Genomic DNA, 72089 nt, shown 5'->3' on the forward strand with positions numbered 1-72089 from the left:
GTTGATATCAGCACTGTTGGCCTGACACACAGTACTTCATGCAGCCGGTGAGGATGAACGCCGGGGAAGAGGAAGTGGGGGGGAAGGCTGTTGTGGTGGCGTCTTGACCGGGGGGAGAGATGGAGCTGGGGGGCACAGCTTTAAGTGTGGAAGGGTGCTACATAGGAAGGAGCGGGCAATGGGTCAGGGGGTGAGTTTGATCCCAGCATCAACAAGTTCTTCCATTTTTCTTCAATTTTTTTCCATTTTTCCATTAGGGCAGGGGGCAGATGGGAGATGAAGTGAGTAGTGAAGATTCCCCATTAGTAGTTTCACCCCTAATCTGTTTGGATGTAGGCCATCAGGTTTGAAAAGGTTTTTGCGTCCCCAGAACAGATTGAAATTATCAATAAAGTTCAGTCCTTTTGAACTGCACGATGTGGAAAGCCATGAGTTCAGTGCTAGGAGTCTGCTGAACTTGTTGTTTCCTCTAGCCACTGTTGGTAGGGGACCACTGATAAATGATTGAATCTTTAGCTCGCCCGCTTGATCCGATGGGGGGCCACGGTTTAGTCCTTTGACTGAGTGAGCTTTTTTTGGTCTTTCTCCCTCTGTGCGCACCATAATCTGTCCTTGTTCTCTCTTGTGCAACTGGTCAGCAGTGCCTTCTTTTTCAATTTCTAATTTATGCAGATATTGTAATGGTTCAAACCTGTTCTCCAGTCGTAAGGTTGATGGTGACTGCAGTCTCTGATTTTTTGCATCTTTAGTTGGCCGTCTGCTGGTGCAGGTGCCCGGTGTTGAATGAGCTGGCTTCCTTAGCTGTGTTCCATGCTGGACTACGGTTCTGCTTTTATTCTTGGGCTTTGCGCCAAACTTGTGCCAGCAGTTAATATTCTCTATATTCTCAGAGGGCTTTCCTTGTACTGCCTCAGTTTTACCAAGCTTTGGAAAAGTTATAGTATCATTTATACACAATTCTTCATTTGGAGCCTGCTTAGCTGTGCTAGGTTGTATCAGCTCACCGATAGGAGACATTTGTAGTGTGTCATGAAGTTCTCCAGCTTTTTCCAATGCGAGAAATCCTGGTTTCAAGTACAGCAATCTTCTGTAACAGTCGAAAGCAGTCCGTGCATCTTGAAGACTCTGATCCGAGGGGAGCCATGTGTTACCCACACACCACACTGCAGTTAACTATCCGGAAAAAAGTTTGAAAATAAGTGATCACGACCTCTGATCACCTCAATCCTTTGTCCTCATCCTATTCCTGTAGAATTAGTCGTTAACAGGAACCCCCACTCATAGTTTTGAGCAGTGCAGCAGGAAAAACAGGAAAATATTGCCAAAAATAGATAAGCAGGCAAGGAGCAAAGCAGAGAGCATCTGATCGGGCAGAAAGCAGGAAGCAGAACTCCTAAAGTCCTCTGTAAAATAGCCATTGGCATGACGCATCAATTTAATAGATAGGAAACTTGCTGGAAAACAAATAGAGTACAGTTTACACTGGCAACACAAAATTAGATCACTGAACTGATGAAGAACCTAACCTTTAAAAGAAATAACGTTTTCAACCCTATTAGTGATAGGGGAAATTGTATTAGCCTAACCACTGAGCTTTTGACATTAACGGTTACACCATTTGATGTGCCTATTGTTTACAAATTAAGCCGAATAGTTTGTCCTAATGTATGTATTTGTTGACATTTGGTGATGTTAAATCAGCTAGGTTTGTCCTCTTTTTTCTCTCGTTATTGTTGAAATAGATTTTGGCTTGCACATTATTGGCCACTGAAGGTGAAAACATCACTGTCTGCGACAGTGTTTTGGTTAGAGGTCCCTTTATGCTCTACTGGTTAAGATGTACCTTAAGTCTTCATGGTGCAACTAAACAAAGTGTCAAACTAAGTAGTTTCAATGCTACATTTAGTGGATATTTTACACCCTAACTTAAAGCTGCACTAAGCGATTTTCCGACCACTAGAGGGTGACAGAAACCGCAACACATTTGTAAATAAACCACAGCAAAGCTGCTGGACTACGGAGGCTCCAAAGGACAAACATAGCGATGGTCCGTGCATAAAGCCAGGCTATTAGCTAAGCTAAACGTACCTACAGAGATGTGTGGTCGGTTACCAGTCACGCTTTGCCAGATTCTTCTCCCGCTGAAGGTTACATGTCCCACAATGACAAGTGAAGAGGTAGGTAGCAAGTTTACTAGTTGAACAAGTTCACTCGCTCGCTTCATCGATTCCGCCATTAAGAGAATTTTTTTCAGGGATGGGAGGGGGAGAGTGCCGCTTTCAAACAGTGAGGGAGGAGACAAGCTAGTTTTAAAAAAAATGAAAAGCTACTGGTCCGTCCGAGTTTTGACAACAAGCTTTAGAAAAGAGGTGAAAACAACAACACAGCTGGCCCGCATGTGTGGCTATTTGTTATGTCTCACGGAAATCTCCACATAGCACACGTTAGTTTCAGGATTGGTTATAGGTTTAAGGTTTAAGATCAAGTGTATACTCAGCTGGTGCAACTGGCTGCCGGCCTTTACAATGTAACTTTAGAGTAGAACAGAATAGCATAGAACCAACCTGCTCTAAACTAAACCAAAGCAAACTAGACTAAACTAAACCAACCTAGCTGCTAACTTCAGCTATATCTAAACTAAACAACAAAGCTGGACCTAACATAAACTGTATCTACACAAAACCAAACTAAACCCAAACTAAAGAAAACAAAGCCAATACTAACCTCATATCCCCTCCCCTCTATCAGCTCCTTTTCCCTGAGAAAGGCCACATCCCGTCCCATGGCCTCCCATCGAAGCTCCCCTTCTACTGTGCCGCTCGCCTCCTCCTCTAAGTAGGCTGAGCCGTTACAGGGCAAGATGGCCGACTCCCCATACTCCACCAGGAGGTCCAGGACTTGTGGTGTAGGAGAGGCTGGAAGGAAGGAGGTGGAGAGGAAAAGAGGGAAGGCAGAATGGAGAGAGATGGGAGGGAGGTGGAGAGGGGGTGGTGGAGTTAGAAAAGGAGGAGGAGGAGGGGAAGTGGGAGGACGAAGGAAGAAGATAGATGGGAGAGAAGCAGGATCAATGTGATGGGGAGGAGGGAGGAATACAGGAAGGGATAGAGGGAGGTAAAAAGGAGAGAAGAGGAAAAAGAGAACTTTATTCATTACACAAGTCAACAGAAACATTCAACGGTATGTGTTTATGTATCTGTATGTATATCTGTATGGTGTGGTTATCTATGTTTCTGTGCATGTACTGGCTGTGAAAACAAATTTCCTGCGGGACAATAAAGACTATATCTATCTATCTATCTATCTATCTATCTATCTATCTATCTATCTCAACACTTCTCCACGTTCCTCTGGGTCAGTGTTACAGAAGAAGATGGCTGTCCCTCTCAAGGAGGAGATGATAGAGGAGGAGAGAGAGGAAGGACAAAGACAGGAGGAGATAGTTGATTGGAAAGAGGGAGAAGGAGGTAAGTGAATTAAGGAGAAAAGGGAAAAGAGGTGTGGGAGAGAAAGGGAGGAGAAGTCTTCTTACAATTTGCTTTATTCATACGGTGGCCATATTTTACCATACTAAATTTACGTCATAGTCTACTCGGGGTTGGGAAACCCTAGCTGGAAAACAGCCAAGTAGAGGGAGACATAGGCAAACTCAAGCGGTCTTTGGACAAAAGTTATTAAAATCTACACCAAAATGATCCTTGGATATGGTGGAGAGATGAGCAGAGCTGTAGGTCAGTCATACTGTTAGCTAATTTTAGCAAATCAGCTAGGCTACTTCATGTTGTTAATGTTTTATTTATCTCCAAACCAACTAGGCTGAAGTAATTGTCAGTACTGACAGACTTAATCTTTAATATTAGCAATATGCTAACATTATGCTTCATATCCTTAGTGGTGCTTTTGTGACAATTGTTTATGTTAGCTAGCTAATGCTAGCTTTAGGTGACTTTAAAACTAATTGTCAGCAACTTGCACAATTAAATCTAGTGGGTGTGTAGATAAATTGAAATAAATAATAATTTTGGTGTATATTTAAATGTTTTTGTCTAAAGACCGTCTGAGTTTGCATGTGTTTCCATCTGCTTTACTGTCTTCCAGGTAGGCTTTCCCACCGAGTATGACGTAAATCAGGTCAGCCGCCAGGTGTGTAAAGCCTACTGTAAGGAAGATGGGTTGTGAGGGATGGAAGAAGAGGGGAAAAAAACATTGTAGAGGAGGAGCAAATGAACACTTGATTTAAGTTAGAGTTACTTAGGCAAATCCAATTTCATGGACATTCATGCAATTGAATTGGTATAGATATATTCTGAGTGTAGAAAAAGCAGGTGAAGTTTTGAAAAAAACGGTGATAGCGCAAGAGAGGTAAGGAAAGGCGAACAATGAAAAAAAAAAAAATAATGGGGAAAACCGGAGAGACTAACAGACAAAATAAGGCAAACTTAAAAATGACGAAATATTGTTTTGATTTTTTTGAGTGTGTTTGTGTAGTATGGTATATGATGTATGTAATCTAGTAAAATGATGTATATGACATAGTATATGATGTACATGAAGTATGTAACCTACATGACATAGTATAGGATGTATATGATGTGTATATGTAGTATGTATATATATGATGTATGTACTGTAGGCCTATATGATGCTAAGTAAAGCTTTGAGACTTGTGATAAAGGGCTATATAAATAAAGAAGACTAGACTAGACAAGACTCACCACTGCAGACCCCTCCATACTGAAGACACAGCAACATCACCAAAATACCAAGAGGCAACATTTTATTCCTCCCTCTTTCCTTCCCCGACAAATGCTGAAACAGAGAAAATACCTCATTCAGATTCAGTCAATGTAATTATTAAAAGTTTTAATTCAAAGATATGATGTCCATGAGACGCGAAATGCAACTGGAAATAACCTAAGTAAAACCAACATGTTGAAATGAATGGCATATCATCGTAGTTAGGCTACTGGTTGCATGTCATTCTAACATAGTTTTGACACTTGGTGACGCCAATCTACATTCAAACCACTGGTAATTTAATACTGCCACATGTATTGACAAACGTGCATAACTTGTAAAACCTGACTCGATACGTTTTCTAAACCATTAGAAGCCACGCTTAAATTCGGTGTACATATAAACTACCAAACAGCAGTTATTTCGATAAAATTATAACTTTTAGAACGGGTTCACCTGTTATTCCCTAGTCTTCTTCCATCTAAGTTAACATACACGGTGGCGGGCGGTGGAGTGCTGTAAACCGATTCTAAAAGTTTAATATTTATTGAAATACATGCTGCTTAGTGTCCGAATTGAAGAGCTGCTCATAATAATTCAGAAAAGGTTTTTTTTATGAGTTCTCTAACTTTGCCGATTAACAGAGCAGCATTAAACTGTCAGGCATTTGAATGGAGGTTGGTCTTGAGGTTCTCGTCATACAAGACAGAACGGCAGGTATCGGGGCTAAAACAAACTGTGGTCTTACCGGATAACGGGGCTATCACGTCGAGATTAAACGAATCCACGAAGGAGGGAGGTGGTCAACACTGATGTTGCCAAAGCCCGGTCTGTTTTAACTAAAACAGCAGATGCCTTCTGTCACCTCTCCCGTTACAAGTTGGTGTTAAATCAGAGCTACGAGAGATGCTGCCTTCATGTGTTGTCGGAAATGCTACAATTACCAGTTCCGTGCACATGAACGACCCAACAAAGTACTGATTACAATTTGAAAACTGGGAATTTTCTATGATAATGCGTCCTGAGATGTGACATTTGGAGGACAGAGAACATGGAAGCCGTATCAACAACTGGTTTTATTATAATATCTTATTGTTTGGCATTTTTTGTAAATATTGTAAGTAGCTCTGTGCCGCTTAGTTTTTAAAATAAAACAACAACCATCAATAACCGACCTCTGTTACAGGCTCCGTTCTGTTAGTACAGGATTTCTCACCAAGAACACCTGAATGCGCCGACAAGTCTGACTCCTGAACTCAGACATGGGGGTTACGAGGAGACCTTAAAGGCAGCATAGGACTCCCGGGTTGTGCTACTTGTGCTTAGTTGGGCGACCTGCACGCGGGAACCAAACACCTAGAGGCACGCGGCAGGCATCTCATGCATACCGGGGAGTTTAGCGGAACACGCGTTCGTCGAAGGTGATTCAGAATGTGGCATTGACATTATATAATGTGGCATTATACAGGGTATATCGACAAAAAAACAAAAAAACAGTTGCCTCTTCAAAAAAAAAAAAAAATCTAATGCCTAATGAAGATTGTGGATGGGGACTTGGAGTGTGTATTTCAGTCTGTATGTTTGTGTGTAGAGATAACCAATGATGTGGTGTTAAATAAAAACTGTGACCTCCAGTTAGTGAGCATTACAAGACCACCACCACCAATACAAAATCAATTATATTTTAGATTTGTCTTTTCCCCCACGATATATATCCCATCCTCATATAGGCCAAATTCCCACCAGTTTGATACTACTAGTAGCCTATGATGTACACCAGTGTGGGCAGCCAAGTGTCTGCAGATTTGATGATGTTTACTGTGGATTCATGTCATGAAGATTTATGTCTGCCTAAAACGATGGTACACTGAGTTTAGGTGGGTTTACTGCATCCCTGGACATATCTCATATTTTGACCAGTACATGGAAGAGAGAGCGAGAGAGAGAGAGAGAGAGAGAGAGAGAGAGAGAGAGAGATTAGCATGATGCTACGTAGTTCAGATTAGTTTTCTGAAATGCTAGAAGGCAGGAGGCTCGTGCTCCCAGTATGTGGGGTTTCACCACACGTGAGTCCCCAAGGACACTCGCTGATGATGCATTCAGGTTCCATGGGAAAGACAGTAGAAAATACTGTTCACCTCAGCTTTAAACTTTTAAATACTACTTCAAAATACTGTTCACCTCAGCTTTCAGATGGTAAATACTACTAGAAAATACTGTTCAGCTCAGCTTGCAGACGGTAAATACTTTAAAAAACTACTTTAAAAACTCTGGGTTTGGCAATGTGCCCCGATTTCTGTGACTTCCTAAATTCTGCCATAACTAACGAGGAAATCCTGTAGTCAAGTATTGGGAATGACACATTCATTTCAAATTAAACAAAATGAGGATTTTCATTTTGTGATCACAACTCTTAAAATACCATGGCGGGACACAACTGCTTGCTGGATTTTCTGTTTGTGGCTGACATTGTAATGTTTGGTTCGCTCTAAAACATGAACTCAAATGTATCATCACTAAGCACATGCATGTTAAGTGTGAAAAAGCTGATCAGGAGCAACCAAAGTCTGCAGAAAACTACAATCATGGCGCCCTGACTGCTTCAAACGAGTTCAAACACGTGAACACTTCCACAGCTTTGAACTATCAAGTTGTTTTTCCCCGTGGGTCATGAATGCAGCACGAAACGGTTTAGTTTTTGTCATTTACAAAGTAGGGTTTTTCATCTACATTCTTTCCTGCTTTAAGTGAAATTTATCTAAAACTTTTATTAAAAACACATGAACAATTACGAAAAACTTGACTTAGGAACGCCGCCTGCTCCTGTGTTTGTGTCCGAGTGTAGGCTCACACTCCATTCAAATAGGCTTTAAACATAACGTAGATTCTTATGAGAGGCTGCAACCTAATTTCTATACGAAACCTGCCACACATCTTACTGTGTTTCAATCAAAGCCGTTTGCCAGGGTTCCATGAGTCTCCATAACGAAGTCAGAGTGCTTCCATATTTTACAATGTTCTTCCTTGCTGGTTTGTTTATGCTGTTTTTCAGTCTGGTTTCCCCTGCAGTTGGGCTGAAAAACATCTTATGTAATGAATGTGTGAAACAAGTTGGAAAATTCCTGTAAAATTGATATTGATATATCTGATATCTGATATTCACTGACTTCTCTAGAGAATTTATCAAATTCCCTGGCTTTTCTTCAGTCAAAATTCCAGATGAATTTCCAGGACCAGTGGGAAGCCTGTCTTCCAAAACTAGTGACAGCCCTGCTAGGGGTAAGAACCTCCACAACGTCCAGTCCACCATTCATTTAATTTGATAAAGCGTTGCAAATAACAAAATCATATGCAAAAAGCAAAACAAAACACTCGTTTCTGCCAAAATAAAATGTTAAACATTTTTTTGAACATTTTAAAATAAAATAAAAAAGTTTCCAAATAAACTACCTAAAAGTATTCTATTATCATAGATAAAAAATAAATGCTGCAAAACAAAATCAAGCGTGATATTGCCTCAGCATAAAGGGAGATTAGAAATACAGTGCAATACAATCAAAGACATTTTTAAAAGGCATTTTACAAGGAACACACACACACTTCAAGCTCTGGTTTAACTTCTAAAAGCAGGTCTTCATGTTTCTGTTAGGATCATCTTTCCCAAGGTGGAACTGGCCAAGGGCACTCTTTAGAGGGGTAACACACACACACACACACACACACAGTAGTGCAGTTCTTCTATGTGTAACTGAGAACAGAAGTTGCCATCACCCCCCCCCCCCACCAGCCCACACACACACACTTTCCCAGTTCCCAGTTTCTTGAGGGTAGTACTTCCAGGAACACACACCAACACACACACACACACTCTCAGTTCTTCCAGGTGTAGTTGTAGTTGGTCATGGTGATCTGTCTCAGAGCGGACTTCCCCAGGCTGGAGGGCTGCTGGAGCTGCTGGATGGTGGCAGGATGAAGACCACAGCCAGACAGGTTGACCGACCCACCCACACACTGCAGAGACACAGAGAGAGACAGCTGGAGTAAGTGTGTGTGTGTGTGTGTGTGTGTGTGTGTGTGTGTGTGTGTGTGTGTATGTGTGTGTGTGTGTGTGTGTGTGTGTGCGCGCGCAGGGCTGGCCCTAGATGTCTGGAGGCCCTAAGCAGGATTTAAGCACAGATAAGTATGCAGTACAGCAACTGGGTTAGTACACATTGCATTAGCTGTAAGTGGGAAGCACTGTAGGTATACATTGTTTAATCAACCATGACCCAGAGAACAATTGTTGTTCATTGAATGACCACTAGGTGGTGTAATACTATACTACTGAACACTGGGGGAAAAAAAGACAAAAACATCTGAGGGGTGCCATCATACCTCCATTTAGTTTTCAAAAAGATACAAATAAATGTTACTGCTATGAAAACACCTCCTCATAACATCATAAATTAAAGGGTTAACACTGTTGACATTGTTAAATAACCAAACAGAATGCGGTAAAGGCAGCCATAGTAAACTCTCTTACCATTTTGCTGCTGTGATGACCCAGTTTAAAGTTTCATCTTATATTATGAACGGGGCGTGTCTGCATGTGTCTTACCTGTTGCTTGGCGGCGTGTGTGTTCATGACGGCGGTGGGTGCGTGTGTGTAGAGGGCGGCCGAGAAGCCTCCTCTCTGCGCGGGCCGTAGGAGGGTTGTGATGGTGTGGAGGGAGGAGGGGAGGATAGGTCCTGTAGAAAGAAAGAAAGAAAGAAAGAGAGAGAGTAAGAAAGATACCAGCTTGTGCTTTAAGGTTGGAAACAGGGTGTCTGCAAGTTTCATTAAGTTAAACTTAAAGCTGACCTAGGCAATTTAGCAGAATTTCATAAATGTGAAAATGAAAATTTTGAACCTATCATAATATTGGCCTGCATGGCCTCGACATCCGCCTCTCTGGCTTCTGACTAGTTAACAACTGGTAAGGAAGTCAACACCAGATCTGCATGCAGGTTTCCAACAGATGCCGATCAGCTCATTTAAAGGTTTGTTAGTGCATGAAAAACAACACTGTACCTGTGATCTCCAGACTGCTGACGTCCTGGTAGGAAGAACCAATCTGGCTCTTCACATTCACACTGCGGGCCTGGAAAACACACAGATTCAGATGCATGCAGATATACCGAGTGCTACAAAACAACCGTGTGTGTGTGTGTGTCCCCGTACCTTCAGCGTTTGCATGGTGGCTCCTCTGAAGGAGGTCGGCGCCAGCAGTGTTGGGGGCAGCCCGGCCTGGGATCCCGCCCCGGCCACCAGACTCTTACAGTTCATGAGAAAGTTGATGAGGGTGAAGGTGTGCGCTCCCTCCACACACACCACCGACTCTGGCTTGTGGTCCAGAGACACGGAGTCACGTTCTTTACGGCTGGAGGACGGCAGTCAAGGACTGGTCGTACTATTGCTGCATTCACATCAATGGGAAAGTCAGTAAACGTGAGCTTCAGTTATCCCATATGATTGTGCATGAATAGGGCAACTGACACGCAGAGCCAGAGAAGCAGAAGGATACAGTTGTATGGAGATGGTGTCTGGCTTCTTGATTTTGTCCTGGACTCCCATCTCCTTTAGCCAGGAGAAGCCCCCATCTTCGTCATCGTTGTAAGTATCATCCTCCTCCTCATTGTCAGCTTGACAGTCGTCATCCTCTTTCAGCTCAGAAAATCTATAAAAATCAATAAAAATCACCATCATCACTATAAACTAGGGTTAGGTAGATATGTGTGGCTAATATTGGCCTTTTATTAAAACTCAGATCTGGTCCAATCAGTGTTTGCCACCTCTGATATGATGGATATGATGCAGTTTGATTGATTACATATTTATGGTAGAATTGATCAATACTACACTGGTTGTCTGTGGGATGACCATAAGCTGATTCGGAGACATTTTGATCACAATCCACACAAATATTCATGAACATTGTTATCGTCATTATTATTGTTATCCTGGGTTTCAGTGACCCATGGTCTGAATGCCGTTTCAGAGGCTTCTTCACCCTGACAAGCATAACATTCTGGGAGAAACACTCAATATTTGCAAGTTTTGGGCATTTTTGGCATGAAAATTAACAAATTTAAAGATATCGAATATTGGCAATTGGCAACTTCAGTGTGAAATTACTGGTTTCAGCCTTCAAGAACCAATTTTGGTCCAATCTTGATACACATACCCTCAGTGCCCCCAGGTGTAGTTGTGGTTGACAATGGAGACATTGAGAGACAGAATGAAAGGAAAAGAAACTTACTCCTCCTCCTCCTCCTCTCCTTGTTGGACTGTGGGGCTCTGCTGCTCCCTGCTCTTCCTCCTCCCCTCAACTAGGGGCATACTGAACTCTATACCTGAACAGATGAACGGGACCAATGAAGAACAACAAGCCAATAAGTAACAAGTTAAATGTGAAAAAGGTCAAAGTTTCAAGTTTGTTATGCAACTATGCAAATGTTGAACAGTTTTTCGCATTGTCTGCTCATCCTTTCTTTTTGGAATTTGTGGCTCCATATTGGTTAAATGTACAAATTATGCAGTCACCCTTTAGGCCAATCAGTAAATAAATGAAAACGCCTTGGGGGGGGGATGCTGTTTTTATAGAAACTCATAATGGATGAAAATCCAATATGGAGTACACTGATGGTCCTATAGGCACATATGTTGAGCAAGTATAGCTGGATATGTGCAAAACATTTCATGTCATTACAACTTGTGGTGTGGGAGATATGACTAGTTATTAACATTTTTAATTTTGACCTGTAATTGTAGTGCCCCTCCTTGAGCCAGTGTAAAAAAAATGTTTTAAGTTTTTAAAATGTGATATGCATCATTCCCAAGTTTTGTCAAATCTGATTAGCGGTCTATCGGTGTAGTGGTTATCTGAGATATACGACAGATGGTCGGGACCATATTTCCCCCACAATTTCATCGTTGACAAAAGCCAACAATAAACATGTGGTCTTTCTCAATATGCTTTCTTGCCCGTTCTTCTGTCCTCCATGATGTGTTTGAAACTATGAAAACGATGCATCCACAGGCAAAAGTTGAGAAGTTTTTTGAAAACATGGCAGGTAAACAATAAAGGTATACACACTATACAAATCAACTTTGCGTATATCAAATATAACATTCAGAGGCCTGTAAAACACAGTTCCATGACACCGATTCCATGACTTTTCCACAATGTATTCTGTCTGGGTAAGACTCACCTTCGGCCTTTATTGCCTCTCTGAGCCCCCTGGTTGTGGGAGAAAGCAGAGCGGTGATGCTGCTGGACCCACCGAGACCTGCTGCCCTGAACACCGCTGTAAACTGGTGGGACAGAAACAGGATTAGCATGTAATGGAGAGTACACCAGGAAATTAATTGTAAAGGGACATGAAGTAATAAAAACTGATAAAAATGCATATTGCATATTGTATTAACCCTGTTCTGTATTAATCTAAGAGTGGACATGCTTGTGGATCAAACTTACTGTGAACTGTAATTGCAAACAATGTAATACACCATAATGAAATAAAACCCACACTACTGCTGGTCCCATTCACATCTTTTGGTGAAACTACATATTTCACAGCATGTCTCTTACTTCCCAAATCTACTTTAACCAGATTTCACCAGATGTAAAGAATCTGTCAATACCCTAATTTAATTATAAGACAAACCTGCATAACTTGGGGAATATATTCAAATCTCTGATTACTGTATTTAAGATATTTTAATATTATTTAAGGCCTTAAATTCAGATAACTTTTTCAGGACCAGCAGATAACCTGAGGTATGAAAATATCAGATCTGGCTTACATAAGATTTATAATCACACACACACACACACACACACACACACACACACACACACACACACACACACCATCCTACCTGATAGGAGCAGAGGTAGAAATATGGACACAATCTGGCCTTCAAGAGACTGTAGAGAGATGACAGACTGACTGACCTGTAGAGAGAGGAAAAGAGAAAAAAAAAAACGGCCATCAGCAGCCGCTGATTCAAAAAATACCAGCACTGACTTCAAAAATCGGTCGAACCCCTAGTCTCACCATTCGCTCATGAGACTGTGCTGCAGTGCTGTATCTTGTGCCCAGGGGGTGCTCTTCCCAGTGAAGTTCCTCTCGGCGTTGATCCTGGGGAACAGAGGGATCCAGGGCAGGGAGGGGTGCTGCCAGTACACCAGACTCTGCTGGAAGGCACAACGAAGCTCTGAACAAGACCTGGGGTCCTGGAGACAGAGAGAGGGGGGGGGGGGGAGAGAGAGAGAGAGAGAGAGAGAGAGATGGGCACTGACGGGTCTCACAGTACAATCTGATACTTAAATTATACACAGTATATATGAGTGAATTTTGCAGTAAATTGAATCAAATTATATAGTCTGTCTTTTTAGTGTTGTGACACGATTATGCGCATAATGGTTAATTGATATGGATTAGGGGACAAATTGAGCCAAAAACTGAATTTAATATTTCCGCTCCTCTTTATTAGGCAAAGAGGAGGCAAAAAAAAAACTTAAAATGCACTCTTTGCGAATTGGAACTTAAATCTGCAATATGCATTTTGTCACATTAAGATACCAATAAATAAACAGGATAAATTCTACATTATCAGTCTGTGAGTTCATGCCTAAATCTCACGTTGGCCTGAAATTGGCTTTTCAATTATGCTGGGACGTTTTGAGGCATTTACCATTTTCTGTGGTTGTGGCTATCAAGGTGAGGTTAGTGGCCACAGAGCAGGGAAGTCACAGCAACAATAACAATGAAAGAGAGGAGAGTGGGACTAACAATACACTCCCTGCTTTCAAGAGGAAAGTTGCATATTGTAGCTTCAAATATGCACACTAGGAACCATGCTCAGTAATGTCAGATGTAACATCTAAGAGTTACACAGCTGTAGTACCTGCAGACTGTGTGGCAGGGTGCTGTACTGGGCTCTGCAGTGCTGGCTGAGCCCCAGCGCCTCCTCCTGGGCTTTGGGCTGCTCCACCCAGGACAACGAGAGCGGGGAGGTGAAGAGGAGGCGCGTCTTCATGCTCCAGTCCGCTGGATACTCGGTGCAGACAGGAGGCGCTATGGAGGCAGGAGCACCGGCCCGGGGACTCTGGGTAGGAAGAACGGTGGGGAGAGGAGAGATGACAGAGTGATACAGAGGGTTTAACAAGTCTTTATAGTCGGATGGTGTGTAACTGGCATTTTCATGCCAAACAAATTCCCAGTATTCAGTGTTTCCCCCAGAATTGTATTCCTGGCAGGGTGGAAAAGCCTCTGAAATAGCATTTAGACCATCATGGGACACTAAAACTCTCCATGGAAACACAGGATAATAATAGTACTACTACTACTACAACTAATGATGAAAGCACATTAGAATCAGTTCATGCTAAGGGTTTCCCATAGACAACCAGTGTAGTAGAGAAAGTAGAGATGCAGAAAGGAGTCCAACCTTCAGCAGTGGACTTTTCTCCTCTTCCTCCTCTTCTTCAAACAGAGAGTCATCTTCAGAGAAAGTCAGCCGCTTCTAAAGCAGAGGACAGAGAAAGTGAAGAGGTTAGAAGTGTTAATGTGCATCTTCGAAGGAAAATCCACCCTAAAACAAAATCCACCTTATTCCTATGAGCTAGGACAGATCAAACTGTATTTGTAAACACGCACCAGTTTCTCTCCCACAGCTAGAAACAAGACAGCAATGAGTCACATGGGACAGTTTACAGGGATATGGGGCCTAAATACTATGAAATCATTTTGATTTTCAAACTAACATTCGATGTATGAAACGTAAAAACATCATAAAGTCCTCAACATTACATCAGCCTAAAAAACAAGACAAACGAATATACATGAATACAAAAACACCGTACACTGTCGATGTAACGTTAAAAGATAAGCTATGAGGTTAACATTACTCCCGACACGTTGCATTCAAAATGTTCCGTTCCAAACTTTATTCAAAAATCTGGCAATTTAATGTTTCTTTGCTTATCAGCAAAGACTCATACCTGGTAAATCATGACTTAAGACCTTTTACGAATCTATATGTTCCACTTTACAATTCGGCACACATCCAATACACGAAGTAGCGCTTGTTTAAATGAAATTTCAACTTTTAGCACTGGTTCACCTATTATGCCCACAAACTTCTTCCACCAAAATACACTACAGGAGGCGATAGCTAACAATGTGAACCAATTCTAAAAGTTGTCACATTATTAAACGTGTGCTGCTTGGTGCATTACTTGTATGGCGAATTTACCAGAAAATATCAACGATTTGTCAAGTGTCTTAAATTATGTTCTACAATGAGTGGACCTTTGTCGATAAGCAAAGCAGCGTTAAACGGCTAACGTTACATTTTGAATGAGTTTAGCATGCCGTTCTCTCGATGCAGCTTAATTTGAACAATTGTCAATGTATAACCAACCTTGCTGAAAACCTCTTGCGTTTCTTGTTTCTCTGCTTCAATCAACCTTTCACTGAAAAGTAAAACTCCTTGACAGTCTGTCTTTGTTGACATGTCCTCCTCTCCCTCCGTTTTTGTCCTTTTTTTAAGCTTGACAGTGTCCGAAAAATCGGCATTATCGTCGTCATTATAAATGACTAGTCTCTTTTTCGGGCTGTTGTATGTATTCTCGATATTTGCGAACGGGTTTCTGCGTTTTATCCCACCTCCGGAGCGATTCTGGGTGTTGAAAAGCGGCCCCGGGGAGAAGGGCCGAACGCAGGCCGGGGATGAGCCGCTTTGTCCGGGGCTAGCAGTGGATCCTTCACCGCCTGAGCTAGAATGGACCCCGGCTTCGCTTCGAGCTCTTTTCCTCCTCATTCGCATAATTTCAGCCGGTCGCTTGAAGCTGGGCGAATAGTCAGCCTGTTGTGACATTTTGAAGCGCGATAATCGAAAAAATGGTCGAAATTTTGCGATAAAATATTGATAATAGTAGACTTGCTGTTGTTTTGTTTCGAGCCTTCCGCACTTTACAAATTTGGCGCGTAACGTCGTGACGTAAGAGTCCTGCTCGTGCTGCATTCAACCTCATGGGAAAATTCTAAATACAAACAGCCCAATAGAAAATATGAACCATCTCAGATTTCAGTTGGTGAATACTAATAGAAAATCTCGTTCACCTCAGCTTTCAGTTGGTAAATGCTACATGGGAATTCAGGGTTTGACAGTGGGTCCCGATCTCTTTGACTTCCTGATCCAATAAGGAAGTACTCATTTCTAATTAATTGAACAAACGAAATGATAAGCCACTTGATTACACCTCTTAAAATGCCATGGCGGGACACAACTAATTGCTGAATTTGTGCTTTGTAGTTGACATTGTAATGTTTGGTTTGCTGTAAAACATGAATTAATTCAAATGTATCATCACGAAGTGCATGTGCAAGTGTGAAAGCGCTTATCAGGAACAACCAGTCTACAGAAACCTGCAGTCCTGGCGTTTTGACAGTTTTAAATAAGTATGAACTTGTGAACACTTCTACTAGCTAGCTAACTATCTTCAAATACAACGCCCAGGTTTTCCCATGGGACCTGAATGCATCATTCAGCAAATTAATTGCTGAAATTAATTCAGGAAATTAATTGAATGAATTGAATATTTACACATACAGAGATTGAAGAAGTGTTTTCCAAAACTCCAAGTATTTTTAGTGGAAAAGGAATATTTTATTGCTCCAGTAAGAGTGATTGGAAATAAGAAAAGTGGTGCAATATTAAAACACTATGATTTCATTGCAAAGCTGACTACCATTCATATGAGCTTTTTCCCTATTCAGATTTGTTTTTCTTTTCTGTGTCTAATTTTTCTGTACTTTTTAGGTCATTTTATTTTTACTTAATTTTTCTTTTTCTTTTTGCTTCTGCTTTTAGATATGTGACTTTTTTATTTTTATATTGACAATGCTTGTAATTTCATACATCTGTTGTGTTTGGTAAAGAAGGAGCTGCATACAGTGTGTTGTTTTGTCAAAATAAGGATTTAGCTTAATTAATTGTATGTCGTTTAGCTGACATTATTTCATGCACACAAGCACAAATAATCTTTGTCAAAACAAATCTGATTCCCGTCCCTATAACTTTAGCATGATGGACTTGTCTGCGCTCTTCTTCTCTGGTGTTCATACCGGTTAAGAACACATGAAGAAATAGCTGAATATGAGCATCAGTCCAGACTTCATTCTTGGTTTTTGTAGTTTATCTCCAAAAACAGTTCTCTGTCTTGGATCCTTCCTATCTGAGCCGTTGGTTGCTGCCACCCTCCCCTGCCATCTCCACCTCTCTCCCCTCTGTCACAGTGATTAATAGGACATTATGTAAATTTTTGGTCCCTGTTAATTTCTCCCTCGTTTATCATTACCGTTAGTCATCAATCACGTCTGGAGCTCAGTCAAGCGCCAAATGATGGGTGCTGTTAGGAAATCAATTCTCGTCCCTGTGTGTCTAAGAGAGAAAACTAGTGCCTTAAGCGTCAAAACAGCAATCCAAGGTTGGTAATTGATGGCTGGTGACCTTATGCAGGCCTTCTCAGATGTTTTCATGTCACCGACCCCCAAATGTACACACATTAGGCCCCACGGACCCCCATTTGATAAGAGTTCGTCCCAGGGACCCATATAGAAAGAATTTTGTTGGTTTTATTTAACCTTTATTTAACCAGGTTTGCCACACTGAGATTAATAATCTCTTTTTCTGGCAAAGAAAGACCAACAACATACACGGTGCTGATTTAATATTGAATTGTAGAATTGTCTACACTGTACATGGAAGAGATAATAGTGATGAGAGAGTGATGAAACCTAGGATTATAGTCATTCTTATACATTCTCTAATTGGGATAATATCTAGTGAATTAAATTATAGTGAAATGAAACAATTATGCATTTTACTGGAACCCCCTCAAGGACCCATGGAACCCTATCAAGGACAGTTGGAACCTCTTCAAGGACCCCTTGAATCCCCTCAAGGACCCCTAGAACCTCTTCAAGGACCCCTGGAACTACCCCAATGACCCCTTCGAACCCCTCAAGTAGCCTTCTAACCCCTTCAAGGACTGCTGTTCATACAGATAAAGTACCCCACTCTTGGCATTGGAGTGGGCAGATTGTATTTTCACCACTAGGTGTCATTATTCACCAAGGATAACATGGCTATCCCATTCAAGACAAGACTTTCTCTCATTCACTGGGCAGTATCAGTCCCTCATATCCAACCTCTAATAGCCTCACTGTCCCTTGACACAGTGGCACACATACACACACATGCACACACACACACACACACACACACACACACACACACACACACACACACACACACATTCAATGTTAGGGTAAACTCTGGAATACTTCAGGCCTTTAAACGAAGAATTAATTCACAAAAACATTTTTGAACAATTAAATAAATACAATGTGCAAAGAAGATAAATGTCATATCAAGTTTTCATCTGATTTGATGGATCCCTTTACCCAATCAGAATCAAGGAGGTGTTCCTAGATTGGTTTTGGGAAAAATGGAGGCGAACACCGAGACCTTGCAGGAGGCCATAATTAATACAGTGTATACCATCTTGTTGTTGTACAATTCAGCATCAAAAGATTACAAAAGCAAATGTAAAAATAGAGAAAGCCTGGCATAACCAGTGCCTGAATTGGACCAAAAAAGGTGCCAGTACCCTAATTCAGCAGTTGCATGACATGAGCATCGCATGTGTCTTGGACATATTTATATTTATACGCATATCTTGGTAATATATCCCACTTCAAATGTATTTATGCATTTCATTACATACAAATATAATATTGCATATATGCTACAATAAAACCAACTGAAAATGAAACAAGACTGCAGTCAGTTTAGCTGCAAAACAACTAGTCCTAACCTACTTTGCCATTTTAAAAAAAATCAACACAAAAATGTGCTGGGTTAGTGCTATAATAATATCAGAGAAAAATTACATCAGAGAAAGATTATACTTATAATCCTATAATAATAATACTTATGATCATACTTACAAGCATACAGAAGACTGATGCAAATAGACAGAGGCCAATATTGTCTTTATATAACTGACAGACAGAGCTGTCTGTGCTTTTTGGAGGTAGTGGCAACAAAGCAATATTGACCTTTTGCTGTTGACAGTCATGATATAAGAAAACTAGCATTATGTAACTTGTTACGTACATTTATTCCTCCTTGGCGCAATAACATAGCTTTCATTTGTGCTTGCACATCCTCTATTTTCTTTTCTCTCTCTATTGGCACCTGACCAGTAGTGTTGATTGGACATATTGGCGTTTGATTACCATGAATTTCTTCATGATTGACACTTTAACGGCCCTGTGCTCCACTGACTGCTCTGCTCCATCAGATCAAGTGAAGAGGCATCACTCTGCTCACAATATAAATGTGTTTATTTTTTTCTACACAATTAATATCATTCCATTGTCGTTTTGCCCACAAAGTCCTGCATCAGAATGTAAGCCATTATATTCTTTACAATCTGCCTTTGCGGGGCAAAACGTCAGTAGAATGGTTTTAATATTGCAGAACACGTAATTACAAGAGGCTATTTAATTTAGGGCCAGAGTGACACCTCTTCACTTGATCTATGCAGCTTTGTTTTCGGCTGTAGTTTGACTCACTGTGTGTGAGCGGAGCGCTGCCTTCAGTCTGTAGGATGCTGTCTGCTTAAATGAAGCCCTATCAAGTCTATGGCGCACTTTTTTCATATGGAGATACTCTCTTCATTCAACTAAGGCGTACCAGGAGGTGGCGGTACAGAATAAGAAGTAAGGGTACTCATGTGGACAAAAATCAAAAGTGCCGGTACGCAATAATGAGTAAGGGTACTCATGTGGACAAAAATCAGAAGTGCCGGTACTCAGTACCGGTGAGTACCGGGCCATTTCAGGCACTGGGCATAATGTTGGGATGATTTGTTCCGAAGCAATCCAAGGGACAGAAATTTGTCCGTCAACATTTCTGTCCCTTTTTCTGTCCCTGGTACATCGTTGGCTCTGGTGCTCCATGCTAATGCTTCAGCGTACACTATGTTGAGTGATAGTAGGTTCCATGCTAACACTTAAGCGTACACTACGTTGAGTGATAGTAGGCTCCATGCTAACACTTAAGCATACACTATGTTGAGTGATAGTAGGCTCCATGCTAGCACTTTAGCGTACACTACGTTGAGTGATAGTAGGCTCCATGCTAACACTTAAGCATACACTATGTTGAGTGATAGTAGGCTCCATGCTAGCACTTTAGCATACACTATGTGAGTAATTAGGATACTATCTACTACTAACACTCAACATAGTATCTTTGCTGTCCTTGTATCTCCAAAATTTCCACTTTTCAGGAACTTAGTAAAAGAGCCTTGTTTTTAGCTTGACAGTCATGTATTTCTGAGTTTATCCTTTTGCTTTTGAAATGTTTTTTTTTTATCAGCCCAAAGGTTTCTTATCCTATAGAAGACCATGAGATCCTTCAATTGAAGTTAAGACATGAAAATCACCAAAATTGGAATTAGAAGGCTTTCACCTGACAGCGAAGGCATTCTGAAGTGCTAGCATGGAAAACCGGAGCCGATGATCTACCGGGGACACATGGATCATTTTGGTGTCTATGTTTTCATCCCATAAGAGCTGAGTGGAACAATCTGCCAAAAACGTCGGACGATACAGTCACAAAAAGGAAGCTTTCTCCATGGTTCTTTGGTTGAGGTAGTGGTTCTACATGGGACTGTAACATCTCAAAGAACCCTCTGATTTGTTCAAATAAAAAACTGGCAAATCAGAGTAAAGAACCCAATGTGACTCTTCAAAGTTCCTTTAATACTGCTGTTTTGGAGCATTTCATATGTTCTTAAAGGGTTCTTTATAGCAAAATAAAGGGTTCTGCTATGGTACAATTAGAAGAGATACTACATAGAACCCTGTTTGTTAAGAGTGTAGGAGATAACGGTTTAATTTGAAGCAGAGTATTGCTGAAAAATAGCATGTGTTCAGTTTAGGTGTCTTGGATAACTTAAAGGAGTTTTTGTGGCCCAGAGAGATATCTGGGCTTACCAGGTCTCCGACAAGCTTTTCTCTTTTTGTCTTCTTGAGAGCAGCTTTTTATACTGTGTAGTTACCATCTGGCTGTGGCAACTCCATCTTTATTTAGCAGCCTCTGTGTGTGTGTGCGTGTGTGTGTGTGTGTGTGTGTGTATGTGTGTGTGTGTAGACTGGCAGAGAAGGCAGGCTAGGGCTTGTCTGTTTGCCTGTAGAAATTCCTTCAGGTTCAGGAATAGCAAAGGATGGAGTGTGTATGTGTGTGTTTGCATGTGTGTGTGCGTGCATGCGTGTGTTTGTGTGTGGAAGGGGTTGGCAGGGTGGGGTGGGTTGGCATAGATTCAGGTGCCAGCATGAGAGAGAGAGAGAGAGAGAGAGAGAGAGAGAGAGAGAGAGAGAGAGAGAGAGAATTTTATATAGAGAGAGATAATTGAGAAAAAAAATGACACCGCCAATAAACAAAAGGACAACAGCTGTATTTCCTTCACAAGAATATTTATATAAATCAAAACCAAATGTGAGAAATTCAATGCGGCACTATCAACAATGTCAAAACAACTGTGTGTTTATGTATGTGTGTGTATGTGAGAGAGAGAGAGAGAGAGAGAGAGGAAGGGGCAATGAAAACATGATCAAATGCGGATGTCTTTTACAACTATGGTTATATACAGTACAAATAGAGGGTGGATCATGAGCAAATGTGACACACACACACACACACACACACACACACACACACACACACACACACACACACACACACACTCTTACTTACAGGGGACAGCCGACATGTAATGCTACCAAAAATGGCATTGTATGAATAAATTAAGGAATATTACAAAACAACATGCTGTAAAGGTTTGACAACGTAGTGAGGAGGCAAGAGAGCATTGAAGATCTGGCCGAATCCACAGTCAAAAACTCTGTGAAAATCAGTATTCAAAATGCTGATATTTTTGAAGTGAGGCTGCCAATGGATGATATTTTTTGCTGATTTTCAATATGTTTTGATTTGAGCAATGCCCAAAAAAAAGTCTATGAAAAAGCATTTAGATCATCATGGGACAGTAAAACTCTCCACATGCATATTTGTGTCGAATCTGATCAAAATGTTAGAATAAGAATCAATTTATGTTAAGGTCTTCCCGTAAAACCAGTGTAGTATTGATCAATTCTACAATAAATATGTAATCAATCAAACTGCATCATATTAGACAGATCTGATTTTTAATTAAAGGACAGTATTGGCCCGTATATTGGTGTTACTTTCTGCTACAAAATCAAAAAGTAAAAATCTTTTATAATATCTTGGATGGGTTAGGATTAGGCATATGGTCTCCAATTATCTTCTGGTGCTGTAGTTTTGCCATAAGAACCCCCAGTAAGTCAAATGAATATGAACTCGGCCATACAAAACACATTTGTATTGTATGTTTAAAAAAAAATCTTCATTTGCCTCAAGAAATAATGGGCTAATTTTTATAAAAGTGTGATATCGAAGAAGAGTTGCGAAGGTGTGGAGAGGGGTGAAGAATGGATGGATGGATTGGACGGATGGATGAATGGACGGATAGATGGATGGACGGATGGATGGATGGATGGATGGATGGATGGATGGAGGACAGGAAGATGCAGAGGTAAACACAAACAAGCCATCACAATATTTGGCATGAGCAAATCATATATTCACAACACCAACAGCAATGAGGAAGACGTCCTGTTATTTTACAAAGGAAGCTGAATCCAGTCCAGTGCGGCTGCATGCACTTTGTCAGTGTAAAATCAAAATGGCGCCCTGCTTGTCTTCCTGTTTCTGTCCAGTTGCAATCCCTTCATTTAGCAGAAGCTCTTCATTAGACACCTGTGTCCCTTCCTATGGCCGGAAAGTGTCTGTTATCTTAGCTTTAGATAAGCAAACGAGTCAGTGCGCTCAGCTCTGTCCATTGGCCAATGCGTCTGTCCCATCGTTCTGCTTCGCATTGGGTGCGCTCGTTTTAAGGGCTCTCGGTCAAGCGCCAGCGTACTGGCTGGGCGGAGTTTGTCCGAAAACTCCGGATGACAACCAAAACAGAAATCGGAGCAGTAAGATCTTGACGATTAATGGTCAAGCATTCATTTTCCAAGTAAGTTTCCTTTTCTCTGAGTTGCTACCATATGTTTTTCTTCCTAGAGCTCATAAGAAAGCCTTGCAGATATTCACAATGTTTATTTACATGTAAATTCGACAAGAATTCTTAGAATGGGTAAAGTTCTAAGCTATCTAAACCAGATTAACTATGAAACTACATTCAGCAGCATGTTGGCAGACAGGCTCATTATCTGCTCAGTTAGGATCCCTTATTACCAAACCTTCCATTTTGAAGTATTAAGATCGCTGTATGTTAACATATTATCTTTGATGTTATATTGATCTGACTGCTCTTCCTCTCACTCCATCTGTCATTTAGGGGTGGGTTTGTTTTTATAAATTTGATTATGGCAGTACACTCCGCCCTTGCCGGTGTCCACCCATCACGTGACCAGGATGGTACCGGGCAACCTTAAAATGAGCGCGCCCATTAATGCTCCTCTACCACCTGTTTCAATAAGGCCTCCAGACGGCTTCGGCGGCGGCCATGTTGGTCGGGGAGCTGCTGTGGCTCGACTCCACCTCCACGCCCACGCCTTCGTTCTGATTGGGCAGAGAGGGGTGTAGGAGGGAGGAGCCGGTTGAGGCGTTGGTGCATGGCGGCAGGATCCTCGGCGGGGAGCGGGAGTCGCTGCCGCCTCCCCCCGCCATCATGGAGAACTGGTAGGACCCGGCGGCGGTAGAGTAGTACAGGTGGTAGGGGGAGGAGGTGGACTGGAAGGGCCCGCTCTGAGCCTGGTGGGGGGCGTTGGCTGGGTAGGGAGGGGGCAGGTAGGTGTGGTACCGCCCGGCCGGGGTGGTCGCCATGGCTGTCGCCATGGTGATGCCGAGGGCGCCGTTGGAGACGGGGTTGTGGGAGGGTGTGTAGGTGAAGGCGGCCGCCGTGGGGGGGTAGTGGACCCGCGGGTCGGAGAAGCGGGAGTCGGGCAGGGAGGGCAAGGAGGTGAAAGGTCGCTCCAGTGTCATTCTGGGGTCGCCAAAGGCTGTGAGGTCAGGGCCTGAGAGAGAGGGCAAGGGTCAAGGGTTACACATTTCCTTATGTATTTATTTATTTACATATTTATTAGGGATTGGACGATATGCTTATCGCACGATTCGATACGTGATATGGGGTTCACGATTCGATACAACCACGATACGATGTGATAAAAGCTTCCATGACTGTGTAGAATTATGTTTATTTCTGAGACACAAATCTTTCTAGCGATGGCATTGGCTCGCTAGAATGTAAACAACAATTTAAAAATATCATTACAAAGTGCAAATAATATAATTTGGATGGAGAGCTTGTGAAACTGTGATGGTCAAGCGTCTCATTTGTGATTACTACAACGGAATAAAATGGTAATATCACCATTCATTTTTCTGCCCCACGATACATATTGTCACATTTTTGTATTGCGACATATTGAATTTCAATATATATTGTGCCATCCCTCCCCATTCTAATTCATTAATTTATTCACTCTTGAATCGGACACGTCAAAATGAAATTGTAAAATTTTTGCATGCGTCTGTCTGCGTCTTTTGTTTGATACAGTCTGATGCAGCTAAAATAAAGCCTACCTAGATATATACACATACAACTGAAAAAACATCAAGTCCATAATTATTTGAATAAACTGAACAGTGGATTACTATTTGCGTGTGTGTGTGAGTGTTACCTGTGAGTCGTGAGGACAGGTCGCTGAGTGAAGATCGACTAGGTGAAAGGGGATTGGTTGTGTGGACTGTGGGCGTGGTTATCTGGCCAAGGTAGGGATACGATTGGTCATAGGACCAAGATGGAGACGACTGCATCTGCCTGGAGTCTGAGAGAGAGAGAGAGAGAGAGAGAGATTATGATTATGCTTAGCTGATAAATAAATTATCATTATAATCCTCCACTTCAAATTTAAAGTTTCCACATGACAGGTCTGGGTGAAGTGGCTTTATGTCTGTAAAACTATCAACACCTAGTTGACCGACGGTTTTCTTTTCATTCAATAAACTCTGTGGAAATACTTTGAATTGCACAATTTGTGAAGAATGCGCTATTTAAAGAAAGGTTGGTGATTGATAGATGTATTGATTGATCGTGTGTAAGGAGAGATAAAGGAATGAAAGAGGAAGAATAAATAACAGCGAAAGACAGAAGCTGTTAATAGTGAAAGGAATAGAAGAAAGAGAAAGAGATGGAGGAGAGGAAGCAATTAACTTAGTGTGGGGGTGGACGGATGAAGGGGAGGGCTGTGTGTGTGCGTGTGTGTGTGCATGGGCGTGTGTGAGCTCTTTCATTCAATCCAGTCCGTTTCCCCAGTCTAATAAATGCCACTGATCACCCACAGACCTGTAGACAAGAGCGTGTGTGTGTGTGTGTGTGTGTGTGTGTGTGTGTGTGTGCACGTGTATATGTGCAGACAGATGAGGAAGCAAATTGTACACAGCAGCCAAGACGTCAATGAAGGCTTTTCAAGTCTAGCCAACAGCTCTCCCAAGCATTGACGTATGTGTGTGTGTGTGTGTGTGTGTGTGTGTGTGTGGTTCCTAGCGGCGGTGAAGCCCAGGCCCCGTGCCAAGCCCCCTCCTTTCCTGGCTTCTTTCCCCAGGCAGAGAGCACTAATGTGGGGGCAGGAGTCATACATGACTGGCTGTCTGGCAACAGAGCTGCAATAGAACTAGAATGGGTAGAAAGACTCCTCTATGGTGTTTTATGGTAATGTCTGTCAATAGGAATGGGTTAGACTGATATATTGGTTTGCTGTTATATGGGGCTGATATTGTCCTTTTATTAAAAATCAGATCTGTTCCAGTCATTGTCATCCACCTCTGATATGATGCTGTTTGATTGATTACATATTTATTGTAGAATTGATCGATACTACACTGGTTGTCTATGGGAAGACTTTAACCTGAATTGATTCTAATGAGACATGTTCCACACAAGTGCAAATGAATATGTTTACTTTTTATGATTATCATCCTGGGTTTCAGTGGAGCGTTTTAGTGTCCCATGATGGTGTAAATGCTGCTTCAGAGGCTTTTCCACCCTGACAAGAATACAATTCTGGGGGGAAACACTGAATACCAGGGAATTGTTCAATTCAAAACTACTGGATATCGACTTCAATCCAAAAATATCAGTATCAGCTTTCAAAAATCCATATTGGTCAAACCCTACACCCAGAAAAAGACGGGTTCTTCAAGGGTTGTGGTTCTATTTTTAAGCAGTAGCATACTCAATGTCGTGCTATACTGTGGTTATTGCTCCTGTGTGCTGCGGCACTCGGCCAACAAAAAAGTAGTTCTCCGGTTCTGGTTCTAATCAATAAACATGCTTGCTTGCTTCATTCTTCATGCTTTAACAGGGCAGACTGATGCCGTTGGAGTTATGAGGTACAAGTTTGAATATTGCGGTTCCTCATGGTCCACATGTGGTCGGAAACAAATGTATAAAGAACCGTAATGTTTCACAGAACCCTCTGATTTGTTAATATATATATATATGTATATATATAAAAAAACCCTGGTAAATCACAAACCCAATGCGGTTCTTAAAAAGTTCTTTCAATACTGCTGGTTTGGAACTTTTCATCCTTTCTTAAAGCGTTCTTTACAGCTCTATAAAGGTTCTATGTAGAACCATTTGAGCATGGTGCTGTAGAGAACCTGTTTAAAATGGTTCTTTGCAGCACCATAAAGAATTCTGCTATGGTACAAGACTAAAGAAACATTTTCTGGTGCTGTCTAGAACCCTTTTTTGTTGAATTTTGTGCATGTCTGGATGCAAGAACGCACTCTACTCCTTATTAATAAAATGGATAGAAATATTATACATTTTAATTCATTTGTCTTTGTCTCAGTATGTTCTGTTGTTATAATTGTTGGTTGTGTTAAGTTTAATGCCCCCATATACTATTTTATTTTTCTTTGCAGTATCCTATTACTATTTGCTGCTGCAAACCCTACATTAAGTTCCATCTCATCTTGGCCCTTCTTACAGTCTTAATGGGAAACACCATTCTATATATTCTACATCTGTGATGAGCTGTAGCTGGTTTGGCAGCAGAGGGATCATAGAGTTTTACTGCATTCCCACACACGTGCAGACCGCACACACACACACACACACACACACAGTCAAAAATTCACAATACATACAAGCACGACTGCACTAGGCTATGTATTTGTTACAGACACTTTGCTCACGCATACACACTCTTTCTCCCTTTTCTCCCAAAAAACTCCCTTTTCTCCCAAAAAATGCAAAAATTAGAGAAGTGAAAGAAGGAAAGAAAGACATTAAAGGAGAAATGAAAGCCAAGAGAGAGCGCGGTAGAATGATGAGGAGAGAGAGAGTGAAGAAAGAAAAGAAAAGAAAGGGGGAAGAGAAAGAGAAAGAGGTCTTGAATGGCTTAATAACGGTTTCCTGTTGCTATTTTTATTTCTAGAGGGATCAGAGAAAGACAGAAAGCAGGAAGGGCTGAGAACTACCTCTCTCTTTCTCTCTCTCTAAATCTAGGCCTATATTTTTCTTTTTTCTCAGTCTCTCACCCTTGTTTCAACACCTCTTTTCTACCTCATTATACATCTCAGCTGTTTGCCAGTCTGAAGAACACATTAACTTCTGTCCCAAAGATTGCTTAATAATTGAAACCTACATGCCAAGTCTTTTCAACCACCTAGGGACTGGAAAACCAGCAGATAAAACAGTTTCCATTAAATAGGCTATATTATATATTATATATATAGGTGCGTCAAAAGTCTCATAAACCACATTCACCATCATGGAGGTCCATTGGAGTATTGGCTTTGTGCAAATAATGTCTAACAACCCAGCTAGAAAAAGGGAGATACCTGACAAAGTTTGCTGTGGTGTGGCTGTAGATCAATTAAGCAGCATTGTAGCTACAAGTGAATGGTCTGGTAGTTTTGTTCCCCAACTGTCTCGTCTTTAGCCCTAGTCTCTATTCCAAAACACTCTGAGTTGTAGCTTGAGAAGAGTCAGCTCAGTTAACCTGAACAAACTGTTAGCTAGCTAACTAGTCAGCAGGCTCATTTAGCAAAGAATGTTAACATGCTAATGCTGGCTTCTACTAGATACGTTAGCTTGTGTGCAAATCAGATATGTTTAGAAGAGAGTGATGGTTAGCTGAACGGGTTAGCCAGCTAATATGCTAACATTATCTCAACACAAAATCAGATTCAGTCAGTTCCCAGTCAAAAACAGCACAGAAATGAACCATGTCTACTGACCAAGTTGAGTTTTAGAAACACAATCAGCTGTTGACAGCTGTGGTTGTCAAGAGCTGAGGACCTCCAATATGGCCACCAGAGGGTGTGTCACCTCAAGCCCTCTATCAATGTTAGTGTCTGCTGCTCCTCCACCTAAACTTTGCGAAGGTGCTAGACTTACGATCAAGTCCAAAGAGAGAGAAGACTTCATGCATTTCTGACCTTGATCAGTAAAGGTCCTGTGTAGGCCAGTAGGTTGAGCAAGGCACTCACACTGCCAGAGTTAGGGGTTCAAATCCCTGTGTTAGTTATTTCCACTAAGGCGGCAGCCACACTGATCCATCAGAAAGTGGACAGAATTAACAGATAGATTTCTGTCCGTCAACATGGTGGGCGAGACAGGAGAACAGGAAAGTAAAGCTTTGCTCATAATGGTACAACTTCATAGAAGAAAGAAGAAATGGTCTATACAGTATAGACTAAATAAGAAACTGACCTGGAAAACCTCCAGTCATCTCAACGTTATACCAGGCTTTCTCTGTTTTATCTTTGTTTTGGTCTGACCGTTGTCTCTGTGTTTGCCGCTAGTTTTCCAAAACAAACGTAGGAACACCTCTGATTGGCTAAATGGACGGTCACACATCTGTCCGTCCAGAACCCAGTTGAACTTTCTGTCTGTCAAAACAGATGGAAATCTGACAGACGGACGCATCATCAGCCCTGTCTGGACAACAGACAGCTCTCATTGAAAATTAATTAACAAAGACAGACAGACACAACAGATCAGTGTGGCTGGCGTCTAAGGCCACCCATGAAAAACTTCTTACGCACTCATAATACCTCATGAAGTAAGGTTCCACCAATGGTTTTTTGGATACCAATGCCAATATTTTTGGATTTAAACTGCCGATAGCTGATATATTCTGCCAATATTCAATCCAAAAAATACATGTATTCATTCAGTATTTCCCCCATAATTTTATTCTTGTCATTGTGGAAAAGCGTCTGGAACACACGCACACACACGCACACACACGCACAGAAAAATACTGGAACTGAACCAGAGATCTTTGTTACAAGAATACAAGATATTTTTGGCAAATAATGTTGGCTTTACATTTAGCTATTAAACAAAGTTTTTCACACAGTACCACTTCCTGCCAGCTGACTCTCACTTCCTCCTAACGCCGTGACTTGCTTCCTCACTCTAACCAGCTATGGACACGGACACACAAACACACAGTGTGTGAGCATGCACACACTGACGCCAAGATACTCACGCAAACATAAAAAAAACACACTTTCAAACCGCACTACACCGCTCATCGTGAAGTACATGTGTGTGTACATGCGTCACTACCACAGCAGGGAGAAGAGGAACAGATACTATATGTGGTGCCACATAGAGTATCCACGGCAACCGCAACACACACTCACACAGGCACACACACACACAGACCACAATGGATCTCACCAAAACCACAAGGAGGAACGATGAGGTTTGATGAAAGCTTCAGTAAGACAAACAACTTTGGGAATCTCACACACACACAAGTGTATTGTTGTTGTTTGGATGAATTTCTCTCTCCTTATTCATGTCATCCTTCAGGTGATTTTGCAGGTTATTTTTTGATGTATCTCCATCGGTAGCATGGCTGTCTATCATGCTGCCAGGAGTTTGTGAGTTAGAGAGTCTCAGAGGAGGCTGCTGTCCTTGCTAGCATGGATGACAACTGGTCCGCATGGCAGGATGTCAGTCAACCACAACAGCAAGCAGCCTTCTGTTTACTTAAAGTCGAGATGAAACGGCATTTCGAGAGTATCTAACTTCCGTATCGTGACGTATTTCCGAGTGAAACAGGAAAGACAGGCGGGACATAACGTTGGGAGGAATTTGATTTGAACGTTGAAAAGTGGGTGTGTCATAACACCCGAAGACACACCGAAGTACCATGCTGTTGCTAGCTAGCTAACTAATGAATCTTAGCCTCTTAGCTCTGTGCGCTAAAAGTTGAAGATTGATTGATGGGTGGATGTCATGATATTATTGGATGAAATTAGTTACGGGCATGCTTACGTAAGCACACGGCATATTTTGTTTTACAGGAAGAAAACATGATTGAATTTTGATATAAGAATACAATGAAATTGATTTTTGGTATTTTTTTTGGCATATATTGTTAAATAGGTGCACAGTATGACCGGGGATGTGATCTAAAAGGGTTAAAAAGGCATTTTTCATTTCATCTCGTCTTTAAGTGATTTTGATAAGCACGAGGTTTGACCATTCTATGTACATTGATAAAAAATAAAAATGCAGTCAACACCTATCAGTCTAAATCACGGAGTGGGGCTGCAACAGAGAAGTGCGTCCCATCCCCACTAACTGAGACGCTGTAGATTCACCCCGTTTGCCCAAATAAAATTCTGTTGCCATCTCAGTCACTGGTGGGAAATCTTCTCCACACAGGAAGTGACGAATCAAAACTTAAGAGTGAAATCCAAAAGTGTCTCCTAAACAGCAGTGAGTGAGCGCTCCATCCAGAGAAAGCTGGACCAACGATGGCTGAACCTCTTCACCACCTCCAACCAGCTGCCAACGTGCAAAACTGCCTAGTAGCTTACACTATTCCAATAGCGAATTGCATAAGACAGTGTGTATTGAACTTATGTGGTTAGCAGGCTATTGCTAAGCAATTGCTAAGTGGCTGCTAGAAGCCAGTTGATTCCAAATAGTTGTATTATGCTGCATTCACTCTGTGCACTAGATGGCAAACTAGATGTTCATTGTTTTCAATAGGAGAACAAAGGTAAACTCTACCAATGTTGGTTTAAAGTGTCGCCTACTGTGCCTGCAGATGCAACTGCAGGAGTGTTCACTCACTGCTGATTGGGAGACACTTTGATTCGTCACTCCACCTGTGTGGAGAATATTTCCCACCTGTGACCATACCAACACCAGAATTTCATTTGGACAACTAGGGTGAATCTACGGTGTTTCAATTAGTGGTGATGGGACACTCTTCTCTGTTGTAGCCACACTTTGTCATTAAGACTGATCAGTCTACTGAAGTCAACCATTTTTTACATAAAAATCTTGACTATTGCAGCTTTAATCTCACTATCAGTTCTTGGCCCTTACCGGCAGCTATCTGAGTGTGTGTTGGGCTGGAGAAAGGGGCGGAGTTTAGCGCTGCAGATTGGCGGGTGTTGGCGGAGGGTTGGTGGTGATGGTGGTGAGGAGGCGTCACCCTCATGGAGCCTCGCCTCAACTGCTCCAACTCTGTTAGCCTCTCAGAGAAAGCCAGAGACCCAGGCTTCACCTCGTCCAGCTTCTGACGATGACCTGGGAGAGAGATGATACTCTAATGATCTCTGTGGAGAACCTGAGTAATATCAGCACAAAATATAAACAGTTTCAATCCAAAATTATTAATATTGGCCATATCAGGCCAACTTTACCACCCAACACTGTCTCTACTTACTCTATACTTGTAATCTGATTACATAATCCAGGGATTAGAATAACAGTTACAACCCAACACTCACTATAATGACGTCCCGACATTGTTAACACACTCTCTGTCTGCTATTCCACTCGGGAATCTGACGATGGGCGCCGCATAGGGGTCTGGCTGTGTGTGTGTGTGTGTGTGGTGGTCTGTCGTGCGCTCTAAGGTTTTGGCTGCACTTCAAAGCCCTGAGACTGAGCTCCAGTTACAGTTACTTCCTCCCAATGGGGGAAGTGTGCATGTGTGTGTATTTATACTGTATGTGTGTGTGTGTGTGTGTGTGTGTGTGTGGGCGGGTTAGAGACGAGTGATGGTTATTCACAGCTGAGACTGGCCGGCAGGAGTCTTCCTCTCTTTCTGTCACCTCGCTTGATTTTTCCCTGCAGTATCCCTCCTTCCTCACACAATTCACTTCAGTTCCATTAAATGTGAATTACATTAGTGCTTATTAGCAAAATCAAGTCTTTCTTTTCCTCTGTCTGTCATCTACCATTAGAAATCCCCATTTCATCACAGTGGGTGAGAGAGGAACTCAGTATTACATCAGGTTCCTCCTTGACTCAATCACTGAGTTTCTCTATAGAGTTTAGTGGCATGTCTTCATGAGTATTTACAATAATAATAATAATAGTGACTACTACTGCAACTACTGCTAACTCTTACTACCACTACTATTGTTGCTACTATGTTTGCTGCTACTACTACTAGTACTACTGTTACTACTAAATTCTACCTATGCATGTGTGTGTGTATGCTAGGGTTAGGCTGATATTGGCCTTTAATTAAATATTGTCTATTGGCAATTTTGTCTGGCTGCAGATAGCACCTACCCTTGTTATTTAAACTCTATGAGCTATGGAACTGGCACATGAATTAAAAGAAAAGAAAATAATTTCACTAACCTGGGTTTCAAAGGTGTGCCAGAAGCTTTTCAACCCTGCCATGAATAAAATTCTGCAGGAAACACTGAATATTTGGAATTTTGGGGAATTTTTTTGGCATGATAATGGTCAAATTTGAACATATTGAATATCAGCACAGAATATTGGCTACCTTTAAGATGAAAGAAACAAGATAGAACTCATCTCTTCACCTATTTATCAAAGCTCAAATTACTGTCAAAATTGCACCTACGTTTCATACTACTGGCTTTACATTGGTAGGTACCTATTTCATGGCAAAACAATGTAATGGAGTTCGATGCGCTGAAAAGGACTATTTCTGATTTTATTGTTGAGAACAATTGCATCCAACAATTGCATTGATATCATCATGTTTCCAAGTGAAAGAATGTGAATGGAGAATAAGATGGGGCCCAAAATTGAACCTTGTGGAACCCCACATGTAATATCTGCTTACAATGAAGATGAGTTGCCTAAATGTTGACTCGAAAGTTTTATGATGTGTAGCATGTGTGTACGTGTGTGCATGTGACTGTGTTTGCATAACTATGCGCGTGTGTGTGTATGTGTGTGTGACTCACGTCGTGGCTCTCTAGGACCATCCACTGTAATTTTAATGGCTCTCTGGTATGTTGCCACCTGAGGAGGGTTGGTGAACACTGTGATGGTCAGAGTAAAACTCTTCCCTAGAGGAGAAAAGACAATGGGAGGAAAGGAGGGAAGAGAGAAGAAGGGGGGAGTAGAGGAGATGAGGAAGAAAGGAGAGGAGAGGAGGAGGGAAGTCGAGGATAGATGAGGAGAGGATAAGATAGGACAGGAGAAAAAGGGAAAAAAAATCATTAGGATTCAGATCCTTTCCAAGCAATACACTCTTCTCACGTTCCCATCCCTCCTCTACTTCTCTCTTCCCTCTTTCCTTCCTTCCTTCTCTCCTCCCTCTTTCCTTCTCTCCTCCCTCCTCCTATTCTCCCCAAATATCCTCTTGGTCTGGTTGATGCATTAAGTCCTGGACTCCCAGACAGGAATAAACCAGAGATCACACACACACACACACACACACATGCACAGACATACAAGCACACACGCATGCGCGCACACACACACACACACACACTCAAAAACACAAAAGAATATAATATAAAGATGATATAGCATGATAGAAAAAGGAAAGGGAGAGAAAGTGTGTGTGTGTGTGTGTGCAGATTTGGCCAGTCCAGCCGCCGTGTGACTAATCCATCCAGTAGTCTGGCGATGAAAGCTGGAGGCCGACCGTCTGTCTACCCTGTGTGTGTGTGTGTGTGTGTGTGTGTGAGCGTGTGTGTGAGTGTGTGCCAGCAATCATAGATAATGACTCTACTGATACATAATTGTGCCATTGATGCTTGTATGCCACAAACCAAGTTCTATATTAATATTATTAATCTGTATTCATAATAGTGAAGTTTTTAAGGCACATAGTGTATACATTTCCAGATAGATAAACTGTTAAAATAACATTTGTGTGTGTGTGTGTGTGTGTGTGTGTGTGTGTGTGTGTGAGGGTGTTGGCGGTGCGTCACTGCCAACCTCTGCTTCGCAACCAGCACTCACTCAACACTATGCTTGCTGCACACACACACACACACACACGTGCAGACCACCATTGGCGTTGTGTGTGCCAAGGCTGGAGTAGAGTTACCACATACAGACAGTCTAATGCCAGACACACACACACACCCAGACACACACACACGCACTTACACACACACACACACACACACACAGACCAGACACATGTGGGTGATGCCAGGTGTTACTCTCACTTCTCTCTCTCTCTCCCTCTGTTTTTCACAGACTCTCTGAGTGTTTCTTTATTATATTAATGCTGATAACACTACTATTTACTATTGTTTAATTACTGCAAGTCATCTGTTATTCTCTATGATATCACCTCAATTGATACTATAATGCTTTGGCAACATACCTTTCTTTACTGTCATGGCAATGAAGCAGATTTGAACTGAACTGAACTGAACTGAATTTAATTTAATTGAACTGAATTTAATTAAAATAAAGAGTGACAGAGAAATGTTTTTTTTATGTTCACAAAGCATAAAAAAGATGGGTGATACAAAAAAACATACGGAAAAAGAAATAGAGTGTCTGAATATACACATATAGGCTACAGTATACTATGGTTAGCTAGCTAACAAGCTAGCATGTCACCCGAAAGTCCTCTCTCTCCTGTCTCTCTTTTCTCTTTATGATAGGCTACATAATATAGGCCTACTGTTTATATAGCTTATACTCACACATACAGAAAATATATACATTCATATTCTACGTTGTTCTATATGTGTGAATGTTTATGGAACATATAAAAAGAGAAAGAGAGTGTTTTTCTGCAAGTTGTTTACAGAGAGAGTTTACAGTAAAAGAAGATGGCTGATATAGAGAACAGAGAGAGAGAGAACAGCTGAAGTCTTTGTGTCTGTTGTGTCTATCAGCCAGCCGGTATCATCACACACACACACACACACCTACACACACAAACACACACACACACACACACACACACACACACACACACTCACTCCTTAGTGAGTCAGTAACGGTGTGTGTGTGTGTGTGTGTGTGTGTGTGTGTGTGTTGACAACAGCTTTTTCCGGGACTCTGTCTCTAACCCTAACCCCTATCGACTCTCTATGTCTCTCTCTCACTCTGTAGATAAGAACTGATTTCACACATGAGGTGTGTGTGTGTGTGTGCGCGTGCACGCGCCATGTCGGGGCTTGCTGAGTTGTGGTCATCCGGTTTTTATCAGAAGCAGCCAATCAGAGAGAATCGCTTATTTACGCTGTCTTGAACAAAGCAGTGTGTGTGTTCCCGGAATAACAAGGTGGTGTGTGTGCAGGCAGATATTGTGAAAGAGAAAAATGACAGGCTTGTTCAAAAGAGGAACTTGACTGCAGTCATGACAAAGACTGAAAACTAGTTGCGCATGCACACACACACACACACACACACACACACACACACACACACACACACACACACACACATACAAACACTTGTAGTAGGTCAAACCACCATATCAAACCAACAAACATACTTTTTTTATATTTTTGTAGAAACTTTATCTACAATTGTACCTTTTTTGCCATGTTTCCCTATCATTTTAGAACAGCTTTTGTTTTGTTGTTTTGTTTTGTTTTGTTTTGTTTCTTCAAAAGTGAAGTGAAGATGGATTGTAAAATGTCAAAAAGGCCTGGCCGTCAACGGAAAATCCATCAAATTTCACAAGGCAATTTTGAGATTTGATGTTTTGCTTCTATAACTACTGTAGAGTTTCATAAAATATACAAAACAATCATCTAAAGTTAAATTGAATAAACACTTGTTTTTTCAATTTAACTTGAACATATGGTCATCATGGGAATCCATGTTGATTTATAGCTTTTTTTGATATTTTTTGTTATTACTATTTTATGCTACTATTTTACATTACAAATAGCAAAAATCTGAGATCTGAGCCATATACGTAGTTTTTTGTAAGTAATTCATCAAAAACATTTTTTTTTTACAAATTCCACCATAAATTACAAATTTATTTAGGTATTCATCAGAGTGAAACAGGAAAATGCACTCTGACTTTATCCACTGAGGAAACAAAGGTTTCTAACTGATATGCAAATTCGCCCATTTTTATAAAGCATAGCTCATTTGAATATGTTAATGAGAAAATAAATAAGTAATAATACAAAAAGTGTTTGTATTTGTGTCCACATTCAACATATCCATTTTCATGCTGATAGGATGAAAGGATTTTTTCCCCCTCCTATTCACATGTGGTGCCTTGTCTTAATTCCCATTATATTGGAGATATGAAGGTTTTGCAGAACACTGATGTTAAAAAGCCTCAGCAAGGAGCTACATTGATCTTTAATACTACAGAACTAATGGGTTGCATCACTATGAGTGTGTGTGTGTGTGTGTGTGTGTGTGTGTGCGTGCATGTTGGGTGGTGCAACTAAGTGCTTGTGCAAAACAGGGAACTTTGACTAATGATGACTAAGTTTGAAAACATTGATCCAACACCCCCCTTCCCTCCTCACACACACACACACACACACACACACACAAACACACACACACACACACACACACACACACACAAACACACACACACACACACACACACACACAAACACACACACACACACACACACACACACACACACACAGAAACCACTAGTCAAACCACCAAACCGCTCATTGCTGTCAACAGCTAAACTAACTACTTCCCAGCCAGACAGTAATGACAGTTAGAGATTTAGGTGGGGAAACAGTTGTCAACATCTTGGATTGAAGCTGTCAATAGCTGATAAAAAAAAAATACATGTATTCAGTGTTTCGGCTCGGCTTGACTCAACAGTCAAGGAGTGTAGTACTGATCCATTCTACAATAAATATGTAATGAAACAAATGTCATCATATCCATCATATCAGAGGTGGACCACATTGACTGGTCAATATCTGATTTAAAAAAAAAAAGAGGACAATATCGGCATAATTATCAGCAGAAAATACAATCTATTGCCAGTTTCAGTCTGAAGAAATATCAGTATTGGCCTTCAAAAACCCTAACAGTGATTTCTTTTTCTTAAGACTGATCATTTCTGTTGCTTTTCATTACATTTCAGAATGATGTGCTTCATTACAACTGGCTAGAGGATGTATGATTTCAAAGTGGCAGTTTGAAAATGTTTTGGATGGCATTTTACCCACCACCCCACCCATATTGTAACTATAACGCTAATAATATGACCACAGTGCGCGTCTAGCAATATAATAAAAAAACACATAACAAATGATGATTAGACAGTGCATTTGTGAATCTCAAAATATTCTGTGTATGTTTCCTGTATTCAATACACTGTGATCAAGCTTTTCACAGCATCTTTTAAACATTATACAGATGAAGAGATACTGAAAAAAATGAGCCCCATTGTACTCAGTGCTGTTAAATTTGCATGAAAACGCATTTTTCCTCTTTTACTTTCTTCATTTGAATACATTAATTATTAATTTTTGAGCAACATGACTCTGGAATCCCAACAAGCATTGACTGTTATTCCGATATTTCTCATTCAGCTGTGGGTATAGTGGATAGTTCGTATTCGTAGTTTATCTGTGCGTGTGTATGTGTGTGTGTGTGTGTTAGCATGTGGCACGGCTTGTGTACACAAGACTGGTGTTTTAAATAGATAAGTCAGGACATTTGCCTGCGACTGATGTGGAGTAACTGTGGTCTAGTGTGTCCGTTGGAGAGAGAGAGAGGAAGAGCGAGGTAGACGTTGAATGGGGTAGTACGAGGAAGTTGCCTGAACACTGTTTTTATTCACATGTACTTCCCCTAAAATGTCCATGCTGCATGTATATGTACATACAGTATGTCAAACAAGTAGCACCTATGTAGTTTCAGTGATGAATATTTTATCTCTGTATTGTGTGTTTGTACACACAACACAGAGGGTTCCACTGATATGCAATTTTGAAGGCAGATACTAATACCGGTATTTTTGTATTGAAGTTCCTGATAGCTACTTGTGCCAACATTCAACATCTTTAAATCTGACCAGTTACATGACAAAAAATTCCAAGTATTATCACCAAAGCAGATGCAAAAATCAAGAAAAACAATAACCGACTGCTGATGTTTGGGCAAAAATTCTCTATCTTTTAATTTGACCATTTTTCATTCCAGAAAATTCCACAGAATTCCACAAAACAAGTATTCAGTGTGTGTGTGTGTGTGTGTGTGTGTGTATGTGTGCATGTGTGTACCTCTGCCACTGCGGCCAACGAAGCGCAGGTCGTTGAATCTGGCCACTTGGTTCTTGATGGCGGCTGTGGCGTTGCGAAGCTCCGCCGAATAGTTCTCGTCGTTTCCTGCCATCACCGTCACCAAGGTACCGTCCGGGATGTCGCCCAGGGCAACCACCTAGCAATGGGAGGAAAGTTTTAGAAGTACAACTCATTAAGAAAAGTTGTTATTTTGGCTCAAGTTACCCCAACCCTAAAACTGTACTAGCTGACAAAAATGATTTAATTTCCATGTGACCTTAAGTTTACATAGCAATTACTGTTTGAAATAAATACGCACTCACTGTAGTGGCACAAAATGTAAAAAGTGGCTCTTTTGACCCTGGCCTCCCCTACTGTTTCATCTTTACGTGACAGCTTGACTTGAGGACACATTTGCTTTGGCAGCACTTCAAAACTTAATGCAAGCTATCTGTTATACTGAAGTTCTGTACTGTGATAAGCATTAATATTTTATATCTAAAATCTAAATTTTTTTTAATGCGTCAGGATGATGACTATGGATTATTTTTTATCAATTATTTTGGAGATTGTTTTCAACCAGAAAACTCCCATTTTGCAAGAAGCTGTTGCGGGTTGCGCTATTACATCCTACTATATCCAAAGACCATGCAACATATGGTGGATATGAAATGCTGAGGGTTTGCAGGTTGTACGTCTAAAAACAGGCTCACTTTTATTAGATAAAATGTAAAATACCAGTTATAAAATTATGCTCACCAACAAAGCTTTACATGTGGTTTAAGTTAGATTTCCAAAAATGTTCATTTATGCGTAAAAGATGCAGTTTTTCTCTACTGAACGTGAAAATTCAAACAGTAGCTCCAAACTACTTTCAACGCTCACAAATTATACCTTTATACCTTTTTAAATTGGAAATGTGTGGATCTCAACGAACTAGAGAGCACACTCTCCTCCTCCACATCTACGCAAATAGAGTGAGGGAGGGAGATTTTCATACTAACGCTAATCACACCAAACCATCAATGTGCAAATGACCACACACTATACTATGTCGGTTGTTTCTCTTTTAACCCTTGGTTAAACGGGCAAGCAAACCACAGCTCATGACACAAGGGACACCTTTTTTTGGGATTAAAGGGAAAAGTGGGCAGTTCGCTTCCCAGAGGATTTTTCTTTTCTTGACTGAGATGGTAGGAGGGATGAGAATGTTTTGTGGATCTCAGTCTGATCTCAGGCCAGCAGAGGCAAATGTGTTTTTAGAAATAGGAATTGTAACCGCTACAAATTTGACAAATTTCATGCCTAAGAATTCCACAAAATTTAAAGTATTCAGAATTTCCCACAAAATTGTATTTTGAAACATAATTTAGACCATCATGGGACACTAAAACTCTCCATTGAAAGCCATTATGATGGTAATAATAAAACATAATCATTCATACTTGTGTGGACTCTGATCAAAATGTCTCAGAATCAACTCAGGTTAAGGTCTTCCCATAGACACCCCGTGGAGTATTGATCGGTTGATTGGTGGGCGAGACTGACCGGATCAGATTTGAGTTTTAATAAAAGGACAATATCGGACCCATTTATCGGTCTAACACTAATATTTACCATATGAACTGCCTCAAAATATTGGTAAAAATATCACTGACTCTTGCTGTTTATGCTCAAGTTATCCACCAACCAATCGGTAATATGGATCAGGCCTTCAGTGGGACGTGATTCGACAAAATCTCTCCTTGCTAATAAGGGAGCTCTGACTTGCTCGGTTAGAAAATATGGGTCTTGGCCTGGAAAGTGTTTACATTCAAGAACTACGGGAGCATGGAAGGACACACACACACACACACACACACACACACACACAGGCAGACAAGAGAGAGACTGGCAGCAATGGAGCATGAAACCAGCCCAGCAGAATAAACAAGACAAAGGAAACAATTATGAGGCTCTCAGACCAACACTGTGTGTGTGTGTGTGTGTGTGTGTGTGTGTGTGTGTGAGTGTGTGTGTGTGTATGTGTGTGTGCATACTTTAAACGGATGTGTGTACATACCTGTGCATGCATCTACACTGAGTGTGTGTTTGTGTGTGTTGTTACATAGTGTATACGCCTGCCGGTATATGTGTGTAGTGACAGTGTGTGTGAATGTGATGTGTCTGTTTGCATGCATGCATGTGCGTGTCTGTGTATGTGTGTCTCAAAACATCATCCATTATCAGTAAGAGGCAGTGACATCCGCTCATGACACTCCATAATGATACATAATGCACAAAACACACACACACACACGCATGCGAGCACACTAATGCATAAAACTCAATAAATCAATCAGTTGTGTATTCTGCGGCTAAAAGCTGCTTTTCCACAAATGCATTTTGTCTCAAAGTGCAGCAAAGCCGTCCACATCCACACTCATCCATACATGAGGGAATATACTGCAAAAAATGTCAACGATCATATCTAAATGTAAAAATGGCGAAGATGGACGAACCAACAAGATGAGGAAAACACAATTTTTCTTTCTTTGTTGTAGAAAAATGCTACAAAAACCAAACAAACTGGAAAATCTCCATTGCTGATGGTGTGGAAAATATATATATACACCACACAGGGTCATTCAGCGGCGAAACTGCCATATATGTAGGTAATGCAGCTGCATTGGGGCCCGCATCAGTTTAGGGCCCACACGCACGGGCCCCTCTTTATCTCGCCACTATCGTATCATAAGATCTCGAGCACTGAGTCTACAGTATACACACAGCCACTAAACTTTAATGGTAAGCGGTAAGTATTTATAGTACTCAATGATCCAAGTCATCTGCTCCATGGTGTCACATACTTGATGTCATTCATTCACCAAATAAATAACAATACAATAACATAAAACAGTTTTACATATAGTTTATTGACTCCTCTATGTTACATTTCGAAATTAAGTTTAAATAAGGATTAATGGGAGATTTGATGTTCAAAAATGTGCAAAATGTGCCCCCGCCCCACGTAATTCTGGGTTATGGTGATTATGGACACATGCGTACTACTGCGTTAGAAGAGTTAGAAGTTAGAAGAGTTAAGACAGCAAGTAAGTATCACCGATTATGTTTTCATCTGTGTCAAGGTGCGCTGTCACCGATTATGTTTTCATCTGTTATGGTGCTCCGACACCAGATTTTGTCAAGTATAGCACGGCGGTCTGTTTTGCCACGACTCTGGCGCCAGAGTCGTGCCAATCAGCAAAGCAATTCCGGTCCAAAATCAGACACAGAGCAACTGTGCACTTCCACGTGGTCTTTTTTTTTTTTTTTTTTTACACAAAACTGCACTTCCACGTGGTCTTTTTTTTTTTTTTACACAAAACACAGTGCAGACGTCCTTCTGAGGCTTTTTGGGGTTGGAGTGGAACAAGTGTTGGAACAAGGTTCTGTACCACCTCATTGTTTTGTGATGCATTGAATAACACTGGATCAGTTGGTCTGACAAATTTACACCACCCATGTACTTACTTTGTACCATGTACTCTCTTTCACACGCCTACTCACAGTTTGACCCGAGTAAACAGTGTGTATTGTGGAGCACATAGATAGCTCCCTAGTGTCCGCCCACTTGATGAAAAGCAGCGGTCCATCTCTTATCCACCTTATCGTTCCTCTGCTGGACCTTTTTGCTATCGCGTTTACCTTTGTATTTGGGGTGCATGTGGCACATTAAGCATCCCTGTATGTACCGCACGCACGTACCGTCAAAGAAAGAAGCGCCTTGAAGAGCTTTGGGCTTGTGTAAAAGTTAGCGCAGTACAGGTGATAACCGCTGCCAAGGTAAGCGCGATCCATCAAGCCCATAACAGAGTCATACGAAAGTCCCTGTGCAGATGAGAACTAGGATCTTCCTGTATAGACTGAGAAATCGGCGGTGTAACCGTTGCTTGAATCAGCTAAAACAAAGAGCTTTATGTCAAACTTGGTGGGTTTATTTTTGATGTACTGTGGCATGCCTTTTTTAGCCTTTGTAGCGACCATTCGTTCATCTATTGCAAGGTTTTGACGGGGATGGTAAAACGTGCATGCATTTCGCAGATGGTCATAAAATGGCCTGACTCATGATTGCTCATATGTAGGTTCCCTGATATCACCTGGAAAGTGTTTCTGGCCGTGATTGTGGCTGGGGTCACAACACTGAAAAAGGAAGTCTGTCTCCAGTAGTGTGTCACTTGTGGCAGCTTTAGGATTCCCATGTATAACAGGAGTCCAACAAATTTGAAGAAATCAGTGGGACCGATGTCACTCCACGTATATTTCTTTCCTTTATCGATATTCTTTTTGGCCAGTTTGAATAGCTCAGTGCGACTGAAGCTGTCTGTTATCCCGATGCCTTGCGCACCAGGTGTCCGAGCAGGGCAAAACATTGGGAGAGGCTTGGGCAAAACATCTGGTTGTTCTTCTGTCTGCCAGCCAGTACTTGGTTCTGTTGCTCCAAGCGACGTGGCACTTGGTGTTCCACGTTCATGGCTACGAGCAGATGGGGCAGGAGTTGGTATCGCACGGCTGCGACCACGTCCACGTCCACGACCACGACCACGACCACGTGTAGGCCTTTGCTCAGGCTCCGACTCTGGCGATAAAGTACAACTGCTGATTGAGAAAGAGCTCTCCTGTGGTGAAGGGGGTGACTGAGTAGAAGGAGTGGAGGGTTCTGTGTTGTTATCATCAGAACTAAAAATAAACAGAAAATTGTTACAATCAAATTGTCATTTCACAGAGCAACTAAAGCTATAGAGCAGTCCAGTTTTGAGTGAGTTAGCATTTTTGAGTTATGGGTTCCCTTGGCTGAAAAGTGATTATGATTTGAATGGTTTTGGTTGAAAGCCTGAAAATAAGGTCTGTGGTTAAGACAAGCCTAAGAAAGTTTTCATGTTTCGTTCTGTGAGATAAAATAATCCACTAAACATCCCTTTCGTGAATTTTGAAGGTTTTCTGCCCCCTAATAAAGTAAGTTGCTCACAAATGGCTAACTGTCGCACAATAACATGTTATTACGCAGAATAGTCCACCATAAAGCCTCTGAACTGTAGTACCCACGCTCTTTTCAATTTGGATTGTAGAATTACTGATTTATATTTTTTTCCAATTGTAGTTTTTTTAAATTGTAGGTTTTTGGATTTGCAAGCATGCTAGCTTGCCTGAAGCTGCAGATTTGAGTGTTGGTGACATTGGAGGAATGCAACCTCTGTTGTATTTAATCTTTTTCACAGGTTAGCCTAGCGTTAGTTTTTTACTAATATGGATTACAATTATGCTTTGAAATTCATGAAAGCAGTGCTGACTCTACAAACCAGTAATCCCTTTAAATAACCTTACATTTACATTAATTTCCCCCTTAATTCATGCAAAATCTCCTTAAAATGAGTTAAGGGAGTTATTAATGGAGGAGACCCCATCAAAACCCCCTTAAACACCCCTTAATGTTTGACTGCTTACTTTCTAATTTAATGTAAAATTCAGGGGGACAGAAACTTTCCATTAATAACTCATTAATAAGTTAACCGTGCAAATCATGCATAAAAAGGCATAAAAATCCCTTAATTACTAGTGTCTCCACAAACCAACCCATGAATAAATCCCTTAAAAACCCATAATACTAACCATACTTTTTTAAAGCTGTTATTTTTAATGTATAATTCATGTTCATGTGAAATGAGAAATGAGAAATTAAGGACATTTCAGGGCTAAAATTAAGGGGTTTGGTTTCGTAGTGATTTGTCAAAACTATCTCATATAACAAAATGTATGAATATCACAAGCCTGCATTAAACACAGAGCTTATTTTCAGCATCAGTCCAAAACCACATTCAAAACCCAATTGAAGTTATGGTGGGGCTGCGGCCAAACAACCATGGCAGAGCAAACTTCCGGTTTGGCCTATAAAAAACACTGCACCACACTATAGGGCACAAACAAGTCACAAGCATTGTAAACGAATACTAGTGAAAGTAAAACACACAATATGTGATTATGAAAAGACAAAAAAGTACAACCGAAGCACACTGTGTAAAATTCTGTGTGCATACAAAATCCTACATGTTTTATATACATAACAAGGAGCTATTTGTATGGACACAAATGCGTCCATACAAAATACATAGGTTTGATACATATAACATATCTACATATTTTATGGATATAACACCATAACATGATGAAATACTCACATGTGCTCACATGGATCTCTGCCTTCGAAAAAATTCTCCTCTGCTTCGCTATCAAAGCTGTCGAGAACGGAGTGTCCATTGCCTTCGCTACTGAAGCTATCGCCAGCAAACGTAGCGACCGTTTGCACCAAGTTGTTGCACTTTCGAGCCATATTCGATTTATTTTACAGCTCTCCAAAAATATTCAATGTGTTTTTCTGCCTCTGAAAACTGAAGACTCCCACCTCTCTCTCAAGTTTCCGGCAAGTGTGGTGACGTCGGCGGAACCATTCAAGGTTCCCCTCCCGCACTGAAGACCGCGTTTTTTACAGGATCTAGTACAAACGGTGTATTTTTGGCGCATTTTTAACCGATGCATGGAGAATCAAGTGATTTTTGTTGAAAATTCAACATTTGAAGCTTAGATTTGTTTTTTTTTCCCCTGATGCTACCGATAGTGGTACAGGACGCATTCAGGGATCCCTGGTTGCGTGAAAGTACGCACAATTTCTTGCTTTTTACTTGATTTAGCTTTGATAAGTGGTTTAATTTGGGCGATTTTTTACATAATACATGTACAAATGATAGCCTACCACCCGGGGCTCGTGGGATAATTTAAACCGAGAAGTTTAGCTGTAAGGTTTTGCTTTTATTCTGCATTGGACCAATAATGTGCTTAAGACTCACAAAACCTCTCAAATTGTGATGTTTAAATTGAAAGTCCATGTATATTTTACAGCTGACCAATAAAGTGACATGTAGTGAAGTGAATGAGTGCAAAATTACCCCATCATTACTGCAAAAAGGAAAAGTTTTTTCACTTGGTAAGATGCAGAATATAAATTAAAACTTGTTTTTTTGTTCCATTTTTGAGTGCAAACTCCTTTGCATCTAGTCTTCTTGAATAAATTTATGCAGTATTTTGCATATATTTTCTTGAAAAAATGCACTTTTGGACCTATGCACCCTTGTTGTTTTTGCATGTCCTGCCAATACAATAGGAACAGATATTCAGTTAGTGCTATTTTCACATTTACTTAATGAAAAATCATATTAATGGTCATATAATCAAACTTTTTCACCCTGGTTATTACAGTTTAGGCCAAGACGACAGCTCATTATGCTTGTTGATATAATCTTACAAAATGTGACATTTCCAATCAATTACGTAAACATTTTCTAAGTCTACCTTGGCACCACAGAGGTTGATAACCACTAGTCTATACTGCAAACCATGACATCACACAACTTTGATTATGACATACTTGTCCAGCACACACCCCACACACACACACACACACACACACACACACACACACACTAATGTACCTTAAAAGCAATAGGCAGGGTCTTGTTACACCTCCAGTGTGTTGGCAGTACAGAGCAGAGGAAGTTGGGACTGTCTGTCCTCACCAACTCTCCTGGATGATCCGAGATCACCTGGAAGAACAAGCAAGAAAAATATAACCTTAACCTTCCTACCTACCTTCGTTCTTACCTACCTACCTACCTACCTACCTACCCAAATACCTCCCTACCCACCTATCATTAAAGTTTCATCTCATTCTATCTTACCTCCACCATGCCGCGGTCCGCCATGCGCAGTTTGCCCACCAGGGCGGCTCCACTTCCAGCCTCCTGGGCGCCAAGGGGCAAGGCCTCAGCCATCTTCCCCCCTGAAGAGAGGGTGGTGGAGGGGGGAGTGAACCGACGACCAGGGGCTGGGTCTGGGTGAAGATAGATGAGATCAGATGAGATACATTTCCTTTTTACACTTCCTTAAAGGTCCCATATTCTACACTTTCCAGTGTTTTATTTTATGTCTTGAGGTCCATTAAAAGCTGTGTGTGTGGTGTCATGTACCAAAAACACTCTCAATCCATTTTTACATGTTTATTTTCCAGTATCTCTCTGAGCCTTACCGAGAACAGGCTGTTTCTGTCGCTGTGTCTTTAAGTCTCATTAATATTAACGACCCCTCTGTTCTGATTGGCTAACCGTGTTAAGAGTGAAACGTGAGACACCGCAGCCCGGCAGCTACAGGTAGGGAAAACTCTCCGGTAATAAACAATGACAACCGCACAACCGCTTTAAAAAAAACACTTTGTTAAACTATTATTTCTTACAAAAATGATAATGAGCGAACCTTTGTGATGCCACAAAGTTACGGAAGTCCAAACGGCTCGTTTAGAGGCTTGCTTTTCTAATATGGATTGTGTGGATTTAGTTCACGACCGTGCGTTTTGATACTTTCACCATGTTTAGATAGCACATCCAACTACTCCTTTATAATTAAAGAGGCAAGGGGAATCCTGCTTTAAACGATATGGGACCTTTAAATATCTCCCTGCCAGAGATGTTTGGTGGTAGCATCAACCGATACAGAAAAGATGAAAATGATATTAGACGAGGCGAGCCATATAGTTGAGCCATATATTGTATATTTGTGGCCCAATTTGTAGAGTAAGTGTAACAGAAATGAATATTGGCCAGTCAAACTGAAAAATGCTGGGAAAAACCTCCTGTAATCCCTAAAAGGTTTTGATTTATTGTTTCTGATTCACCTTATTCTGTTAAAGTTGATCTGTATGCATGTATAAATTGCTTTGACTTAATACCCATAAGTGCTTTGGCAACACAAGTAGGCTTTGTCATGCTAATAAAGCTGTTCAGATTCAGAATGAGAGGCCGAGGTCACAAATATGATTTGAAACTTTGAAATGATAAAATCAATGTAACAGAAAAAGCTAATTAGACATATCGGCACAGATGAAACTCAAAGGTGAGGGAAATGCAGGATTACCGACATACAGACACCCAACCCCCCACACACTGCATGACACACACTGTGCTCATACACTGACTTGAATACCAGACTGTGTAGTCATGAAACTAAACACAGTAGCAAGTTGTTTAAAACATGCCTACAGTGAGTTTCACCCCCCTTTCTTACAATCTACCTTAAAGTAATAATTTGTAACATTTTCTTAAATGTCTGTTTTGCTGCTCGCTCTCACTCAACAGTGATTCAACCTATATCCAGTTCATGAAAGCTTTTCCATTTGTTGTTCTAAACACCCGGTGTCTGGTAGCTCTTTCCTGGGAAAAATCCTCTGCTGCACAGGAAGTGATGCGTCTTACGTTTCTGGTTTGTTTGGAATAAATAGAAGAAGAACTGGGTAGAGCGCCACCTACAGAAACTCAAACTTCATCAACAGAAAATCCAAGGGAATAGACGTCACAGTGCTGGACACACTGTTTGATTGACAGCTGATCTCTGGGAAGTGCAGTGCAGAAACGCCACAGCAATGAATGCTTAGCACCAAAGATGGAGACAAAACAAAGAAAACGAGGAACTCGAGGATTACCGCTTTAAATTCAATTCAACTGGAATAATGAGAACTGTGCTCTGAAAGAAGCCTCGGCAGAACTTGTCAGGAAGTGAACGAAACCAAGAGAATCTGATGAAGATGTCGGTTAGAAACCCACACTGTCTGTCTATCAGTCTGCCTGTATGTCGGTCTGTTGGTTTGTCAGTCAGCCAACCCGCAATTGAAGCCACATGCCAGCAGTTTGGAGTCTAGTTTACAGTTTGAAACCCTCCCACAGCTACTATACGGTGGAGTTAGGACCTGACTGTACAGTATAGTAGGACTGGCACTTGTCAAACTGGGGTACATTAGGTTTAATTTCACTGTAATTAAATCCACAAGAAATTATCACAATTAGAGAATGTATAGAATGACTACTGTAATCCTAAATTTCACTCTCACCACTGTTATCTCCCCACATACAGTGTAGACAGTTCTACAGTTCAATATTAAATCAACAACTAAAATATTTGAGAATCCCTGCATAAGAAGATCTGACTTTTAACCCTTTGCAGCACAGCACTGATATCCTCATGGCATCTCAATAGGGAGAAACCACATTAAAATTATTATTTTTTTGTTTCTCTGCGCCTGTGTGAATGCAGTTCTGCCACACCGGCAGCTATTTGAGCCAGTTTCAACCAACAATTCTAAAAAGTACGTATATTTTTGGTTGATACTTTAAGTCTTCACAGCCTAGTATGTTATCTCTAAATTCTCTGTACTTTTACATTTTTTATATACTACTTCTTTTATAATTTGGTTTTATATTTATTGTGCAACACCGTTCATCTCCATCAGATCAACATGTTGTCTCATCACCGTAAAAGAAATCCAATCTAAAACACAATTCATTTGAGGCAGTCTCACCCAAAAGCCAGAAAGACAGCCAAGACTCTAATCTACAGTTTGTTATAAAATTACACTTTTGGTAGCAGATTATTGCAGGCTTTTCTTTCTCAGGTGGTGTTTGGTCTATTGGAAGTCAATGGGTTTAAGTTAATTTTATATTAACTTAAAGCTAAGCATAAGGCATTATAAGGCATCATAAACTCATTATAAGCACATTGTCAGTGCATGATAATTATAATCTGAGCAGGATACAATAAACACAATGTGCAAAAATGTAGGGGGTTGAGTACTGTATGGGACAACTGTAAAGTTAATGAAATGATATTAAACTGAATGTAATCTGATGTTTATCTCATGATTATGTTGCAAGAAAAGTGCATCTCTGCTTATAATGTATCGTATACTTCAAGTAAAGTGTAACCTTTTATTTTAGGTCTATAAACCAGTAGACGTACCAACAGCTTTTACGCATAATTGCAGAGGTCAAGTAGTTTTACGCACAGCATTACAGAGCCCATATGTGTATGTGTGCGTGCGTGTGTGTGTGTGCGTACAGTCGAGGGGGAAGTTACATCATGGTAGATAAAGAGAAGACAACTTCTCACATATAAAACCCACCAAAAAGCTGCAGGCGCGTCTAGCTGAGATCTTAACACCTATCACCACCATACAAACTACAGCTTCTCCATGTAGCCTAATAAATAATGCAGCCTCATCGCGCACTGGTACTCAATCATTCTCTAACACACACAAAACTACTTTTTTCTGTGTGTGAGAAGATAGTGAGGGAAAACTAGAAAAAATCTCCAAAATTATGAAACAAAATCACATAAACAGCCTATATTAGAACGGATGCTCAGGTGACTTGCATTTCCCGTTTACACTCATCTGAACGTATTGAAAGTGAATTGACACCTGGCTCCGGTAACCAAGCTGCATAACGGAGTGAGGAGTCAATTTGCGGTAACGGGGATTTGAACTTACTGTAAGTATTTTAATTCAATGCCTCACATATAGATATTAGGACACCTTCTATGATTTTTTCCCCCTTTACGTTGCGTTATAGGCAACTTATGGTGATGCCGATGAATACAATGACTGCCTCTCTCTGGATAAAAACGTCAGAGAAACGCGTAAAGTGCTAAATGAATGAAAAAGAAAGGAGTTGTACCGTATTTTGCGTCCCACAGAAACACCATTTGTGCGCCAGAGTGCGTCCAATGCAACTCAATTTCCTCGATAAACGAAAATCTTCCCTGTAAATCTCCCGTCCTCTTCTCTTCAGCGCACAAGACTCTTCTCTGGATATTAAACCTCTTGCTGCTTGTTTCTGTGCATTAAAAAAAGGAGGCAAAAGATGCGGCGCGTTATCCCCGTTCGGACGCACCGGAGTCTCAAAACAGTCCGGGCGCGTAAAAATCCTGGATGGACGATCTCCGAAGCGGATTCCCGGCACTTTAATAAGAAGCGCTCCTTGGGTTTTCCATGCGAAATAAGAGTCACTCTGGATGGGTAATGATCGATGAATGTTTCCTATGTTTCCTCGCAGCTGCCAGAACGAGCCTTCCTCACATGGCTGGCGGAAAAAAGTGGAAGGAAATTGACGAAAGAGGGAGAAAAATAGGGAAAACGTAGTGCAGCGGCACTACTTTTAATCCTAGTTTACTATTATCCTTGTAATAGTCAACCCCGAATATCCTTTTATAGCCTATACCATTAATACAATGAATATACCATTATACACTCTTACTCGAGCAATAATACCCCAAATATACTGTTATACACTATTAACCTGGCAATAGCCTACGCCGAAAATATCGCCACCAAGTAATAGTCCATATAACGCAAACTTAATCCTCTCTCTCTCTCTGTTTCCTAGCTGTTTCTCTATGTCTCTCTCCCTCACTCTGTAGATGAATAGACATCCCGTCTGACAGCGCCAGGCTTTTACCGGCAGCCTGCGGATTTGCATCTCATTTGCATGAGGAACCGCTTCTCAGCCAATGGGGAGGCCAGCCAGGGCCCGCCTCGGGAGGGGGATTGACCAATCAGCGGCACGTCCGTCCGCTGGGAAGGCGGGGCTTAGAGGAGGGGGAGAGCGAGAGAGAGAGAGAGATGCAGTTCCTCCTGCAATGAAGAAGTAGGAGAAACCGACCGTATCTTCCTGATTCAGAATTATAGCCTATGTGGTCAACTAGAATATATATAATTTGTAGGATTATATATTATGTCTATATAATACTATGTATACAAAATGAAACATGTAGAAAACCTGCAATATATTCTAGGAAAGTGTGTTTCACTTGCTGCAAAATATGTTTTATCTACATTTATCCATTGATAAATTGATTGATATGATACCCAGTCTTCTGCACTTCATGTCAGTAAAGCCTGTTTGAATTGGACTGAATTGAGAGAGAGAGTCATAGAGGTCTAGTGGTTTGTGGCCTTGATGTTTTCAGAGAGAGGAAGTGGGAGAAGAAAGGGAAAAAAAACTGACCAAAAAACCCTAACCATGCAGTGGCTCCCAATTATAAAATGTCACAAAATGAAAGTGAATAGGCAACATGGGAGCAAATAGTCGAAGGCTAGAGGGAACAAAAGAAAAAGAAGAATTTAAGGAAGAATTCATAAGTTCAATTATTCGAGAAAAAGAGAGAGAAGGAAACAGCATCCTGCTTGTTTTTGTTTTCTCTCCAATTGGTTCATATAAAGTTGGACATTTTAATATCCAACTTTATCCAACATTTTATGTCTTTAATATTCTACCTATCAACAACTGACACTTCAAATTCCCTGATTTACACCCAGTAATATATGTTCTCATCAGCAGTTTGGCTGGTGAATGCATTACATTAGCATAGTAATCAAGTCAGGACATCCAAACCAGGGTTTCAGTACCAGATATAGACAATAGGGGGCAGTAGGTGATCTAAATCATGAGACTAGAGCATGCAGACCTGTCCTCATATATTGCCTCCTTAAACCTTTTCCATCCTGATCCCAAACTGAGTATAGGAGCATCAGAACCAGGCTCCTTAAAATATCCTAGTACTCTTATGGAGAAAAGCACAAGCCAAGCTCCATTCAAAAATATGGCTGTTTAATGTTGCCTTGCTTATTGGCAAAGGTACATACATGTTAGAATGTGACTTAAGACATTTTCTGAATCATTTGGACCTGCTCTTCAATTCAGCATACATATGAGCCTCCAAAATCACTTCATTTCAATACAATCTCAAATTTACTAGTGGTTCAACAGCCCTCCATGGTGTATTTTGGTGAAGACTGGAAATAACAGGTGAACCTGTTCCAGATGGTGAAATTTTACTGAAAGAAAGCACAGCTTGGTGGATCATCTATAAGCTGAATTAAAGAGTAGACCCTAACGATTTAAAGGTCTTAAGTCATGTTCTACCATTTGTGTGCCTTGGCCGGTATGCAAGGAAACATTAAACTGCCAGATTTTTGAATTGAGTTTGGTGTTACGTGCTCTCCATACAAGAGAATGGAGTGTATATCTCTCTCTAAACTGTCCTATTTCTAGCACTAATCCTTTACAAAGACACAGTTATATATACACGTTTTTTTTTTTTAGATAAGATTGAAGATAGGATTTAGCAAAACGCCTAGGCTCACATTTTATCCCATGTTCTTTTGATTATTTCTACTTTCTTGGCTCCCAGCACCACCAAAGTTGACGACCCTGTCCTGGGGGTTAAAGGTCAAATCCACAGTATATGCCTGCCTGTTTTTGTAAGGGCTTTTTGGGAGTGAAGTCGGTTTGATTTGAGTTCAATCAGCAAGCCGTCCGCCTCACAGCGGCTGTCGGAGGAGTTTTAGAGAAACGCCACTCTGACTGTCCGTCCATCCCCCTGTAGCCAAAGGGGGGATGATAAAAAATGTAAGCATCTCCGCTCTCGCCTCCGCCTGAGATGGACGTGAAGTGATTTGCCCTCGAAAATATCTATTTTTCACTTCCTCCTTGGTGTATTTGTCTTTTCTTTCCTCTAAACTGTGGATTAATTGTGGATTAATTCAGTAAATTTTAAAGCAGGAAAATGGTAGATTTGTGTGTAAAATTACTACTAGCCATTGATTGATATATTAAATAAATGAAACTATATAGATTTTTTCTTCACTCATTATGAAACCTGATAAAAGGCCATCAAGATGAGCCATGAAAACCCACAGAATCCCCCTTCTAAAAATGAACCCATTTCCCTTTCTACATTTCCCTATTTTAATTCCGTGGAGTTGTGCGTCTAACATGGCAGCTCAGCTTACAAGCACTTCTGTCTACCTGCAATTTTTTAAAAGTTTGCATCATTAAATCTGACATTCAATATTCATACCTCATACCATATAACCGCACTAATAAATAATTCAATTATTAAATGATGCTTTGAAACAATATATCTGTGATATTCATGGGCTCTACACCAATTCTACAGACAGATTTTATAGAAACAAAATGACAATTAGATGCTGCCAGCAATTCATGTATTCATGGAGCATCACTTAGGCTATTTATCATATTGAAATTGAGCATAAAACATGAGATGAGGTCAATTTCACGTAATGCAAGGTTTTTCTGGTAAGAGTCCACAAGCCAGGGCACTGAAATAAAAGACTTTTAGATGCTTTGGAGTGCATCAAATTGTCAGAAATTTTAGTCTTTATTTCCACATGTATAATAACTAAAATAACTGAATTAATTCATCTTTTCCTTCATCAAAATATGGGGAAAAAACGAGCTTGTCTCTTTTTTCTGTAGTCCATGCTAAAAACAGCCCTACTATAAAAAATACATTCCGTTCCAATATTTATTGCTTGAACATTGAAATTAAAATGTTTCAAGCAAATGAAAATACTGTACAAATTTAGGAAAATAGAGGAGAGAGAGAGAGAGAGAGAGAGAGAGAAAGAGAGAGAGAGAGAGAGAGAGATGACTTAGATTTCGCTCAGCCAGCTTCTCCCACTGACTGGTCGGTAATCTGAGCTGGTCAGTGTCCTCTGATCCATAATCAATACGCCAGTCGCAGTCGCCGATCAAAGCTATTGATACCAGCACTGCTGTGTGTTCATGTTATCAGCGAGAAGTACTTTGTCATCGGTGAAAATCAATGAATTAATGAAATAATTCCTCTAATTCACTGACTTCTTCCACTTCAAATAAAAGCAAATATGTAATATACAGGGCCGATATTCTGGATTTTTTTATTAAAAATATGGTCAGTTTATTCTTCTTGCTCTTATTCTCATTCTTACTGTCCTAGGTTTCAATGGAGAGTTTTAGTGTCTCATGATCTAACTGTTTCATAGGCCTTTCCACCCTGACACAAAGAAATGTCAGGGGGAAACACTGGATAATTGGTATTTTTCTGGAATTTTTGGGAAAATATTGAATAGTGGCACAAAGTATCGTCTATCAGCAGCTCCAATCCAAAAAAGATCAGTGTTGGCCTTCAAAAGCCCATATCAGTCGAACCTTAACCTCTTTCTTTATCAGTTCTGCCAGAGTTGTCAAGTATATTAGGGCTCCCTAGTCAAAAGTCCCTTCAGTAATATAAAAATAGTAAATAAAAGCAAAGGTAAATAAAAATCCAATATGGTTACCAGTCTACTCTAACCAGCTACTTTAGGATGTTTAGTCCTACGGAACAGTCCAGTTGGTTTGTTACCGTCTAAGAGACTCTCCATTTCCAAGGATTTATTTTGTCTGTCAGTACTGTAGGTGGGGAAAGCAAAACCTCTGATCAGAATAGTCACTATACATTCTTTCCTAGTGCTAACTTCAAGTTTCTGGAACCCTCTAAAGGACCTCTGGAACCCCCTCAACGGCCCCTGGAGCCCCTGCAAGAACCCCTGGAACCCTCTAAAGGACCCCTGCAACCCCCCAAGGACCCCTGGAACCCTTAAGAACCACTGTAACTCCCTAAAGAACCTCTGGGACTACTTCAAAGGCCCCTGGAACCCCTTCAAGAACCCCTGGAACCTCTGAAGGACCCCTGCAACCCCCTAAAGGACTCCCAGAACCCTTAAGAAACCCTGGAACCCTTGGAGGACCCCTGGTCTCATGGAGCTGCAAAGAACCCAGTTTGAGAACCACTGAGTAGAAAGATTACAACTGACTAGAAAAATCTCTAACCTCAACAACACTGTTGAAGTGCCCCTAAGCAAGGTATTGAACCCCCCAGCTGCACCAGTGGAGCTGCTCAGTGGCCACCAGCTGGTTGTACTAGAACATGCTCAGCAATAAAGGTTATAAGTGTTATTAGGATTCTTGGACCTTTTGCATTGTAAAACAAAATCTTAGAGAATTTTGATTGTCGACACTGTCACTGTCTCTATAGTCTCTATATTATGTACATTACCTCTATTGTTTTATCTTATTACACCGTCTCTTTTATTATCTTATTGTACTTTGGTCTTCTGTGCTGTTTGTTTGTTTGTTTGTTTGTTTGTCTGTTTGTCAGCAGGATTACGGAAAAATTACTGGCCCGATGTTCGTGAAACTCTGTGAAAGGGTGTAGCATGGGCCAAGGAAGAACCCATTAAATTTTGGAGCGGATCCGTATATTGGTTGCGCTGGCACATTTGCATATCATAGAAGACTGGACTATTGGCCTTGGCGGAGGTCTGCGCTCTCCGAGTGCCCTTCTAGTTGTACTTGTTTTCCTTGGTACTGTTCTGCCAGTTGCTGCTGTGGCACCTGAATTTCCCCAAGGGGATTAATAAAGTGCTATCTTATCTTATCTTATTCAGGATTGCTGTTAACATACATACATACATATGTGCTGTTGTCTCAGCCTTACTGGTACAAAAATGAGCATGAGCTCTGAAATGCAGATTACGTATTTTGGACACGAATAATGTTAAGCTTGCGATCCTCCGCCGCAAAAGGATTATGTGACAATAGCGTGAAATGGACACGCAATTTACACCTGTTTGTCACATGAAAAGGTTTGCTAAAGGTTAAGCTTAGGTACGTAAAACAATTTGGTTAAGGTGAGGATAAGGTTTTGGTCATGGTTAAAAAAGAAAAACGTTCACTGAAAATTAAAGCTTCACTCACAGTAGAAAGCATCTAAATGAGTTGGGAATTGAACCCGGTTCGTTGGAGTTGAAGGAAAATGTGTACGCCCATCCATCTCCCTGACCTCCACACCGTTGCTTTCCACCGCACTAATTCAATGTCAAACTACATCCTGTTTCTAGTCGTGTCTCCTCCACGTAATTCTTTTGTGGTGGGGAATATTTCCCTCACTTTTCGTGCATGGAGAAACGTATTTGCATTTTAAGACATCATGCTTATTTCACGAAATCTCAGAGGACCAGGCTGGAAACAAACAAACCCCCAAAATTGCTAACACCGAGGATGATAATTCAGAGGTAGGAGAAGGAGATGAGGATGATGAGGAAGATGAGGGGGAGGACGGTATTGGTGGTGGTGGAGAAGAAAAAATAGGAGCAAGAATAAGAGGAAGACAGGGTTGTAATAAAGCAGAACAAATGGCAGGAGTAGATGAGTACTTTGAAAATGAGTGCATACAACCAATCATAATAACAATAAAAAAAATAAATAAATAAATAAATGAATAAATAATAATAATATAATAATAATTCATTCTTTTTATTAGAATTATTCAATTGCAGAGCAGTTGCTGAAAGATGACAACAATGACAAAGATATTATTATTATCATTATTGTTATTATTAGATTAAGGGTTAGAATTAAATTTCTTCATTTTTATTGGCATTATTAGGAAGTTGCAGAGTAGTTGTTGAAAGGATGGTGATGATGATGATGACAATATTGTTTGAGACACTGAAGATGACAGTGAAGAAGAAGAGGAAGATGAAGAGGATGACTGGGATGATAAAGACGATGATGATGATGATGATGATGATAACAACGGCGTCTGCTAAGGAGGATTAGTTGACTTTTACCAAAGAGTCCGCTGCCTGTCCGGCCTTTCCTCATCAGGTACATGGCCCAAGACAGAGGGCCAGAGCTGGAGAAAGCCCCAGGGTTCATGCTTCGATCCTGGGTACAAACGCAGCAACAGCTGGGGTCAAACGTCCAACACAATGGAAGGAAGACAAATAGGAAAAAAAGGGAAAAAGCAGATAGGAGAGATTGACGAAGAGATGGAAAGAAGACAAAGAAAGGAAAAGAGAACGTAAAGGAACAAACAAAAGAAGTTTCTTCACGGTTTCTTTAGTCCAAAGTCCAAAATTCAAAAACACAAGAGAGAGTAAGAAAACCCATCCGGCGAAGAAAAGAAACAGTTCTCTTCACCTCCACCAACTGCTTTTATACTCCTCATTCGTCTCTTCATCCACCCCTTCCCCCCTCCCTTCATCTCACCCTACATATTAGTAAAAAACAGAAAAAAGTGAGGGAGAAAGAAGCGAGGGAAAGAGGGGGAGGAGGAGGAGGAGGAGGAGGAGGAGAGGACCCAGTCAAGCTTAATTCATTCCCTCCTTCTCTAAAGCGTAGCCACGGGGGACACGACTCCACTTTGCCCTCAGGCTCTTTAAAGCTGCTAATTTCATTTAGCTACTCAAATGATTTCCTCTCTTTTTTTCTCCCTCCATTCCTCCCTCCTCGCTTTCTCACCGTCCCTCCGTCTCACTATTTGGAAGTTCTGGTTGAAAATTGAGGTCACAAACTTGAGAGAGTGATATCAGTCTGTTTAACTGATATGGCTTTTTGAAGGCCTACACTGATAATGGTATTTTTTGGATTGAAGCTGCAGATAGCATATTTTGTACCAATATTCAATATCTTTAAATTTCACCATGTTCATGCCAAAAATTTCCCAAAATTCCAAGTAGCCTATTTATGTCAGCTTGTTAGCTAGCTAAACATAGTAGCCTAACTGGTCATCTACCATCACTGTCTTGTTTTTAACACATCTGATAAGCACACTGGCAGAAACTAGCGTTGGTAGTGGTTAGTTGGATATTAACATTAATATTAGCTGCTTTGCTAAATGAGCCTGCTGACTAGTTAGCTAGCTAACAGTTAACTGAGCTGACTCTTCTCAAGTTACAACTCAGAGTGTTTTGGAGTAGAGACTAGGGCTAGACAAGAGTCACAGTAATCTACATTTGAAAACAAAACTACCAGACCATTAACTTTTACTTAGAACATTAATGAAACAATCTACAGCCACACCACAACATGATGGCACTGGACGTGGTTGCTGGATTTGTGTTGCATCACAAATTGGCCTTTACTGGCCAAATTTGTACAACCAAGACTGTTTTTCAAACCAAAAACTGCAGGAAACCTTGGAGTTGAATTACCTGTGTCTATGTGTTTCCTCACCGTCTCCTGAAGACAAAACGAGGACAAATTATTTCTAAGTCCGTACTTAAGTGTAGATGACATTATGCTATCAGAGACAAATGTCTGACATTTGTACATGTTCAGAGAAAGCATTTGAGCACAACTATGAAATCGGCTCATCATCCAATTCTAAATTTTGCAATAATCTTATTCCTAACCCTCCCTATACCTTAACCAGGGTCCGTAACCCGAACCCACCCAATTCACCACATAGGTAAATGAATAAAGGGAATAGGGTTAAGGAACGGTGATTACCCCTCTATGCTTCAGTGTACCTGCTGGCCTACATTTGAAAATAAAAAACAGGGCCACTAATGCTACTTTAATGAAAGAATCATTTAGTTCAGGTTTACATAATTTGAATAGGCTACATTGAGTACATGTTTGAATTCTTTGCAGAAAATGAACAATGAATTTTGCTTGTGCCTTTTCATATTTTTCATTTATTTGTTCACATTTTCATTCATGCTTTTTAAAAATGTATTGCTTTAATTAATTAATTGCTTAATTAACACTGTTTTTAGAGGGTGAACCCACTTAAACTCAGTTTTCACCTTCTCAGACTGACATAAATCTTTATTACCTTACTCTTTATTATCTTTATAAGTAGTATCAAATTAATGTAAATTCTATGAAGATAAGGTGTTTTAAGAAAATAAAACAAATGCTTTTCTGAAAGTATTTCATTTAATTTCACTTTCCATGTTTTTCTAAAAAGGAAACATTGTATATAATTATAATTTTATGTTTTGTTCTTATTTGGGATGGTCATTTGAATATTCTGCATATGCCTTGATATTTTCTGCATATATTTCATTTTTTGATATATACATATATTTTCATATCATGCATATTTTCATTCATTTTGTTGTCTCTATCGCTTATTTTACATACCTTCGTAACACTGTAACTCATATTTTTTCATACTTTCATTCTTGCATTTCAACTTTGCATTTTCATTTTGGTTGGTATCCACCATTTGTAATATTCTTAATAGATCCATTTTTCTTTGCTGTATCCGATTTTTTGCTGATGCATCAACGCAATTTCCCGACAAGGATCGTTACCATACAGCCTCTTTTTTGTCAGATGTCATTGGTCAGTGTTATTGGTCACAAATACCCAAGGGGCATTTTTCCCGCTGTAAATACTAGGTGTAGTTACAGTAAGGGGGGAAGGTGTATAAATATGACACGAATTGGCATTGGCATTGGCATTATTTGTTTCTGTCTCTGTAAATGAATGATGTTGTGTCTTAGAGCACAGAGAAATCACCTCCATTTTGAACAGATATTTACAGATGCCTGCTTGAAGCTGATTGGCTTTCGCTTTACAGTGTCAGGCGAATTTCTCGCTCAAGTCGGGACAATTTCAAATCAAGCGAACGCCTCTTCACCTCAGTTTGCATCACCTAGTCGAGTTGAGTTTGCCTCCTTCCTTTTACTTTGCACTCGTTCACACTGACTCCACATTTCTTTTTTGTGCTCTGCTTGACTGTAGGATTAAAGTTTCATCTTACCTTACGAAACCAGGTAGCCTATAAACCATCCCATAAACCATTCTGTTGGCTACAGCAAAACTGAGATCTGCTACCAAACCTCAAGGTGACCACTGTACACACACACACACGCACTGGTCTGAGGTTGGTGGACAGTGAGCTGCCCACAGTTTCTCTCCCAGAGGCCCTTTGGCTGGTGACATCACCACAAGACAGATCTTAGTGTGTGTGTGTGTGTGTGTGTGTGTGTGTGGGCGTGCATGTGTGTGGGAGTGACAGACAGAGAGCGTGCATGTACACTGCATGTGATTGTAAAAGCAGAAACTCTCAACCAACCTCAGACCAACAGTGTGTGTGTGTGTGTGTGTGTGGCATTGGGGTTATGGTGAGCCACAGTAGTCTTATGAGGTGTGTGTTCGTAGCCAGCCAAAACCCATCCCGTGGAACCAAACTCATTGTGTGTGTGTGTGTGTGTGTGTGTGTGTGTGTGTGTGTGTGTGTAGGTTTATGGTAAGCCATAGTGGTGTCCTGAAAACATAAGTGGGACAACAAAGATGGGTTGGTACAGCAGAGAGAGGGATTCCTCCTCATGTCTTTTTCTTATTCAGTTTCTGTTCAGTAGACGAAGCAGCTGATTCCCATCCAGACCACAGGTGACCAGGAGAAAAAAATCCTTTCATCTATCAGAATGAAAGTTTATATGTTGAATAGGGATACAAATACAAACACATTTGTATTATGATTTGTGATTTTGTATTAACACATTCAAATTAGGTAATATTTCATAAAAATGTGTGAATTTGCATCTCAGTTACAATCCTTTTTCCCTTAGTGGATAAAGTCAAAGTGAATTTTCACTGAGATGAATACATAAATAGTTGGTAATTTACAGAGGGAGATTTTTGGGCTTCCTGGTGTGTAACGTTATCGGAGGCCTAAATACTGCTAACTGAAGAAAATTATACAATACAGAATAGGTCTCCATGAATAAATAATGTTTAAAAAACTATGAATTTGCTCAGATGCAATGTAAAATACCACATAGAAATGGCAAAAGATGTAAAAAAAAAAAGAAAAGACAGTTTTGCAGCTATTTTGTTAAGAAACAGCAGGTCAAATTTGGAAGTTAAATTTGAGAAAATGGCTGTTAAAGATTTGTTTTAGGGTTAGTGTGGTGTGCTTGATGCTGCTCGAACAAAAACATGCAAAGTAACTATTTATAGTTGTATAGATGGTTGTTGTGCATATTTTATGAAACTACAGTGGTTATAGAAGTAAAATATAGCATTCCATAATGGGCCAGTTCACTTGCTTTATGGTTGGAAAATTGGAGAACGTTTCCTCAACTGTTTACACACATTGCCAGCCTTCGTTAGCGATTGAGCTAGCGCTAGCCTAGCTAGCAAGCTATCTTCGGCTATTTTAGGCTATTATGAATGTAAATACCACAGGAATGATGTAGCACTAGTTATCAAGGAATATCCATGTCTCTTAAATTTGTACTTCATTCGTTTTCAGATTTATTATATGAAATTTCTTACGTTCACGTACAACTCTGAGCTCTGTTCAGCCATGTTGGAAAGAGTGATTACGTCACGACTTGATCATCCGACATAAAGTGTTCATGTGGCACTTCCTGGTAAGAAACTCCTTCAGACCGTAAATCCAACACCACTTGCATGCAGCATAAATCTATTTTTATCAGCCTTTTATGATGTTAGCCATGTTTCCCCCAGAACTTTATTCTTGTCAGGGTGGAAAAGCCTCTGAATCTGATCAAAATGTCTCATTAGAATCAATTCAGGTTAATCTCTTCCAATAGACAACCAGTGTAGTATTGATCAATTATTCAATACATATGTAATCAATCAAACTGCATCATATCCATCATATCAGAGGTGGACCACACTGACTGGACCAGATCTGATTTCTAATAAAATGACAATATCGACCCCATATATCTGTCTGACATTAATAGTGAGATTCATGGGTTATATGTCATTACAGCATCCTCTGTCTAGTCATCATCACCTATAGAAGTGAAAAGGAACACACCTCTCTCCCTCTCTGCCAGCGGCTGTCTGTCCCTGTTGTCCCCTGAGTTAGGGCCACCCTGAGGCCAATGACAGTGGCATGGCAAGGATCAATACCACACACACACACACACACACACACACACACACACACACACACACACACAGACACATGCCACCTCCCCGAGCGAGGGATCGATAAAGGGATAGAGAGTCTGGGGGGAAAAGAACACAGTCCTCCACCTCCTCCTCTGGTTTTATCTCCCTGGTTTTCATCACTACCTATAAGACCTCGCGCTTTATCACATTATACTTAAAGGCAAATCCCACTCAATATACTGTAAGCATCCACTAGTGTTAGTACCGTGATCGTAGCTCAATCAATACTTGTTAACATGAATAACTCTTTACAAACCAGAGAAGTAAGATGTAAGTAAGAAGTTCATTCACACATTATTTTACCCAACTGAGATTTCTTTCTTTCCGGTGCTACAGTTAGACTGATATATGAAGCCAATATTGTAATTTTATTGAAAATTAGTCTGCGTGGTCCACCTCTGACATGGTGGATATGATGCAGTTTGATTGATTACATATTTGCACACTGAAAACTTGCAATGTTTTGGAATATTTTGGCTTAAAATGGTCAAATTCAGAAAGATTGACTATTTTAAAAATGAAAAATATTGAGTATTCAATTCAGTTCCCCAGATTTTTATTCTTGTATGAGGGAAAGCCTCTGAAACAGCATGTGGACCATCACCCACTAAAAGACACTAAAACCCAGGATACTGAAACTGGAGAGTCTTGTAAAACCTGCAATTCCCTTTTACTTTATTTTGTAACCTAATTTTTCTTTTAAAGGTGGAAATATCCCCAAATTCCCTAAAATTCTGGGGAAAACACAGGATACTTGCAACTTTTTGTCATGAAAATTGTCAAATTCAAAGGTATTAAAAACATTGGCACAAATTCTAGGCTATCAACAGCTTCTGTCCACAAAATATTAGGGATGGGGCGATATGCTTATCTCTCGATATGATTTGATACATGATATGATATATTCACAATTCAATACAACCATGATACTATTTGATAAATTAAAGCTCAGTGACAACAAAGTGTGACTGACAGAATTTTGTTAATTTCTGAGCCACAAATCTTTCTAGTAATGGCACTGGCTTGCTAGAACAATTTAAAAATGTCATTACAAAGTGCAAATAATATAATTTCAATGGAGAGCTTGTGAAAATGTGATAGTAGGCCAGCATCCCATTTGTGATTACTACAGCAGAATAGAATGTAGCTGATATCGCAATTCATTTTTCTGCCCCCACGTATTGTTACATTTTTGTATTGCGATATGTTGAATTTCAATATATCGTCCATTACCTACAAAATATCAGTATTAGCCTTCAAAAACCTTTATCAGTCGAACCCTAATGGAAACCCTTGTGAAATCCCCTTTAGTACTGTTGCAGTGTTCATAATGTTAGTTGCCCATTGACTGTCAATGGAGCGGCTCTATCATTTGTCTCATCATCAGACTGGGCTCTGTTGTCACTGACATTCCCACATTTTGACTCATTTCCATTCCCAGCTTTGGTTCCAGTACAGGTTTCAAAACTAAAATTTTTTCATCATTGCTCATGCTAACTACCCAGTTCTTCTTCCGTTTATTCCAAACAAACATAAAACGCATCACTTTCTGTGCGGCAGAAGATTTTTTCCAGGAAAGAGCTACCAGACAAACGGAAAAGCTTTCATGAACTGGATATACTAAGTTGAATCATTGTGTTATAGCAATCAGTGATATGGAGTAGCAAAACAGACATTATTACTGTAATGTTAAATACACTGTGAAACAGTAATGTTAAGTATGACTGAATCACTCAGTTACTTAGACACTCCCAGTCGTTTAGTAGATTTGTATTGAAGCACTCTCATCAATTGATCAGTGACGGAGGAGATAGCAACTGTCTCTAGTTAACAGACCAGCCAATTCTATCTCACACACACACACACACACACACACCTTGTCTATAATTCATAGGGTGTATTGTGCGGATGCAGTTAACTGCCGCTTAAAAGTAATTAATTGATTTTCTGACATATCAGTTAGCAGCACCACCAAATGACACACACACACACAGACTAGCATCCACATACACTTATGCAGGAAAACATGCCTGCTTGCACATGGACAGACATGTACACACACACATATAGGCAGACAAACACACTGACACACACTGCTAAAGTACAGCCTTCACACACACACACACACACACACACACACACACACACACACTTGTATGATGGGACATTCAGCCCACACATACTCAGCCCCAGCTGTAATTACATTGCTGATGACAAAGACTGAGATCAAATCACACACACACACACACACACACACACACACACACACACACACACACACACACAGCTCCTTTGATGTCGGTGTATCAAAAAAGCAGTTTTTTCCCCATGGATGTCCTTTAAACCCTCCTTTTAAACACTCTCCCCCACCCCCTCCCAACCACACACACACACACACACACACACACACACACACACACACACACACCTGGATTATATAGCTAAACGTGTCATTATGAACATTCAGTATTTTCTTCCTACTTGGATCATTGACAAAGAAGTTGTATTTACCACTAAACACGGTGGATTCTGGGTATAAGCAAAGTACAACAAAGTTTCTTCTTTCTGCAGTTTCTGGCAATGGTAGATGGTGGAAGGAGTGGAAGGCCGATGGAAAAATGACTTCCAACACGTTTATCCTCTTCAGGGCGGGGGAGGGGGGACAGGAAGCAACGGGGCTTATGGGAAATATGGTCTTAATTTGGAGAAACACTAGCATTATCAATATGACTGGTGTGAGATAGAGGCTACTAATAGATGAGCGTGTGTGTTTGTGTGTAACATATAAAACTATATAAAGCATATAAAGCTTCCTAACTTTTATGTTAAGAAGCTTTATTTACTTTACTTTAAGCTTTATTTTTTTTTACCATATTTACCATACATTGAATTCCAAGGAGTGGATAAAATCACCAAGAATCCTGTTATATTAATAGTCTCTGTATATGGAAATCATCCCATAAATTAGGCTATTAAGTTACAATGAACCTCTTTCCCCTTTCTCTCCAATTTGGAAAAATCCAAGTCTCTCATGTTGTAAAGATTCAAGATTCAAGATTCAAGAAAACTTTATTGTCCATTAGTGCAGGCAATAATGGAAATGTGTCTTTCGCTGGTGCATAGCTCGCTTAGAGATACAATACAGTGCATATAGGAACATAAGTGCACATAAAAAGACAACACAGTACATGTAGTAAAATCTCATGCAGTTAAAAAGTTGACCAGTGGCAGTTAAGAATTAAATACTAAATATAAAGTGCTGTATGCAAGATATAAAGTGCTGTATGCTAGCTCAGCTCAGTAGGTCTGTAGGTTCCTTCTAGCTGTTGAGCTGCGCAATGGCAGTGGGGATAAAGGATTTTTTAAAACAGCACTTCCGTGCACAGGGGACTCTGAACCTTCGCCCCGACGGCATCATCTCAAAAGAGGTGTGAAGGGGGTGGGATGTGTCGTCAAGGATTTTGTTGGCCATTCTGTCTACTGCTTTTGCATGATGTTCTGGGAGCTGGGTCTGTGTGCAGCCTGTGATTTTGGTTCCCTGGTTGACCACTCTGGAGAGTTTGGCTTTACTCCTCACAGACAAGTGACCAAACCAGGACACAATGTTGAAGGTTAGTACACTTTCAATCAGGGCTTGGTAGACACTGCTCAGGATCTCTTTTTTGACATCGAACCCTCTAAGTTTCCGCAGCAGAAAAAGTCGCTGCTGGGCCTTCTTATATACAGCCTCCCCATGCCCTGTAAAAGAGAGGGTCTGGTCTATTTCAGTGCCAAGGTATTTAAAACAGGGTACTTGCTCCACTTCTTGGTTATTAATCTGCAGCGGCTTTGACAGTGGGTGGGGCATGATGGTTTTGTTGCCTCCCAGGCACATCTCCTTGGTCTTAATCACGTTGAGTTTAAGATTGCTCTTATCAAACCACTCGATCAGTTCGGCAACATAGTCCACATATGTGTTCAAAGACTGAACATTGGTCAGGCGAGCTACCAGAGCCATATCATCTGCGTACTTCACTAAGGTGAGGCAGTTGTTATCGCACTTAATCTCGTTGGTATAAATAGAGAATAAAACAGGGGACAGGGCACAGCCCTGGGGAACCCCTGTATTTAAAATCAACTCATCAGAAAAACATCTGTTCAGATTGACATGTTGGGGTCGGTTGCATAAAAACTCTCTGATCCATAAAATCAGGGTGGGGTGAACTTGCAGATCACAGAGATGCTTAATAAGTGTATTTGGGTGCACAGTATTAACAGCTGATGAAAAGTCCATGAATAAAACTCGTGCATATGCCCCTGCCTTGTCTAGATGTTTTGATACAGCATGAAGGAGTGTCAAGCTTGCATCCTCTACTCCCCTTTTAGCCTTGTATGCAAACTGCAACGGGTCCATTTGGTCGCTCAGTGATGCTGTGAGCTGTTTGCATATAACCTTTTCCATGCATTTACTGAGAATGGGGGTAAGGGCTATAGGACGAAAGTCGTTCATGTCTTTGGCCCTGGGCTTCTTGGCAACTGGGATGATCGTAGATGTTTTCCAGGTGAGTGGGACTGAGCTAGTATCAAGGAACAACTGGAAAAGTCTGGCAAACACAGCACCTAGTTGATCAGCACAGTCCTTTAGGATCTTCCCTCTAAGGCCGTCTGGCCCAGCAGCCTTGCGTGGGTTAAGTTTACGGAATATAGCTACAACCTCCTTCTCTGACACTAATATGGTGCTGTCAGTCTGTGGCAAAAGCAGCTCCTCAATGGGGTCTTTGGACTTGTCAAATCGTGCGTAAAATATATTCAATTCATTTACAAACTGTGTGGGGTCAAGGCATTGGATGGTTTGTTTTGTCTGTGGCCTGCCCATCATAATGTTGAGACCTTGCCATGCATCTCTTGTGTTACCAGAACTACGCTTGTCCTCAACCTTGTTTTTGTAGTCCAGTTTAGCCTTCCTCAGTTTGTTTTGAATTTCTTTGTTTAAGGTGTTAATTCTTTCTCTGTCACCCTGTATGAAGGCATACTTTTTCTGGATCAGACTTTGTTTTATGTCTTTAGTGATCCAGGGGTTGTTGTTGGGGTAAACTTTAATGGATTTTGTGGGAATAATGGACTCTGTGCAAAACTGTATATAATTAGTAATAGAGTCAGTGAGCATGTTGCAATCATCATTACTATTAAAGAAAACATCCCAGTCAGTGCACTCTAGGCAGCCTCGCAGCTCTTCAACTGCATCATTCGTCCAAGTAGGAATCACCTTGGTCTGTGTGGAGAATGTTTTAAGTCTCTGCCTGTATCTAGGCTGCAGATGAACAACATTGTGATCAGAACGGCCCATTGGTGGGCGGCACCTTGCGATGAATGCGTTCGGTACATTGCCAAAGCATAGATCCAGTGTTCTGTTCAGCCTAGTGGGACAGGTCACATACTGCTCAAGGTTAGGCAGTAGAGATGTAACGTCACAGTTATTAAAGTCACCAAGTAGAAATACTGGTTGATCAGCTGCTCTGTTAAGTGCTTTGTTGTAACTTTCCGTTATTTTCTCTGCTGCGCAAGAGAAATCAGGACCTGGAACGTAAACCAAAATAACTGTAATTTGCCCGAACTCCCGGGGTAGATAATGTGGTCGGAAGGATACAGTCAGTAATTCATAGTGTCTGGTGCTTACAGTCTCACGTACAGTAAAGTTTGTCGCCCACCTGTCATTAATCGCCATGCACAGTCCTCCACCGATTGATTTCCTGGTTTTCACTGGGTCTCTGTCAAAACGTACGATCGTATAACCATCCAAGCTCACATCCGATATTTCACTTGTTAACCACGTCTCCGTGAAACAAAAGAGACTGGTGCGCCTGTAATCCCCATCGTACTTTATCAGCACCGAAAGTTCATTCATCTTGTTATGAAGGGAGCGTACATTTGAAAGTGTAATTGCAGGTAGCGGTAGTCTGCTGCCTCTCCTCCTTAATCTGTTGCGTATTCCTCCTCTAGATCCTCGCTTCTTCTTGCGATTGTCCTGCTTAGATGTAGGGCTCTGCTTATTCCGTATGCACGCCGGTAGGGCCTCTGGTCCCGGTCCTCGGGTAGGTGCATACCGCAGACTCAGCAGGTCGCACCTGGTGTACACGAACTGAGCACCCAGGCCATTGTTGTGCAGGGAAGTTGGCTTGGCGATGATTGCGAATATTGAGTCCACCCGGATGGCGATTGCCCAAAGAATTAGCACATATTTAACTTGCATCTTGAACTTTATGTGAGTTAAGCTTCATCGGTAAATAATTGGGGGAAACTATGACAAACAAACAATGAGCTAAAAAGCACCAGCCGCGGGTCGTCGGACAGAGTCGTGCCCCGATAGTCACGCCCCGATATGATGATACGTTTAAACCATGGCATGATGGGAAATCTTTCACCTGAGAATGGGCCATTTTTCTCATGTACTCAATTACAACATAAATATGGAGTTCCCTCTTCCCATTTATTTCGATTTTTTCAAATAAGACACTTGGTTCTCTTGAAGAACCTAAACCCTCAAAAATTGACGTCATATCAAACATTAGAGAAAAAAAGATCATTTGTTTATGGTAATTACGCTAACCAAGGAATTACGATTCATTTGACAATGACATGCTGATGTCTGATAATGCCTTTAACTGAAATTAAAGCGCTGTTCATTACAAATCGGTAATGTGAGAAAGCAGTTGCATCCGTTGTTTCATGAAATAGTATTTAAAAAAAAAAAAAAAAAAAAGTACCATGGTTCCCTTTCCTATGGTAGATTTGTCTTGATCCACCAATTGTTGCAAAAGTAGTCATGCTTTGAATGTGCAAAAAAGCAATGTGTGTCTTTGTCCTTTGTGTGTGTGTGTGAGTGTGTTGAATTATTCAGCCGGCCTCTGCGATGAGAGAAGAGAGGCTTATTCTTGCTAAACTACAGATTGATTTTCTGACACAAGGAATGAAGGACAGAAAGAGAGAGAGAGAGAGAGAGAGAGAGTGTGTGTGAGAGAGAGAGAGAGAGAGAGAGAGAGTGTGAGAGAGAGAGACAGAGAGAGAGAGAGAGAGACACAGCTCCTCAATCATGCACATGGTCAAAGTTAGTTAAACGCTCATTCTTTCAACTTTGAAATAGAAATAAAATGGGAGAAGACAGAGACAGGAAAGCCAAACTGTGTGTATGTCTGACAGAGAGAGAGAGAGAGAGAGAGAGAGAGAGAGAGAGAAAGAGAGAGAAAGAGAAAAGATAGAAATGCCTCAGGCAGCATTTAGTGCAGTTTGAATGGTTGAGCAGGTGCATTAGAGCAGAAACTTTAACACACACACACACACACACACACACACACACACACACACACACACACACACACACACACACAGGAGGCTAGACAGTGAATATGGACATCACAACTGGTCAAAAAGGTTTACTGCAAGAAAACCAATTCTGTCCACTCATCATCTGTGTAGTGCGTTATAAGAGATGAATGAACGCTGTAGGAATCCTGACAGATTCCTCAAACTAGTCTGCACAAATTCATCCTGATTCCCAGCCTGGTTCAGCCCAGTCTGGTCTGAGGTGCTGTGAGGAAAAACTACAACTATAATGGAGGAGCTTCCTCCTAATATTTGATTTCGGATTCGTATTTCGTCTAGATTTGATTTAGCTAGATAGATCCCACATCCCTAAGCGCTTGAGACTGTTAGGTCGCTTTCACACCTAATAGTCCACTTCCTTGGTTAGTGCGAGAATGATACATTGTTTCGTTTTTCAGTTGGTCTGGTTCGCTTTCACAACGCCAAAAATCAAACGGTCCAGAATTTGTAAACAAAGCCATGTGGCTGGAAATGTTGTTCGATTATCGGTCAGACAGTTGGCGGGTAAAAACACAACAAAACCCTCACAATTTCTGCCTGTGGTATATCTGACATCATGGAGCAGCGTCAGGTTCTGTTCATGTTGGTCTTGATATGGAGCGCATATCAGCAAGGACCGCACATATGACCGTTTCTCAAGAATGCAGATATTAAATAATTTAATAACACAGGCATTTTAAAGAAGACGCTCTGCAATCAGACGCTCTGCAATCAGACGATCACAGAAGAAGGCTGACTGATGAGAATCTACCATGACTTGTTTGCATTTGCCATATGGGGACCAGTGAGGTAAGTTGGTCCATACTATAGAGCTGAAAATTGCAGTTGGTCCAAGCAAATAGGCTAACAAAGACCTATTACAGAAACAGCTGTAGAAAATGTATGTACACTATCCATGAATGAATAAATGAATGAATGATGAATGATTTGCATGCATGGCCCTGCATACTGTACATAGCCTACATAAAAAGTTCAATATATCAAAAGTTGCTGGCCTTTCATCATGAATAAATATGTTGTCTTATAAATATGAAATATTATAACGCTAGTTTCACCAGTCACTAAAACACGATGTGAAGATGTTTTTAACCAATAAAATGCTAGATAGTGCAGTCAGGTCGCTTTCATTCAAAATGTCCTACAACTAAGGCTTTTGACATAAAACCATGGCACACATGAGCATATTGTCGGGGCAAAAAATAGAGGCATATATGGGTTACAGAGATTACGGAGATTACGGAGAACGCACTCCCCACCCTCCCCCCTCCTCGTCTTCGACCTCATGCTACCTCTGCTGCCTGCTGGCTGCCATCCTGACGCAGATAATTGCAGAGGATGCAAGTGGCCTTGATCACCTAAAAAAATAATAATACTAGTCAACATGGAACATGAATTTGGCCTTGGGGTACATCTAAATTTTAGAATTAGTTAAGGGAGAGAGCGGTCACAAATGTCATTTTTTAGTCTGATTAAATAACAATTTGATTGAATGTTTCCCAGGCCTTTAAGCTACCTTTGGAGTGGCTTCTCAGTTGAAGTCCTAAATGCCAAGTTAATAATGTATAATCAAATTTTAAAACGCCAAAAGGAATGGATAGTGTCCTGGGAATGATTAAGATTTTCAGCTTATTATAAAGATGGCTGTAGCCTAGGCCTGGCCAGCGCAACTGCAAAAGCTCAATGGAAATTTTAATTTGGCATTGGTTGAATAACAATACATACAAAATATATACAAGTAATCTGTTTTGCATGCAGAATTTCTCTAGCACATCTTGTCAATGGTTCTGGGTGCCACTACAGTTACATTTTCCATCTAACGCTCTGATACAATTGGGGAAATTCCATCTCTCCCATGAGGTCTGGGGGAGGTAAAGGCACACATTCTCTGTTTTGTGTAACAATAAAAAACACAGTATTAAAAAAAATCCTTTTCTAGTATTGACATTGAAATCTGATTTTTCCCCTCACTCAAATGTAGAATGCCATGCACGTCACTTCCTCTCACATTAACATCCTTGGAAACTGACAGTAAGCAGCTTGTCGAGAACTATGAGGAACACAGGATAGCGGCACTCCAAAAATCCAGAACACAGCAAGATTGGAGACGCATTGCATTTACACTTTGTTGTTAATGTGAGCAAATGCTTCTCTGAAAATCTCTGAAGGTGGTTTGGGTGATCGGACCTTCAATGCGCCACCTAAGACGCATGTTAATGCAGGTGAAAATCTAATTTTTAGACAGGTAGGTAAACTGACAGATAGAATGATAGGTTGATGGATGAATAGAAGCAGTGGTGTATGGATGGAGGGATGAATCTGGGCCCTGGGGGCAGGAAGAGGGGGATGAGAAGAGGATTGAGGAGGAGATCCATGAGGAAACGAGGGATAGAGTGGAGGAGGAGAGCAGAAAAGCAGAGTGGTTGATAATGAAAATCTTGCAAATATCTTTTAAGTGTTGTTTGATTCATCTGAGCAAGTGGTCACAATTTACTTTAAATGTTGGTCATTATAATCCCATCATAATCCCATGAGAAAGTCATAAGAGTCATAATACATCATAAAGCATTATGTATCAGGTGTGACAGTGTTATGAGGTTGAGTCATGATACATCAAATGTGTTATGAGCTCAATTTATAATGCCTTATAAGTGATTAATGAATTCAACAACCTCAGAACTGCGTCATACCAGATACATAATGCTTTATGATGCTTTATGACATTTTCTGATGGGATTATGATGAGATTATAATGTTCTTATAATGGCTATATAATGTCTTTTTACCAACATTTAAAGCGTTACTGATCCAAGAGATTAAAACACTTTTGCAATTTTCTGAAACTTTTTCAGCCCAGGACACA

At 40.7% G+C, this 72089-nt stretch overlaps 2 protein-coding genes across 3 annotated transcripts; both read right to left on the reverse strand.

Moving 5' to 3' along the window:
* Positions 1 to 8560: 8560 nt before the first annotated feature.
* On the reverse strand, positions 8561 to 15720 carry donson (DNA replication fork stabilization factor DONSON). The gene is made up of 12 exons (XM_071909605.2): positions 15185 to 15720; positions 14210 to 14284; positions 13667 to 13867; positions 12814 to 12992; positions 12635 to 12710; positions 11965 to 12067; positions 11013 to 11106; positions 10278 to 10430; positions 9935 to 10133; positions 9785 to 9854; positions 9332 to 9462; positions 8561 to 8745 (listed from the first exon to the last, which is right to left on the reverse strand). Exons 1-12 carry the CDS (start codon positions 15638 to 15640, stop codon positions 8605 to 8607), a joined length of 1878 nt encoding a protein of 625 aa, XP_071765706.1. The 5' UTR covers positions 15641 to 15720; the 3' UTR covers positions 8561 to 8604.
* Positions 15721 to 22483: 6763 nt separating this feature from the next.
* runx1 (RUNX family transcription factor 1) lies at positions 22484 to 50402 on the reverse strand. 2 transcript variants are annotated; one of them, XM_071909591.2, is made up of 8 exons: positions 49991 to 50402; positions 46172 to 46323; positions 45926 to 46036; positions 38403 to 38559; positions 33158 to 33262; positions 31305 to 31508; positions 24613 to 24759; positions 22484 to 23946 (listed from the first exon to the last, which is right to left on the reverse strand). In XM_071909591.2, exons 1-8 carry the CDS (start codon positions 50016 to 50018, stop codon positions 23402 to 23404), a joined length of 1449 nt encoding a protein of 482 aa, XP_071765692.1. In that variant the 5' UTR covers positions 50019 to 50402; the 3' UTR covers positions 22484 to 23401. The 2 variants fall into 2 exon arrangements, with proteins under 2 accessions (XP_071765692.1, XP_071765694.1); XM_071909593.2 differs by lacking the exon at positions 31305 to 31508.
* Between the last annotated feature and the right edge of the window lie 21687 nt (positions 50403 to 72089).

The sequence above is a fragment of the Centroberyx gerrardi genome, chromosome 21, assembly GCF_048128805.1.
Source record: "Centroberyx gerrardi isolate f3 chromosome 21, fCenGer3.hap1.cur.20231027, whole genome shotgun sequence".
Classification (NCBI taxonomy): Eukaryota; Metazoa; Chordata; class Actinopteri; order Beryciformes; family Berycidae; genus Centroberyx; species Centroberyx gerrardi.

What these genes read in the sequence shown, in the direction of transcription:
- donson (XM_071909605.2), bottom strand. Translation starts at nt 15,640, where the DNA reads ATGTCACAACAGGCTGACTATTCGCCCAGCTTCAAGCGACCGGCTGAA. An exon ending in AGAGGCAATAAAGGCCGAAG is followed by an intron (nt 11,107 to 11,964) that starts GTGAGTCTTACC and finishes TCATCTGTTCAG; the next exon opens with GTATAGAGTTCAGTATGCCC. An exon ending in GGAGAGGAGGAGGAGGAGGA is followed by an intron (nt 10,431 to 11,012) that starts GTAAGTTTCTTT and finishes TGATTTTTATAG; the next exon opens with ATTTTCTGAGCTGAAAGAGG.
- runx1 (XM_071909591.2), bottom strand. Translation starts at nt 50,018, where the DNA reads ATGGTGTTTCTGTGGGACGCAAAATACG. An exon ending in CGGACCGCGGCATGGTGGAG is followed by an intron (nt 46,037 to 46,171) that starts GTAAGATAGAAT and finishes TTGTTCTTCCAG; the next exon opens with GTGATCTCGGATCATCCAGG. An exon ending in CCCTGCCTATTGCTTTTAAG is followed by an intron (nt 38,560 to 45,925) that starts GTACATTAGTGT and finishes TCCCATTGCTAG; the next exon opens with GTGGTTGCCCTGGGCGACAT.